The sequence below is a fragment of the Vulpes vulpes genome, chromosome 14, assembly GCF_048418805.1.
Source record: "Vulpes vulpes isolate BD-2025 chromosome 14, VulVul3, whole genome shotgun sequence".
In the NCBI taxonomy this organism is placed as follows: Eukaryota; Metazoa; Chordata; class Mammalia; order Carnivora; family Canidae; genus Vulpes; species Vulpes vulpes.
In genome coordinates, this window is record NC_132793.1 from 37,166,413 (window position 1) to 37,238,501 (window position 72,089).

The 72,089-nt window shown below is 40.9% G+C and overlaps 1 protein-coding gene across 7 annotated transcripts; it reads left to right on the forward strand.

Annotated features, from left to right (window-relative positions):
- Positions 1–1,166: 1,166 nt before the first annotated feature.
- BTBD3 (BTB domain containing 3) lies at positions 1,167–35,069 on the forward strand. 7 transcript variants are annotated; one of them, XM_072736397.1, is made up of 7 exons: positions 1,175–1,313; positions 2,110–2,290; positions 3,166–3,348; positions 26,097–26,367; positions 26,871–26,961; positions 27,540–27,658; positions 31,025–35,069. In XM_072736397.1, the coding sequence occupies exons 4-7, from the start codon at positions 26,225–26,227 to the stop codon at positions 32,055–32,057; spliced, it is 1,386 nt and encodes a 461-aa protein (XP_072592498.1). In that variant the 5' UTR covers positions 1,175–1,313; positions 2,110–2,290; positions 3,166–3,348; positions 26,097–26,224; the 3' UTR covers positions 32,058–35,069. The 7 variants fall into 7 exon arrangements, with proteins under 7 accessions (XP_072592501.1, XP_072592498.1, XP_072592497.1 ...); XM_072736399.1 differs by lacking the exon at positions 1,175–1,313 and adding an exon at positions 1,700–1,971 and having other exon boundaries at positions 3,188–3,348; XM_072736396.1 differs by lacking the exon at positions 3,166–3,348.
- Positions 35,070–72,089: the final 37,020 nt, after the last annotated feature.

The following is a 72,089-nucleotide window of genomic DNA, read 5'->3' on the forward strand; positions in this document are numbered from 1 at the left end:
ATAGACACACATATAATGTCTCAAATCTAAGTTTCTCAATTGAGTAGTCCCCCGTAGCTTTGTAGTTTAGAGGTCTAGTTTATCCACTAATAAATGCTTACCATAGATGATGATCTAATCCAATGGAGTTGGAATCTGTTACTATAAACAGCTCTGCACACTCAAAAACGCAGTGACAAAAGCTAAAGAATTCTCCTATCCTTCACAATCCTTGAAAACTTTTCCATGCTTTCCATTCCTGATGCCAACACTGGAGTTTAAGACTCTACCACTTGCTGCCAGAAAACAAATATTGTACGTCTCTAGTCTTTATATTTCTAAATTCTGCATTTAATCAGAGCCTACCAACACCGCCCAGCCCAACTCCCCCCCCCCTCGCCCCGTCTGCAACGCTTTTTAATTATGAACTGAAAAAAGGTAAAATTTTGGGGTTAAGCATTAAAAATAATTTCCAGATGAGCTTCAACTACCCTTCCAGCCATCGTTTTTGCCCTTCATTATGAACAATATACACTCAAGTTAAACTTGTCCCAGTAGAGTTCGTGTGTGCATACTTTTTGGTTTTTGCAGCTTATTCCTTCCTGTTGACCTTCCTCTCCAGGTGAACTTCTGACGCCAGGTCTTACTCTTCCAGGGCTCTCAATGAGGTTCTTGGCATCAACCCAACCCCGCAGCAACTCTCCTTCCCCAAACTGCTTAAGAGGGCAGGGCACTCCCCTTATCTGTTCAAGGAGAAGGATGCGATCAGTGCAGGAGAGGAATCTCAAGCCAATGGTTTCCCATTACTGGAGAACGCCCTGGATGCTGAACAAAGGCTCTGCTGAAGTAGGTGCTCAATAAATGCTGAACACAGTAATTGAAGGGACGAGAGGGAAAACCTGCAGTCTGTGGAACAAGGGTGAAGTTGCCTCTCAGGGACGGGAACCCGAGCGCCCTCTCCCACCTTGCTCGCGTTCCCGGGTCTAGGGTCAGGGAGCAGCCCGCAGCCGGACTCTAGGAAGGGACGGGCACTGCGCATGCCCGTATCCTAGGCGGCCTTCGGGCGCGCGGCCTGCTGGCCCCGCCCCCTCCGGCCCCCTCCGGCCCCGCGCGCGCGGCCTGCTGGCCCCGCCCCCTCCGGCCCCGGGCGCGCGGGCGCGGCCCCGCGGAGCGTGCCCTGCGTGCGGGTGCCCGCCGAGCCCGCCGGGCTGCATCCCCGAGTGCCCGGGCCGGGGCCTGCGGAGTGGGCGCCGGACCCGGGCGGCGGGCGGCGGGCGGCGGGCGGCGGGCGGCGCAGGCTGCGGCGACGCCGGAGGTGACGAAGAGCGCGGACGGTGAGTGCGGGCGCCGCGGGGGAGCTGGCGGGCGCCTCCGCGCGTGCGCAGCACCGGCCCGCCGGCCAGGGGCGCGCTCCGGACCGCGGGCCGAGGGCGCCGAGCGCGGCGGGGCCGGGCCGCGGCTGCGGGGCCGCCCGGATGCCCTGCCTGGGGCGGGCTTCCCGACGGGGTCCGGGCGCCGGGGCCGGAGGGCAGGGCGGCTGCGGCCGAGGGGCGCCGGGGCGGGGCGGGGCGAGTGCGGCCGCCGCCCGCCCAGAGGTCCGGGAGGGGGCGCGGCCGGGGCCGGGGCCTGGGGCCCGCAGGGGCGGGGGCCGCGCCCGGGCGCCGGGAAGGCGCGTGCAGACGGCAGCGAAGTTGCCGGAGTAACTTTCCTGGGGCGCTGCCAGCGGGCCCGGGTCGGGGGCTCCGGGGACCCGGTCAAGGAGGACGGGCTTGCCGGGGTCTTTCCTCTGCTCCTGGAGCTCGTGCTTCCTAGTTGAGAGCGCCTTTCCGGGGCCCTTCGCTCTTACCGTGGGTGTGTAAGTTTGGTGTCAGGGCGGGAAGGACCTGTGCCACCTCGGGGAGAAAAAGGTCTTGCAGCCTGGTCTTTTCATCTCAAAGAAAGTATTGTGACAACGCGCCGGGGATTCCTGTGTGTCGAGAGACCTATTGTCCTGTGCGTGCTTGCAGAGGGCCAGCTAATTCTATTATTAGCCTTAAAAAGACAAAGGAAGATAATTGTGCTTTATTTCCTTTCTCTTTTTTTCTTTTCTTTTCTTTTCTTTTCTTTTTTCTTTTTTCTTTTTTTTTTTAGAAAATACTCTAGCACCTCACCAAATCACGGACTACAGTAGTTCCCAAAACCGGCGGCCGAAGAGAGCCCAACCGGAGAGTCTTAACACTCTAAGCCTCAGTAGCACCCAGACCAGTTAAACACACCAAAGACCCCTGGGTGGTTCCAGTTTGCAGCAGAGTTTGGGGACCGGTGATTTAATGTAAGAAAGTCAAGATTTCAGTTTTACCAAGTAGCATTCGGTTTCTGATGGAGATAAAAGTCAAGCTTCATTTTCCATAGACGGGAACTGACAAAGGGTGGTCTGTTTCCCACCCGGGAAGGAGGGGAGCGGCCAAAGGTTCAAATTTAAACTTAACTATAATGTGACTCTAGCGTCTACGTTATTGTTCTCACTCATGTTTTTGGGCTTCCTTTGGGGTTAACTCAGCCCTCCCCTAACCCCTGTCCCCGCGGAGCAGTTTTCATGGTCTTTTAGCCTCTCACCCCCCCCCCTTTTCTTTTCCCTCTCCCCATCCCCTTCTTTTAACCCTCCCCCAACCTCTGGGAGGATTCCCCCTCCCCCAGACTGTCCTGGCTCTGGCTCGGAGGGGTTACTGCGGGTTCCCATGGCAACGATTACTCCAGGGGAAGTGGGCGGGTCCTCCTACCTTTGGGATTCGGAGTGGGACTCTTCTGAAGAATTTGAATCACCCTTTTCAGTTCTTGGCCTCAGCTCAGGTAAGGGTGATCTCATACTAGTTCCAGTTTTTCTTTCTAAGTAATTACAGAATTATTAATGCTGTTTGTTGTATGGGGTGATACTGCCAGCAGCTATGAGGACTGTTCATTCTTCCAGTCGTTGCACCGAGAACTTGTTTAACAAAGTTTCAAACTGTGGTGGAAACGATATTTTTTGAAACCGTTTTCCTTTGGGGGGCACACAAACTTAAGAATTGTATTCTTCAAAGTCCTAAGACCTCTTATATTTCAGAAGTTAGAATAGAATGCAATAATCTTGTGGCAGTTTGTGGGCACCCCCCGCCAAAGTCAATTATCAGTCTTTAAATTGTTTTTTTTTTTTTTTTTTTTTTTAAGATTTTATTTATTTATTTGATAGAGAGAGAGGCAGAGACACAGGCAGAGGGAGAAGCAGGCTCCATGCTTGAATCCCGACGTGGGACTCTATCCCGGGTCTCCAGGATCACACCCTGGGTCAAAGGCAGGCCCTGAACCGCTGCGCCACCCAGGGATCCCTTAAAATTGTTTTGTTCCTAGAAGGTGCTTTGCCTTGATTTGATTCTTTACAAAAAGTTAAACGCTTGTAGTGTTTTACTCTAAGGCATAGTTTGTCTACAGATTCACCCACTCTTTCCCTTTCCTGGCACACAAAGATAATTTTTTTAAATGTTCATTGTTATGCTCAGAACAGGAATTCTATAGCCATCTAAATCCAGTTTGCCTTGCAAGGAATTGTTAAAACAGTTCTGAACAAAGTACAGAAGTATATTGTTTCCATGTCTTAGGCTTTTTTTTTCCTTTTCGAAACTTTTCAAACTTTATTGTGTAAATAATAATCAGAATTCAGTCCATCAATTCCAAAATGTTTTTAGTAGACCAGGGATTCTAAGCATGCATTGGGAGTTGAAGAGGTTTTTCTCTTGCAGCTATCACCTATCTTGGGTGCTAATTAAGTACGCATTAGCTGGACTATCAAGCAAATTCTGAAAGGATTTTTTTCCATTTTACTCTGAGAAAATGATGGAAATCCCTCTCAGTTGATGGATGCTGTAGTTCAACAGCAGTGCTCTGCTGCTAAGATAGTAACCTCTCACCTCATCTTTTTTCCATCATGTTTCAAAACGAAGCCTTCAAACATATATTTGAAAGGATCTGTTGTTTCTATGGTTTCTAAACATTTTAAAATAAAATATCCTCCCTTGTTGTAGATATTTAGGGAATGATCAAAGAAATCACAATCACATCATCAGAAATAAACTATTCATGAGATGGTGTGCTTCCACTTGTCCCTTTTTATTTATATGAATATTTTTAAACAAAATTGGCAATTTTAGTTTCATTTGTAGTTTTAAATACTGTGCTTTCATTTAATATACCATAGACATTTTCTACACTTTTAAGTCTTTGTAAGATTTTTTTTTAATTTTTCTTTTTATTTTAAGGGGGAGGGGAGAGGCATAGAGGTTGCTAGAGAGGGAGAAGCTGACTGACTCCCTGCTGAGCAGAGAGCCTAATGTGGGTCTTGATCCCAGGACCCAGAGATCCTGACCTGAACTAAAGGCAGATGTTTAACCAGCTGAGCCACCCAGGCACCACTGAATGTAAGATTTTTTAATGATTGATATACCAAGGTTTAAGTAGTTTTCTGTTGTTTGATATATTTTCATTTTTAGTGGTTGAAAATTTGGCACTAAATGCTGGCTCCAAATTCTACTAGTTCTTTGATTGTGTTTGCTTTATCCGTGGAATCAGGGTAATGATAATAATAATGGTGTCTGCAACAATAGAGTTTTGGAAGGATGTAATGAACCGAATGAAGACAGCCTTCAACAGAGTCTGGCAAAGGAGGTAGGCTCAAGTAAGAGCAGACTCACAGGCAGTGCTGGAATAAATGCCCATGCCTGAAAGTCGAGGTGTCTTAGACTTGCTTAGGCTAGGTTTATAGCAGAATTCCTGGGGCAGAGGTGAACTCTTTTATGGTTCCTGAGGCACATTGCCAAACTGCTTATGCCAAGACACATTGATTCCCTTATGCACCTAATGATTTCCTCACTGTGTCAGCATTCCAGTGTTTAATCCTTCCTAATTTTCTATAAAAATGTGATCTTATTTTAACTTATAGTCTTTGGTAACTAGTGGAATTCGTGATTTGCTTCTTGTTTTAACTCCTGAAAGGAGTTTGTTTGGGTACTTTGCTCCCTTTATTCTTAATTGATGATTTTTTAAATGATTTTGAATAGTCCTATATAAAGAGTATTAATACCTTTATCATATTTGCAGTGTTCCCCCCCCCCCCCCCACACACACACACAGCTTGTTACTTTTACTTAATGGTGTTTTCCAAACAGCAAAATAGTTTTACTTTTATGTAGTCAAGCTCTATTTTTTCCTTTATGATTTTTCTTTGTAAACATTTTATGTTTAAAAGTTTTATGTTACATTTACCTCATTATGTTACATTTAACTTAATGTAAGAAATTTTGAAAACATATTAGATTTTTACAATTAAGTATGTACTAATGTTTGGATGTGAATTGTCTTAGACCATCTCTTCTTCACCAGCTAGTCAATTCTACCAACACCATTTGTTAAAGTGTCCATCTTTTCCTCATTGGTTTTGATCTTTTCTTTATTACATGTTAAGATCTTGACTAGTTTTGGGTTTGCTTCTGTTTTAGGTCTAATCTACGTGTTGATCTCTAAATTTAACGCCAGCTCTTTTAAATTGTAGATTTAGATTAGGTAGCAATATCTGGTAGAGCAAGTCACAATTTTCTTTGGAAAATCAGAATTACATTCATCTGTCCTTTCAGATAAACATGATCTTACTATCTTTTTTTAAATCTTGCTATCTTTAAACTAATACATGTACATACTTTTAGAGTACTAAAAGGCTTACTGTAAAATAAATGGCCCCTTGCCCCTTTCTCCCCTACCACCCCCAATCTCCTGAGTCTCCCTCTCCCCCAGCCTTTTTTCACTGTTTACTGTTTCTGCCCAGTCTTTCATTGGAGCCTTTTGTAGGGTCTTTCCTCTTGGGCTGGTCAGAGAGTATGGACTTCTGCATCCTGAGCTGTCGAAAGGATCTAGCTGCCAGGGTTCCCCGAGGCATCTGGCAGGAGTCTCAGCATCCTCTTTCTATAGAGCCACTTTGGGGGAGGTTCCAGTGCTCTCACAGCCTGAAGACTTAATTGTTTTATCTACTCTCTTATCAATTAGTCTCCAGTCTTGCTGAGCTCTGGGTCTGATGGCCAGTTGGAAGGGCATCCAGGGATAGGACTTCCTAAACAGCCTTTACTAACCTTATTTTAACCTGCCACCCTTTCACCTCTTCTTACTCCCTCAGTTTATGAGTAACCTGGAGCATTTCACTCTTTTAGGTGGGCTACATAGCTGCTTTCCACTTTCCTGCTTTTGTTACAGTTTTCCACTACAGTTATGTGCATTCTTGTTCTTTGGCAAGGACTGTCATTTACATGGAGTAAGTGTCTTTTAAGGGACAATACAGGTTATCCAGATTTCTAACTCTCCTGGAAGAGGTTTTGTTTGTTTTCCATTTTGTTTTTTGTTTAAGCCCTAATATTTCTTGTTAGGGTTCTTCTTTGGTATTTTGTTGTTGCTGTTGCTGTTGTGATGGGTTCTTCAAACTGGTTACTGCTAGTATAAGATAGTTGTTGATTTTTGTGTATTTATTTAATAGCTGGCTTTTACTCTAAGAGCTTTTACTCCAAGAGCAGTTTGTTCTCTTGGGTTTCCCGGTTATATTAAATCAGTTGCCAATAACACTTGTTTCTACTTTTTTCTAATATACCTTTTATTTTGGTTTAATGGCATGCTGCACTAATGTTAACGTTCTAGAACATTACAAAATCTTTCTAGAACGTTATCAAATAGTAATGGTCATAATGTGCAAACTTGTGTTCTTTATTCTGATAGGAAAAACAGTGGTGTGATATGGGTTTTTGGTTTATCATAATTCCTAATCAGGACAAAATCTATATTTTTAATTTCCAATTTACCTTGAGGCTGTTTTGTTAAGGGATGGGAATTAAATATTTAACAAATTACTGTTAGCATTTATAGTTTATCACTTTCTTAACTGTATTTCTTAACAGATCAGCTGATTCAAATCCCAAATGTTAAATTGGAATAAATACTTTCTTTTGGATAATTCTTTAGGAAAACATTCAGTTCACATGCACATTGAATACAACATCATATTCAATCCATAATTATCTTCTGGGGTGAGGTGGGATACAGTCTCTAGGTCTTTTTTTTAGAAAAAGAAGATACTCCAAGTTGCTAAATCTGCAGTCATCTTTACGTATTGGCAACATTGATATAATTGGTCGTCATTCCCTCTTTTTTGACATAAGTCACTTGGTTGTGAGAACACCATATGCTGCTTTTCCTCCTGTACTTCTGCATCACTGATTTCACTTTTTCAGTCATTTTTTAAAATTTTGCACTGTTTTTTCTCACCAACCTATTAATTTGGAATGCTTCAGGGCTCAGTTCCTGTAGGACTCTTGTCTTAAACAGTTAAAAGGCTTTAATAAAATACCATGTAGCTAGCTCTGTAAGACTCCCAGATGTATATTTCCAGCTGGAGTAGTGAGTGCCCTGAAACTTCTGAAGTACATATTAGCTACTTTTTTGACTTCTTAAAACTTGAATACGTAAAAGATAACTCAATTTTAACAAGATTAAAAGTGATTTATTTTTATATTTTTCTATAAACCTGCTCTTCCTGCATCCTGCCCCATTTTGGTGGGTGGAAGTTCCATTTCTCTCAGGGTATTCAAGCTAAAACCCTTGGAATTATTCCTTACTCTTTTCTCTCCACATCAAAGCTGTCAGCAAATCCTGTTCCTGTAGCTTCAAAATGTATCCAGAATCCTGTTGTCCATATAAATTCAGGAGCTTAACCCTTTCCCCACCTCTGTTACTACGCATATCCTGTCCCTAGTTTCCAGCACCTCTTGACTGCATTATTACAGTCACCCCTCCAGTCTCCTTCCCTAGCTTCCTTTTAATATATTGTCAGCATAACAACCAGATAGATCTTTTTAAAACAGAAGTCAGAAAAAAATAAATAAATAAATAATAAAATAAAATAAAACAAGTCAGGTTACATTAAAACCATCCTGTGGCTTTCTATCTTAGAAATAAAAGTCCAGTTCCTCATAATGATTCATGAAGCCCAATACAATCTGGCTACCACTAACTCTGCCCTGTTTCCCACTTCCATTCCTCTCCTGCTCTCCATTGCAGTCATCTTTACCTTCTTGTTGATCCTGAAATAAATTAGGCACATTCCCACTTTCAAGTCTTTGTGTTGGGTTTTCCCTCTGCCTGTAGAATCTTCTCCGCAGATGTAGTCATGGCCAATTTCCTCACCTCCTTCCAGTCTTCACTAAAATATCACTTGGTCAGTGAGGTCTGCCCTATTTTTAACTGCAAGGTATGTCTTGTATCCCTTTTGCAGTGCTCTGCATTTTCTTTTTATGTGACAGATATCTGTTATCTTCTAAAATGCTGACTGATTGATTGATGGTTACTTGTCTTTTTCCCCACCCCTGCTAGGCTGTAAGTTCTGTGTGGGCAAATATATTTTATGTCTCTTCATTAACGTGTCCCAGGTATATCTGTGCCTGGTATGTAGAAAGTGTCCAGTAAATATTTTTTGAATGAATGAATGCAGTCAGCCTTCTCTTTTTTTTTTTTTTCTTTTTCAATGAATTTCTTATAAAGTAGCATAGTCTTTGACATCAGTGGGTCCAACATTAATGATAGAGCATTCTACCACAAGGGAGAAGTTCCAGAACATGTATGATTTAGAGTGGATATAATAACTCATAGCCTGGTTATGAGGATTAAGGCGGAGGCTGTGAAGTGCTCAGTTGTGCCAATGTGTAGGGACAAGTCGCTTAACTGTCAGAAAAACCTAGCCAACTATCTTGATTCACATTTGAATGGTGTGAATTACATTCTAGACCTGCTTTTTGGATTTCGGCTTTAAACCAAGGGGGAATAGTAGCCTCACTTTGGTAACTTTTCAAAATACATGTCTGAGCTCCCTGGTAAATATCAGTGATACACTGTTACTATATTTGTTTTTTTTTAACCAGTCCCTTGAAATGGAAGGTAACCATTTGTTTTCTTCTTGTGCTTTCTTGCTTTTCAAGGCATCTCTCCATCTCTTATATCCCCTTTAAACTTTTTTCCTCTGAGGTTGAAATAATTCCTTTACAAAGTGATTTTGGAATCACTGAGAGCCACAGAGAAGCACATCGATTAAACATGGTACTAAATCCACAAAATCAAAGCATTCTCAGTCCTTTACCTTCAGCTTCCCAGACTGAGGTCAGTTGCAGTCACCCTTACAGTAATTCTTACAGCAGTCCTTAGAGCAGTCATTTTAGAGTTTTGCTTACGGTGTTTCTAGAGTCTCCTTTTATGTCATTAAAATTGGAGAGTATTTCAAAAGTATCAGACATCCTTCTCTTTTGATAGAGATCTGTATGGTTTGTCTCATTGTAGTTGCCATGCAAATAAGTGATTTCATGTGCAAGAAAAAAGATGATTTTTTAGAGATCATATAAGCAACTAAAGAATAGACAATAAACCAAAGTATTTCTAGAAATGCATAAATCCAATAGCTGTTACCTAAACACAAAATTTGTGAAACTTTTCTTCAGTTTGTTTTCTTTTCCTCTAGGCACATCTAGTTCCTTATTTTTTACCTACTGAATTTTTCTATAGTAGTATATGAACAAGAGCAATCCCTATATGCAGTTAGAGGATGTAAATGGTTTAGCCATGATTACCATAGACGTGAGAAATAAAATTTCTGAAGGACCACTGTTTTGAATGCACCTGCCTGATAAGTTTGCTCTGCCTTTGAAATTCAGATTAGCATTACATCTGGGTTTTGTTACTGTGAAGATTCATTCTTTTCAAATTTCATTGGTAATAATTTATTTTATTGAACCCCAAACAGTTTTATTGGCCAAGTCTGAATGGAAAGCCTTGACCTGACTTGCTGTTGCTGAATCACAAAGTAACCCTTAGTTTAAGCTATTAATTGATGGCCCACCTGGAAAATATACCTTATTTTTATGGTTCTACATTTGGTTTGGGACACACATAGTAATTGCTTTATTTGTAAATTTTTTTTTTTTTAATTCCCATCTTTTTATATCCATCCAGTTTTTTGGAAGTGGTGATATTGCCTACCCAGCACCAGCAAACATACCTACTCTGGTGAGGAACTAATTTTGGTCTTCAGTCATTATACTTTAGGTCTCTGGATAGACAAGGCATTACCAAGGCTCCTACCTATTTTCACATCTCTGTTCATGGAAAATGTAGTAAAAAGACTAGTTGTAATAATCAAACTACACTTAGATGTATTATTGGAGGGCTTTTGGGGAATGATCTACATTCCTAGAAAGTCTGGAAAATGGTATAATTTTTAATTAGCATTATAGCAGGCTTCTCTTCTCCAAATAATCTTATTGTCCTCATTAAAATGGTGAGAAGCTACCCAGAAGCACCTCCTGCTCAAGATGTAAGTTCAGGCTGTTAGCTGTTGCTTCCTCTTGTGTAGCCCTCCCCCCAACCCTCTGCCTCCCCTCCCCTCCACGTAGGACACCCTTTCTGGCAGGGATGCATCCCTGAGCACTCCCTCCTTTGCCATGGTTTCTTCTTTCTCCGTTTCTTGGGGCCTTAGGAGACAGGGTGGTTTAGTGCTGGAAGCTGGCACGCTTCTGTTGGAGAGACTGGGCAGTCACTGGTCCCTGCTCTCTGCCTGCTCTCCCCCCCCCCCCCCCACACCTCTCCCCTAGGGGGTCTCAGCATATCTGTCAAGAAATGTAGAATTTTGTTAAATTTGTTAAGTTGAATTAGTGGATTTTCTAGCTAACTTAATACTATTCAACAGTATTTTTGTGGGACCTATGGGATCAGCCCATGCTTACCTGCAATTCTGGGTTATTTTATCTACTTTCTCTTGTCAGTGCCATGAAAGACTCCTCAAAATGCACAATTTGATCCTGAATTCTTGTTAGCATAGAGCTGCTGGCAGGTACTCAGAATCATCACCAGGCAGTGATATACTCTATACGAGGTTGGGTGCCGGTTCTGGATGTCATTATATAATGGTGTCTGGCTTGAGTTATAGAAAACCAGATGCTCAAGTTTGTGACAACTTGTATTTTGATATTACTGTCTTTGTATAATAACATAATTATTGGGTATAAAGTAATTATGAGGATTACAATTCTACCAACATACACAACCTCTGAAATCCTTTTATGAGTGAAGCTTAGAAAGTGTTTGAACACCAAGTCTTTAGTAAAAGGTTTCTGGTTTTTTTTTTTATTTTTTTTTATTTTTTTTATTTTTAAGTAATCTCTACACCCAAAGTGAGGCTCAAACTCACAACCCTAACATCAAGTTCCATGTTCCACCAACTCAGCCAGCCAGACACACCAGTAAAGGCTATTTTTAAATGAAAAATTACTGCTCGTAGATGAAATATTTCCCTTGGACTTCAGCAAAGTCCTAACTTGAACTTTATTTCCAACAAAGTATCTTTTACTACTTAGTATGTTACTGAATCATATAAACATTGGCATTATATAAAACCAAACACTGTACTATATATAAATAATACAGAGGTAGATATTAAATTAGTGTGAGAGAAGCAAGCTTTAACCAGACACATTTAACCAGACAAATGTGTCTGTCTTTAAATGAAAGAAAATGAACAGCAAATTCTCTTTACATTTTCAGCAATGCTTACCTTGGGGGGACAGCAGAGGCTGCTACTTCTAATTCTCCTAAGGAAACCTGGAAAAGCATACCATCAGGAAGATGTCCTATCAATGTCTTTCTTACTGTTAAAACTTATGTGAAGTTTCTAAGGACATTTTTTTTTTTTTTACTAAAAATCCATTTAAACTTTTATTTTAAAGTCTTCCAAGAAGATATGAACTGATAAATCTTGCATCTCATGTCCTGTGAATTTTGTGAGGTTGGGGCAAAGATAAGGTGCCAAACAGGGTCATAGAACAAACAATATTAGTTTTTTGCTGTTAATTTTTGTGGCAGAAATTGTCATGTTTTTCTTGTATTCTCTATTTTGTCTACCTAATGTGCAAAAAAATTTTGGGGGGTGAATAGTTGAGAATTTTACTCTCAGAGTTGTTGATTTCTAGAAGAGTAAAACCAAAAGACTGATAGGTATAAACACCTTAAAAGAACTTTTATTAAAACACTCTTAAGGGCTGGCCACCAATCATGCTTACAGTAAAATCCAAATTCCTTATGCTAGTCGAGTGTCAGTGGTTCCCATAGTTTTTGTTCTCAGGATTCTATACTCTTATTTTGAGAAACCCTGAGAACTTTTGTTTATAGAGGTTATATCTATTGTCATTTATTAAGGAGTAGAAATGAAAGCAAAGAAAAACTTTATTTACATGTTTAAAAATAAATAAATGTTTTGGGTCCAATCATATGATGAAAATCTCTTCTCCCAGGTAGGTAGGAAGTATATTTTAATAGCCTTTTCAGATTATTGAGAATATTCTTTAATACCTTGTCAAACTTTGGTAGTTTTTTAAAGTTTAATTGCCATGTGAAACCATCAGTGAACTTGTACTCTTGTCATACTGAAATCCATTGGTCTGTCTTGCACTTAAAATGGACCATTTTTTTTCCTGTGCACGATTTTGTAATGTGAGTGCATTGTTATTAGAAAACATTGGTTCAGTGAGTTATGAAAATCTTTCAAATGTTATGTTTAATTATACAATATTAAAATATTACATTCATTTAATGTCACCAATCTCATCAAGAACAGTCTTTAAATGTTGGGAAGCTATCAAACTTAGTGATGTAATCAAAATTTCCAAAAGCATATTTGGCAAATTTTCTCAAGTACAGTTGATATTCCATGAAAAAAAAAAAAAAAAGGTTGTTCACCTCTAAAACAATTGCAGGAGTATTTTTTTCTCAAGGCAACCATTCTATCTGCATTTCACTAGAACTGCTTTGTGCATTTCATCACAAAAATATTAAGAGATGTGTGCTCAAGCATCAAGGTTTAATTAAATCAACAGTTTTTACTGCTGCATCTCCCAGAGATTCCCCCATGAAACAGTACCTTGATTATGGCCAAGGAAGGCACAGGAGCTAATTTGCATTTGTGGAAGCTGTTTTACCACAGTTCCTAAATTCTCCTATTCCCCAGGTGTGGGCTGGGAGGAATGGGGAAAGATAGGTGATTTGACGGGTCCTTCAGTGCTTGTTCCCTTTGGCTGTTCAGGAACCATGGGAGTGATCCTTACTTCAGGTGGCTTAGGAACCAGCAGCATCAATAGTGAAGAGTCACACAGCCAGGCAATGGTACCAGTTCTTTTGGAGCTTCCAAAGAAAACCTTCCCTTTTCAATTTGAGCAGATGGCTCCTCTCATGAGGGCTCTTGGTTATGCATCACCACTACCAGATGTTACTGAGAGGTTTCAGAGGGCTTCAGTCACTTCTGCCTACTTCAGATACTTTCTTAATCAGTGCATTTCAAAACTGCTTAAAATAATACCGTAAAATCATTCATTCTTTAAACAACAGGCACAAAATAATATATTTACCTTATCCCACCTGCTCAAAAAATACATTTTTGATAGCCATTTTAAATGTTTTGCCCACAATTCAAACCATTTTTTAAATGGTTTTAAACCTGCATTTTAACAGTTTGTTAATAAATCATCCCTACTAATGATTTTTAAAATCATTACTGGTGATAAAAATTTTCCTTTATTAACATGCAAGAGACTTGGCAGCTGTGGAGAAGATACTCAGCTATTTATTCCACTATTGATATTACTGTCTCCATTTATTCTTCCTTCAGTCTTATAAGAGAATATATTGATAGAAGTTGAGAATTCTTTATTTTTGGGAAAAAATCAAACACTTTTGTTTCTTAAATCATGACATGGAAATGCACATGTGTAAAAAGTGCACTTTTCTACTTGTGCTCGTTTTCTGCAGTAATTTTAATGGGACATTGCCCATCCCTGGCACTGTGGTTTGTTTGCCATGTAGGCGTGAGTTTCCAGACTATTCACATAGGAGCCCTGTACACACAAGCCTGTTTTATTACTTTGTTTGAGGATTGGGTGTGTCTAAATGTAGTGGAAATTTATCCATTCAGTGTTAAGTACAAATGAAACACATTTCAAAGTAAAAGTCTCTTTAATTATCTATTTTTTTAGATTATTCATATGACTGCTTTCTTCCTTTCATGTGAATTGCTGAGAATTTATTATCCTTTCCAGTTCATTAAATTATTAAAATTCTCTACTGGTGCTATAAATAAACATGCCAGTCCACGAATTGAGACTAGTTGATAAAGGCAGCTTTGTCCTAGTAACTGGGTCTTGCTTGTGGTTAACCCACACTTTAAATATGTGAATATCTGTACTACAGTGAGTTTTAGACTTCTGGTGAAGCAAAGCCTTGCTTTGAAACACATGTGGGGACTTGCTTTAAGTAGAGCTTTAGCATTGTCATTTGGCCTAGCTGCAAGATGAATGCAGTATTACTAAACTCCATTTGTGCTTGGACATGTTCAGGAGAGCCTCGGGACACAGATATCTAGATTCTTTACCACTGTACCTCACATAAACCTGCACTCAAAAGATAGCTAGAAACATCATAGACCTCAGTTTCGGACCATTTTAAACCCAGGAAGAGTTGCACTCTACAAATGTACTCTAGGGTTCTAAATGGGCTTGGACATGCTGGACTCAGTCCTTCCTGTTACACAATGATTGAAAGCCAGATGTGAGTGTGGTGCTTGTGGTGCTATTAACTCTTATTGGGACATGTAGCCCTCAGAGAATTCAGTCTAATCAGACTACATAAGGCAGGATGGAATGTGAGAAAAGGCTGCATGGAGAGCGAGAGCCTCTAAGCACCAGGAAATCTTCCTTACTGAGTTGTCTTTGGACTGCATTGTGAAGGATGGATAGTCATCTGGTAGGTAGATTTGTAGGGAAGAAAGAGCAGTGAAGATTGCAAGAGGCAACAGGCTCATTTGCAGTGTGGGAACAGTCTTGTTTGCTAGGTGAGCCCATGAAGAAGATAAGATAGAGCTTACAGCCATGTTGTGGTGATTCAGAATGTGTTGTAAAACATGTGACTTTCTCTCTCTGAAAAAGGCGAGACAGAGTTTCTTTTCTTCCTGTGTAGATGCTTGGTCTGCAGTCCTGATGTACTAGTGGAGCAGGGGAGACCCATTCTTGTTTCACATGGTACCTCTTCAGGAAGAACAGCACAGAATAGTTGGTTAAAATTTGGCTATACACCACCTAATAAATACTCCTTTTTGTTTCCTTTTTGATGCTATATTTTAAATTTTATGAGAGCGTATTACCTTAAATACTGACATCAACTAAGTCTCCTATACTGAACTCTTACTGGGTCAGGGCATCCCTATATAGCTGGCTAGTAAAATGCTTATGGAGAGATCTAACACCTACTAATTTTGATCACCATTTTCAGAGACTGTCTGCTTTTCTTTTGTCTAGTTCCAGTCATGATCATTACCGAAGATCTTGTTTGGGTCCACATTAGCTCTGAACTGTGGTGACATGGTTGTTGTGTTAAAAAAACAAAGTAACAGTTGAATTGCCACTTGTTGAGGATATATTTGGATTTGAATGTTCATTAATCTTCAGTCTGCTCATTATAGTTAAGGTACACATGTAAATACTGTCTGCCTGTTGTTTTGTGATGTAGAAATTAGGAAACCCGAATTTAAAAACATTTTTTATGAATACTTTTGACTCTAAATGAAACTCACTTGAGTGTTATTTTATGAGCAATTAAATTATTTTATTCTATACCTCTGGGCAGTTCAAGTACTGACCTACTTATATGGTAGCTCTTAATTAAAAAAAGAAATGCTTGCTGAATATATATTAGAATTGAATTTTCGTTTAAAATATCTTATTTTCTTAGTTCTGGCACATGCAGTGAAACTAAGTACAGAGCCTTCTCAACTTTTATTCCGATTACAACAGCATGAGGGATGGAAACAACAAGGGAGTACTTTATCAGTGCCAAATAATTATTTTCTGCAGCAAATGGAAGCAGTCTCTGAATGTTACTTGGTGTTGATATAGTTAAGATTTTGCCAACCTTAATAGGACAATGTTGCCTTTATATTGTGTCCTTCACAGCAGTCATGGGGAATTGTATACTTTAAAGCTAATTAAAAGTAGCATAGAACCCATTTCTTAAATTTGCTTTTAGAACAGATTTTACTTTGAGTTTTTGCCAGAAGTTGCTTTCTATAATAATCCTCTGTTACAGGCTTCTAATTCTACTTGAATTTCTTGTTAGAAAACATTTTTGTGACTTAGTTTAGAAGTTAGGTGCCTTTTTCATTTTCGTTTGGTGGTCTCTACCCCAGAAGAGATAGGTTGGAAATTGGGTGTGAAGATGCCTTGTATAACTTCACATGTATTTGTATTTTCCCAAAGCACAGTTTTTCTCAGTGGAGATTTCTTACTTTTAGATCTTGCACTATTTGCTTAAAATAACTATCTTTTATTGTAGTCACATACATAGTAAAAGTGAAGGAAGGCATTTCTTTTTTTTTTTTTAATAATTTTTTATTTATTTATGATAGTCACACACACACACACACACACACAGAGAGAGAGAGAGAGAGAGAGAGAGAGAGAGGCAGAGACACAGGCAGAGGGAGAAGCAGGCTCCATGCACCGGGAGCCCGACGTGGGATTCGATCCCAGGTCTCCAGGATCGCGCCCTGGGCCAAAGGCAGGCGCTAAACCGCTGTGCCACCCAGGGATCCCAAGGAAGGCATTTCATTAGTGGAGACCCTTGTGGATTATGACAATCAATTCCTAAAATCGGTAACTGATTTTTTTCTATGTGATTTTGTTAAAATAAATAAAAACTTCCTCTTACCTTCCCCCAGCCTTGCCTTTACAGAACCTTATCTTGTTCACTTTACAGTGATAGAAATGTTAATCCTGTGGATATTTTTTACTAAGAGTTGTGGATGTTGGGGAAATTGGTCTGTGACATTTACCCCACTAATAACCAGTATCAATACACAATATCTGGTGGTTTGAGCATTGTCCCATTCCATGTGCTTCTTGGAAAAGAGTGGCTTTCCCAAATAGAGGAAAGCATTCTTTAGTTAACTCTTAATGAAGAACGGCTTTGGCTTTTATTTTAATCTGATTGTGGAAATGTTTTTTGTTATTCCTAATATCAGGGGGAAAAATAGCACCTGCCTAAAGTTAAAAAAAAAAAAATCTATGATAAAATGTTTTTCTTTGATTAGCACACAGTTTTCTTCCTGTCAACTGAAGCCAACAGCCAACCTAAAGAAGGCTACAGCAAAGTTGTTCCATTCTAGCATTTCCAGTAGGATTAATGTCCCCTGTTGGATCAGTACAGTCTCCCTTCTGGCCTTCTCAGAAGAGACTTCCTGAAGCCTGATTTTACTTCTGTTTGGATAAATTGTTTTTAAGTACCCAGATCAAAATCATAGATGTTAATGGGATCATTGTATTACAATACTAATGTTTCTTTCTGGATGCAGGGCTCCATCATCCATCCCAGGACTCTGGGATTATGACCTGAGCCAAAGGTAGCCACTTAACCGACTGAGCCACCCAGGTGCCCTGAAAATAATAACTCCTAAGCAGTCATTTAGCTCTAGGTTTAATCTATATATAGTGTTGTTGTAAGTTAATCTTTGATTGATAAAGTATCTTCAGCAGATATTACCCAGAGAATTAATAGGCTTCTGTTAATCAAGTTTATAGAAATGTATAGTTGTACACCATGAGAAAATGTTAGAAATGCATTGTATTAATGCTGGAACTCTTACTAATAGAAGTTCTCATTTTGGAATTTCCATGTAGACTTTCTACCATATCATTGGTTATCATAGTAGCGGTCTCAATTGAGAATTATGATTATATACTATTTCAAAAATGACTATTTGATGAAAGTTTAATTATTCTAATGTAGTTGAGCCAGAATTCTGAGCTGCCATCTTGCCCGGTGAGGAGAATAATTAACCAACCTAAAGAAGAGCACCTTTTCATTCTTTTGAATTATTTACCTTATTCACCGACTACAAATTGCCATTAGTTGTAAGATATGCTATTATTCTATATACCAAGAAGAAAGGGAAGAAAAAGGCCTAGTAGGTGTACTTATGAGATTCCCATCAATTATAAGATAAACCCAATTTCAGAAATATTAAATATTAGCTGAGTTGATTACTCAAGTAATGTTGAGTAATGATAATATTAAAATGTAAAGGAGATTATATTAAATAAATCAGTAATTCTGCCAAACATAAAATTTCTTTAATCCTAGAAATCTAGAATTGTAAAAAATTAAAATAAGATTATGTAGTCAGCACTTTATACATGAGGAAATTTACTAGGAGAACTAGAGTATATAAAAATTAGCAATTGATTATCATTTACCAAAGTATATTAAACTCTATAAAAGAATTCATAGTAGTAATCCTTTTAAATAGCTATCTTTAAAGTATCTCATGGTAAATTTTATATACTGTTCCTTCTCAAGATCCTTCATTTAAATATGATAGACAGGGCAACCCTGGTGGCCCAATGGTTTAGCGCTGCCTCCAGCCCAGGGTGTGATCCTGGAGACCCAGGATCGAGTCCTATGTCAGGTTCCCTGCATGGAGCCTGTTTCTCCCTCTGCCTGTGTCTCTACCTCTTTCTCTCTCTCTCTCTCTCTCTCTCTCTCTCATGAATAAATAAATAAAATCTTTATGAATTAAATAAATAAGAAAGAAAAGGAAGGAAGGAAGAAAATAACTTGAGATTTAGACGAAGTTGTTTGGTATCCCAGGTGTGCATATAGACACAGTTATAAGCATGAAATATCATATTAAATACCAAATGGAATTTTTAAAAGAATTATTGTTCCTGCCTTCAACGAATAGACACATTCTACCTTTCTGCATATTTTCCAAGTTGGTGTAATTTAAGATTAACAGGAGCTTTGTGGTGAAAAGGAAATGACTTAGTGAATCTGTCCATGAGCTTCATTCTTCCAGCCAGCACTGGGGTATGCCATCAGTCTTGTTATCACCCTTAGTACTACAGTTAAAACTAGTTCATTGTTGAGAGGGGCCAAGTTGAGTTGCTAGTGTAGACATTATTATGTGTTCCATAGATGGACTACTTGTAGTTTTGGGCTCTTTCATAAGGTGGGTACAGCAGAGACCTGCCAACAGGTGGTCTCACAGGTTTGAAGTCCAGTGGACAACTAGCCTAGAGTATGGGTTCCAGGTGCAGTAGATTTGTGCATCGGGTGGGGACTTGATCACAGTGTACAACACAGATGTTAATAGTTGAACCTCACCAAAATCCCAGTAAGATCCTCAGCAATTTAGGACCTTCTTGGCCGGAGAGCAAGGCTTGAGCAAGATTGCAGATGGGATGAAATGTCAGTAGTTGTGAAGCCTGGAAGATTATAAAGGCAGGGAACCAGATTAATCTTTGGGTTTTGGTTGTCCCAGAAGATTGTATCACAAATGTTTCCTGCTTTGGGCACAATTGTTACTAATAATGAAAGCTTGCCTTTTGCAAAATGTTTTCAACACTTATCAAAATGCTTTCACAAACAGGTAATCTTGCCTTCACAGGAAACCTGAGGGTTGAATGGGTATTTGGCAGATGAAAAAAAAACGAGTCTAATGGATACTAAATAACCTTAAGGTTACTTCTTGTTGGCTCTTGCTTTTTTCACTATATCATGCTGCCAATGCTTGATTCCATATTTATTTTTATATTTAGAAAGCATATAGTCCGTTTTCCAGCAGCTGTTGCTATCTTTAGGGACTGCCAACATTTTGTTGCCTTTTTTTTTTTTTTTTTAACCTCCTAAATTGCAAGCATAACTTTAGCTCAGTATTGAAAAGTAAGCAAAAACAAAACACTATTCCATCACGGCTTATCAGGTTAAGTTAAAATTACTCTCCTCTGTGATGGTCTGTCAGTAATTTTTGGAAGTGATACTGATTTCCACAGTCTTCCCTACCTTGTTTAAACCCCAGTTACCCTCACTCTGTAGCTGTTTAGATATTTTGTGGTAAACCAAATACAAGTCCAGACAAGGAGTTCAGAGTTAGAGCAGTTAAACAAGAGTTGCCCCCGTTATTAGTTGTCGACATAGGATTTGTTGGTGTAAACCATAAGTGCCTGGTTTTTCCAACTTTCATTTTACCGGAGAGCCTCTTATGTTTTTGAGCAGATTACTCATGGCTCTTAGGCATTTTTTATGTTCCTTCCTGTTATAGTTCCTTTCCATTTCTTCCCAGAAAGTATCCTAGAACTCTTCCTACAGGGTGCAGAATATATATGTTCATGTTTTTCATATCTGTAAATTTTGCATATTTTAATTTTAAGTAGATGAGAAATATGAAGGTAAAAATGAGGGGTAATTAACTGTGGATGGAAATTAGAATGAGTGGAACAGACAAAATTAGGCGACCAGTCTGGAAATCTGCATTCTAGTCCAGACATTGCGCCATTGCTTAACAATTCACAAATCCCTTCTGGATACCTAGTCATCTTACCTATGGAGAGAGTTACATTAAATGATTTCTAGAGCCCCTTTCAAGTTCCAAACCTCATTCACGTCCCCAAACTGAATATATAAGATTCTACCAAATAAAGAGGGATGTCAAGCAGACCTTCCAGTGGTGAAGAAGATGATCTAAGTGAGCCTAAATTCTGTTGATAATCTTATTATTGGGAATTGAATGAAAGGAAATAAAGATGATTGAACTTTCTGACAATTGTAAAAATCATCCAAAACCCACAATGACTGGCTAATCTCTTAAAGTTGGTTCCTAATCTTGCTCGCTATCATATGCCAGCCACCTAACACAGTGCATGATCAGCATGTTGTATTTTAAGTACAGGTTTTGCCTCTATCCGAAAGTACAGCATACCTGTGAAACCCTTTGTAAGCCAAAAAGGCATAAAGAAGCAAGTACCATTAATTCGTTTGGAAAAAGTTTTGAGTGTCCCCAGAACCAAAAAAATGACTTCTCTCTGGCTTTTCTGATAGAGTAGAACACATCTTGCTAATAGATGCACAGCATAAATCAAGATAAAGCACAGATGTTCACAGAGTTCAAAGCTCTGATGGCTTGATGCTGAGTGTAGTTCCCAGGGAAGAATTTTGGTGGGGCCACTTTTCTCAGGATGTGTGCTGCCTCTGTAATGGCTCACTGCAAAACATGCTGAATGCTATTTTTGCTTTTTACCTTTTTTCATAAAAGCAAAAATTCTTTGGATTTCCTTTAGCTAGTCAAAATAGATATTAATGTAGGTCTTCCGTAAAAGCAAAGTACAAAATGTGGACTTTCAAAAAGTGAGAGATACATGTATATACTTTCATAAAAGATTGATGGGCTTCTTGACCAATTTACTTCATTAGGACAGATTAACCATGTCTTATAACAGCTTTAAAATTCAGGAGGCAAAAAAAAAAAAAATTCAGGAGGCGTAAGAATAAATGATACTGGGACACCTGGGTGGCTCAGCGGTTGAGCATCTGCCTTTGACTCAGGGTGTGGTCCTGGAGTCCCAGGATGGAGTCCCACATAGGGCTCCCCTCGTAGAGCCTGCTTCTCCCTCTGCCTCTGTCTCTCTGTCTCTCTCATGAATAAATAAATAAAATCTTAAAGAATAAATGATACAATGCTAGTTGAAATTTTGGAGGCAAGATATGAAAGTACATTTGGAGCTGGTATCCTTTATTTATCCACCCTTCAGCTTAATGGGTGATGTTTTTGGGTTGCAGATTCAATAGATTGGAGTTTTAACTCCAAATTTAATTTCTCAGGGGGAAAAGAAGCCATAATTTGTGTTTAAAGAAGTGGACTATAGATATGAAAGCAGAGAGGAAAGTAACATATAAATATTTTGTATAATCAAATCAATTAAAAATTTTTATAGCATTTTATTGTGTTCGGTCTGGGTCATGGATTGCTCTGAATGATGGATGATAACTATGGCTCCTTTTTCCAGGAAAATAAATGCACACTCCCAGTTGTTCATTCCATTTGTTGATGCAGCTATTGCTTTCTTCCCCTTAGTCCAAATTCTTGATAGAAGAGAGCCCTGGAATATTAAATTCTGAAAGCTATTAGAAATCATCTAGACCAGTATCACTTAAACTGTGGTTATGAAAGCAATAAAATGAATTAAGACCAAAATAAAAGAGAAAAATAAAAGAGAAAAATCAGATCGAAAATATCTATACTATCCTAATAAGCTAAGTGTTTTTGTTCTGTGAACTCTCTTTCCATTTGTGCGTGAATATGTGCTAATACTGAGTCCAAATATATAATGCATTTCTGACTGAGGATTGAAGGTAAAGATTGAGAAACAATCATCTAGAGAACCTCTTCATATTATTGCTGAGAACTTGAGGCCCTTAAAAGCTAAATGATTTATCAGACTCCCCTCCCCTCTAACACACACACACACACACACACACACACACACACACGCGCGCGCGCGCGCTTCAGTTTTTTGTGGCCGAATGGGTACTGAACCTCATTATGTGATTGCTAGTTTTGCTGTACCAGAATATATATTTTTTTAAAGAAAATTGAGAAGTAGATTATTTGAAAATATTAAATGGTTAATTTATTTCAACTTGGCATTCCTTAATCCTTTATTTTTTCCCACAAACGTGATCTCTGTTGTCTTATAAAATAATCTGAGCATGAGCTTCTTTTCCAGAGTCGAAAAATATTTTGAGGCCTCTTAGTTGGCTGTCCACACACGTGAATCCTAGAATTTTGACATTTAGGGCCTAATCAGAAGGCCCTAATTTTATAATAAGATATGAAGATTAAGTTTTATGATCAAACCAAGTTAAATCATTTTAAATTTTTTCAACATTCACTTGATAATTGAATGTGAAACATGGCTCCAGATGTTGATACTGGATTATTGGGAGACCCCGTAATCTTCCTTATTTTAATCTCATATGAGGTTTTCTCAAACTTGAATGCCCTACAGATTACCTAGAGGGTCCTGTTAAAATGCATTTCTGATCCAGAATCTGGATGAGATTCTGGATTTCCGACAGGCTCCCAGGAGGTTCTGCTGCTGCTGTTGAGGCTGCTCCATGGACCACACTTTGATGAGCAAGGACTTTTTAAACTGTGGTAGGAAAACGAAGCTCTTAAGAAGCTTTCTATGTCATGATTTTACTAACATTTTCATGCTTTTCAATTTGATTATAAAAGTTAAAATACCATTTAATTTTTGTATTTAAGAACATTTTTTTGGGGATCCCTGGGTGGCGCAGCGGTTTGGCGCCTGCCTTTGGCCCAGGGCGCGATCCTGGAGACCCGGGATCGAATCCCACGTCGGGCTCCCGGTGTATGGAGCCTGCTTCTCCCTCTGCCTATGTCTCTGCCTCTCTCTCTCTCTCTCTGTATGACTATCATAAATAAATAATAATAAAAAAAATTAAAAAAAAAAAAAAAAAGAACATTTTTTTGTATTAACATTTCTTTAAAACAGCCATACTCCTCAGTCCCACATTTCTTGAGTGGCAATGACCCTCTTTGCAGTATTATTCTAGGGGATTCAGATTGAGCAGTGCTTCAGGTAAGTAGTATATTCAAGCTTTTCCACAAAACTTAATTTTCCAAATACCTAAAACCTTTAATATCAGAAAGAACATTTTCTAAAATATTATAAAATTTTCTTAAGCTATTGCGCACACTTTTTATTTTAGTGGTGTAAGAGCAGTGTTCAAGCCTTTCTTGGTAAAAGGTGTTGAACTGCATATGAAATGAATAAAAACCACAAAGCCTTCTAAGGAGCTTATATCTACTTTTATCTTCTATCTGCTTTTTATGCTTGTTCTATTTTGTCTGTCCAGTTGACAATTATTAGTATGTCTGTCTCAAAGCAGCTTATTCTTTCCATTCTAATTGGCCACTATCTTCACCTGAAAGCCAGGTCTAATCCTGGTTAGAAGGACCTCCCTATTGTGGGGGCTTTCCAAGGAGTTGGTGTCAGGAAGCTCAGTAGCAGTTAAACAAAAGAAAAATCTTTTGGTTTTAACCATATCCTGGGTAGTTAGGTCAAATGGGAACAGATTTGTTTTTTCATACCTTTCACCACATGCTTTTAAAAACTAGTCTCTAGATCTCTCTCTGTGATGTGTGACTTGAAAGGGTGTGTGTGTGTAGGGGGGTGGGTAGCCCTGTGATTGGGAACACAGTAATTATAATAAGAGCACTCAGGGTCCATCTAAAATGGGGATGAATAGCCTTGTGGTTCTCTTCTATACACAGTCTATCTTGTACTGGCTTTGCAGATTTAAGAGTAATAATGATGACAATAAAGAGGATATTCCTTGGTTCAGTCTCATGATTTAGGGCCTCGGGGATCAAAAGTTTGGTTTCGGTTTGTTCTCTTGAGTAGATTATTAGTTACAATGACCATCATAGTGCATTCGTTCAGCCCTTAACTCTGTCAGGGACTCATTATTCAGATGAATGCTGTGCAACAAGCAGGGCCGTGGCCGAGAAGATTGAGCCAGGAGTGGGGGGTTAGCAAATGGCTGCTGCACCTGGAACAGATGAGAGTAATCCAGATAGATGGGGTGGGATTAAATTTCCTCATTAGTCCCTCTTTAGAAATAAATATATGTGGAACCTGTAGCAGGGTTTGTTTTTTCTTGCTCAGCAAAGCCAGAGATTGTTGTGGGATTCACATCCATGAAAACCACATACGTAGTAGTTTATATTCTTCTGATTCAAAGCAGAGAGAACCTGTTTGCATTTTAATTAGGCAGCATCAGAACATTTATCATTTTGAATAGCCTTTTTACTAGGTTTGTGTTAGAAGTTGTGGATTATATTCTTTAAAATTATTACAAGTTAAATAAAGCCATAACATTGAGGCTGGATTTTGAGATCCTGCGCAGGGCCCATCTGATGTATTTTTAGTGAATTATAACCTTTAAATACTGATTAAAGGTTACAGATTTGTTTCATTTGAATCTTATTTTCATATCTAAAATTTGTCTGTTTCAGTGCAGCTAAACCTAGTGGTATAATCTTAGTCAAATTTAAAAGTATTTTCTGTTCTGGGACTCCTGTCAAAGACCAACATAGGAACTAGAAAATGTTAGGAGGTAAAACGAACACATGACCTCATCTCTCTTATTTTACACTAGACTATAACTTGCATTCAAAGAGACTGGAAAAAGAAAAACAACATTCCTTTCCATTAAGCTGTCATAAATGTGTTGTTGAGTATGGTTTTGCTATTAATAATCCCTTTTAGCTGGAAGAATGGAGGATTTTGTTTGAAGTATCTGAAACTAAATGCTGCTGGGATAAAGATTTTACTAGAAACACAGAGTAGTTAACCAGTCCCTACCCTTTGTTAATTGATCCTGCCTGTTTAACTGGGGAAATAAAAATGTACATCTACTGCAGAGAAATCTGTGGGCACAAACTATTCCTTTCCTGTTTGCAGATGTATTTCATAGGTTGTTTTTCTTACCTAAATGTACAATAATACAGGAGACAACAGAATGCAACTACTGTTCCTTTAATATCAGAGCTATGCACGTTACAATAGGTGTCACTGTTTTGCTTGGTCCAATCATGATTGGTGACTTCAGCTATTGGCTCCCAGCACTGGCTGTCTGACTCCATCTGCAGGGCTGTAATACCTACTCTCCTCCGATCCATTCACCATACAACTTCAGCCGGCTGAACAGACTCGCACGGCTCCAGCACATCTTGCTAACCTAATTCAGAAAACAAGTGCTACGTCTCTCTCTGCCTGTCATCTGTGCTCAGCGTAGCAATTTCAGGTGATCTAGGAAACTGGGTTATTTTTATGAGCACATAAGAGCAATAGGAATCATGATGGAGATGTATTTAGCAGACCCAGTACTGGATAAAACTTAAAGCCAGTTTCTATTGAACATAGTGAAAAGGTCACCTTGTCCGGCTGAGAGAAGAAGCAAAATAGCAGCTTGTTGGTTTCTGTTAACATCTTGGCTCATGCTAGCCTCTTTTCTTTGATGTTTGCACCAATTTGGGATATCTAGCTATAAAGAAAGACATACTGTACTCATGGTAGATGACAAGGAAAAGAACATGAAATGTCTCACCTTCTTCTTGATGCTTCCAGAGACGGTAAAGAATAGGTCCAAGAAAAGCTCGAAGACAAATACCAGCAGCAGCAACAGCGGCAGCAGCAGCAAGTTGCCCCCAGTTTGTTATGAAATAATTACCTTGAAGACTAAAAAGAAGAAGAAGATGGCTGCTGATATATTCCCTCGTAAAAAACCAGCCAACTCCAGCAGCACCACTGTCCAGCAGTACCACCAGCAGAATCTCAGTAATAACAACCTTATTCCGGCCCCAAACTGGCAGGGTCTTTATCCTACCATTCGAGAAAGGTAAGTGCCAGACCAACATATTTACTTTAAAAGTTTTCCTGTGTTGAAGTTTCTGCTTTTGCACAACCTGTAATGTATTTTAACATAAATCTGTGTTTCCTCTTTTCCCAGAAGCTTTATTGGTAATGGAAAACTGCCTTGTATCTTTTCCAAAACAGTACAGCTGTTTTCCTCTTAGATAAAAATGTTTCTGCAAGCTGTAACATTTAAGTGACAGGCTTGTGTCTACGGACCATGGAAGGTTTGAAGATAGAAACCTATTATTTGTCCTTAGTCTTATGAAAAGTTTGGATAACTTTTTGCTTTTTTTTTTTTTTTAACTTTAGTTACTTCCCATGTGTTTGCAATGATCACAAACAGTTGTTTAGTGGAATCTATATTTGTAGTTCTGCCCTGAAGTTACTAAACTTTGCTAAGCTTGTGAGTCTTGTGGGATTTGCATGTTGGGAGGGGGTATTAAAAATGCTGGCTGCTGTGAATTAATAAATTGCCTCTGTTTATAGAAATGCAGTGATGTTCAATAATGATTTGATGGCAGATGTACATTTTGTGGTTGGGCCACCAGGTGGGACTCAGCGGTTGCCAGGACACAAAGTAAGCAACAGCTGCATTACCGGTTTAGTCCTGAGATTTACAAAGAGGGACCCTCTCCTCTCCATAAGCCTGAAACTTGGTTGGGGTGGGCAGCTTGCCGATGGCAGGCAGTGCGTGTTTCGCCCATCACAGAGAAGGCATAGCCTCTCCAAAGGGTCTTAGCCACGCTTAATTTTTTTTCTTTGTTTCTTTCTACCCTGCTTTACATCCCACACAAAAATACGCCGTCTTAACTCTCCAGTCATGGGAAGTTGTTGTGACAGGTTAGGAAAGTCATGTTTACTCTTCCCCTAGAAATTTGGTTAGATAAGCTTTTATTTTATTTATTTTGTAATGAGGGAACTTACACATTAATCCCTTAAAGCTTTGAGATAATTAGCAGCATAAAGACTGGCTTGCATGAACATCTATCTTCTGCTTTCACAGCAGGATACACATTAGACCTTGGCTTTGAAGAAAGAGCAGGTGTAGTTGCTTCATGTCCACTAAACCTGATTGCTTGGAGTTGTTTTTCTGGACTGATTTACTGAAAATGCTTTCGGTTTAGTGCATGAAATAAGATTTCCCTTTCTCCACAGTATGTTTTAGCTGTTGGGAGCTCTGTGTTCCATGCAATGTTTTACGGAGAACTTGCTGAGGACAAAGATGAAATCCGTATACCAGATGTCGAACCTGCTGCTTTTCTCGCTATGCTGAAGTAAGCATCGTTCATTTGCTTAGAAAGAGTTTGTTTATGCTGTGTTTGTACTCTGCTGGCTTCACAGTTAAATATAAGTTCTGTGTAACTGAAAGGGAGACTGATGAAGAAAGAGGGTGCTGCTTACCTTGTAAATGTTTTTGGAGAAAACTACTGTGCATCTTTTGGGACAAAAGCATGTGGAATGGTGCAGGCATTTGCAATGACACCTTGGCATGGGATTTGAGAGCAAGTGGCACAGATAGTGATTTGATTTTTAACGACTTAAAATTAAAAATCACTTTGTCATGGAGGATTGTCTATTACAGTGTGTTCTCTCTGACAGCATTGTGTATGAAGAAGTCTTTAAAGATATAAATTATATTTTGTTTCACAATTCCAGAAATTCTATACTCCATTTAAGTACCATTAGTTAAGAGATTCCTGAATTTTCTAGGAATTATTGTTTCTTGTCAGCAGATATAAAACTTACCGTGTTAGGGATGCCTGGGCGGCTCAGAGGTTGAGTGTCTGCCTTTGGCCCAGGGCATGATCCTGGAGTCCTAGGATCGAGTCCCACATTGGGTTCCCTGCATGGAGCCTGCTTCTCCCTCTGCCTCTCTCTCTCTCTCTCTGTCTCTCATGAATAGATAAATAAAAAAATCTTAAAAAAAAAAAATTATTCAAAGCTTACTGTGTTAAAATATCTGATCTTTGTATGTACATACATACCATACATACAGGTACTCTTACATAAAACCAGATACCATTTCTCAAAGATAAAGAAGTATTTGATAGTAGAAGAAACATTTTTGAGAGATATGAATAGTTTTCTATAATTTTATATGTATTTTTACAAGAAAATTTTAATTGGTAATATAAAAATATAAACGTAAGATATATACTTAAAAAATATAATCAGCTTCTTTGATGTGCACTGGTGTTAGACAGTGTGATAAGTAAGGTTTTATGATTTTTGTTAAATCCTTATTCTAGCACACCAAGTATATCAAGAGTTCAAGGTTATCTGCTGCTGTGGGCATTTTGGTTCCCTGGAATAAATGTGTTTGTTAAATTTTTCTGTGTCACCAAGTTGGATGATAATCCCACAAATGGTTAAAATGTTGCAAGATATTTATTGTCTACTTCTACTGAGAAATAAGTACTATAGTCAATTGTAGAACTTAAAAGTATTCAATTCTTTATGTTGTAGTTTTGAAATCAGATTGCTTCTGACTGAAACTTCACAATGGGAAATAGGGAAATGAAAGATAAGTGAGCATGTGAAGTACCAAAAGGTAAACTAATCCACCACTTTTAAACAACCAACACTTAGTGACCTTTATAATCTTCTAGAGGTACATGTACAGAAATCAGTTTTACCTGAGGGTTTTGGTTTTTTTCCAGTCAAGTCAGCTTTGTATATTTGACATTGTCTCTTGCTGAGGAGAACGCTAACACTAGTTCAGCATTTTGACTGCACTGCAGTCCAGTAGAGTGTCCTGTTGTTTCAGCCAGAATAGATACATAATTAAGAAACACAAGTAAGAATTATAAAGTTACATTTCACTCAAGTCATTCTGTAGGCATTTTTTCTTACAAATACATTACCTAGAATATATCTCAATACAGCTTTTTAAAATGATACATACAGTGGTAAAAATCAGAAATGAAGTAAGGTGCCGTTTGCTGTTGGGCCATGGTTAGTACTGCACTGTTGCCATGGACAGTGGGGACCAGGTTTTCCAGACCATGCATTGTATGGCTGAGTAGCCAGTATTCCTAGAAAGGGAGTTGTCAAGAAAAGGGGGAAGACTGCTCACTTGACAGTCCGGGGTAAGAGGCACAATGTGCTGACCTTGTTTAGATTCTTCCCCAACATCCTGGTTCTCAGGTCAGAACATCACTGAGCTGCCGGTATGTTGTGAGTTAGTCTTGCCAGGTATATTATGGCTTAGCATATCAGAAGAGAAGAGCTTCTAGGGAGCAAAAATGGAAGTTTCATTTGTGATTGTGGATGTTTTTCTTATTGTCATCACTGTAGGATTTTTTACTTGTGCAGAAGCCATTGCTAATCTTTTGTCATATATGTTTTACTGATTTAAAATGTAGAGATTAAAGGAAAACTTCACAGCAAGTAGCTAAACATCTTAGCATTAGCTAGAAAAATATAAAAATTAAGTATTAACAGGATGTATTTTTCACCCGTATGTAGTTATCACTGACTCTCGTACTCAACCATACCAGTCTAAAAGAAGCAGATGATTTTTGTCTTTACATACCATTTTGGGAGGCTGCCACCATTCCCCCAAATCACAAGAAATGTTCTCTCATCCTGACATAGGGATACCTTACAGAATCATAAAAATAAGTGCATATTTGGGCTTTCTTGCTTTTTTGTCTTTTAATTAAATATATCCAGAAATAATAGTCTTTAATTCTGAAGATAGAAGAAATGTGTGGAGAAGAAAGAGTTTAGAGTTTGAAGGAAAAAAAAAAAGCCAGATACAAAGCCTATGTCGGATTGTTGAAATTCATATTTGGTAATCTGTTGAACTTTAAAACTACTTGAAAAATATCTTGCTTAATTTCAGGTTTTATTTTGTGTTAAGGAAAAATTCAAGTCCTGCCTAGTTAAAAGAATTAAGATGTAATCATTGCCAACATTATAGTATTAAAGGCATTTGTTTCTTTCTGAATGTACAGAAAATTTAAAAATAAAACTATGTATGTCTGTGTATATATATATCGGGAGAGAGAGAGCGCACTATTCTAAAACATAAGATTATTCTTTTAAAAAAAAGATTTTATGTATTCGTTTGAAAGAGAGAGAGAGCATGAGGAAGGAGAGGGGTGGCAGTGGGAAGAAGCAGACTCTCCATAGAGCAGGGAGCCCAACAGGACATAGGCTCCAGGACACAGGGCTCAATCCCAGGGAGGACCTCTGAATCATGACCTAAGCCGAAGGCAGACACTTAACCAACTGAGCCACCAAGTGCTCTGGAGATTATTTTTTGATTAAATATAAGATAGTGTATTTAACAGAAATTTTGCTATTTTTTGCTAATACTAACTTTGGTATATAGTTTTTTTTTTCAAACAGCTCTAGTATCTTTTTTTTTTTTTTGAGAAGACATTGAATGCAGGTTATAAAATAGAGGCTAGAATGGTAACAGAAAGTTAATGTTTTTAGTTGTACAAATTTACTGCTGAGTTGAAATATTAATAATTAATGAACATATTTCAGATGTTCCCTTAATCCCAATCATTTTTATAATAACTGTCACATAAGATGATTTTCTTGGAACTAACTTGAAAGTAGTTGCATCTTGCTGGACACATTCATTTTGTGAAAATTCCATTTACATGCTGTGTGCTCTCTTTCAGATATATCTATTGTGATGAAATTGACTTGGCTGCTGACACAGTGCTGGCCACTCTTTATGCTGCCAAAAAGTACATTGTCCCTCACCTCGCCCGAGCCTGCGTTAATTTCCTGGAGACCAGCCTGAGCGCCAAGAACGCCTGTGTACTCCTCTCCCAGAGCTGCTTGTTTGAGGAGCCAGACCTGACCCAGCGTTGCTGGGAGGTGATCGATGCCCAGGCTGAGTTAGCTCTCAAGTCTGAGGGATTCTGCGATATCGACTTCCAGACTCTAGAAAGTATCCTCCGCAGGGAAACTCTGAATGCCAAAGAAATTGTGGTTTTTGAGGCAGCTCTCAACTGGGCTGAAGTGGAATGCCAGCGACAAGATCTAGCTTTGAGCATTGAAAATAAACGCAAGGTCCTTGGAAAGGCACTTTACTTAATCCGCATACCCACAATGGCCCTGGATGATTTTGCAAATGGTGCTGCCCAGTCAGGAGTTTTAACTCTCAATGAGACCAATGACATTTTCCTCTGGTACACTGCAGCCAAAAAGCCCGAGTTGCAGTTTGTAAGTAAAGCCCGCAAGGGCCTCGTCCCCCAGCGCTGTCACCGTTTCCAATCATGTGCCTATCGTAGCAACCAGTGGCGTTACCGGGGCCGCTGTGACAGCATCCAGTTCGCAGTTGATAAGAGAGTGTTCATTGCTGGTTTTGGGCTGTATGGCTCCAGCTGTGGTTCTGCAGAGTATAGCGCCAAGATTGAACTCAAGCGGCAGGGCGTTGTTCTGGGGCAGAACTTGAGCAAGTACTTCTCAGATGGCTCCAGCAATACTTTCCCCGTGTGGTTTGAGTACCCAGTGCAGATTGAACCAGACACCTTCTACACAGCCAGCGTGATACTGGATGGAAATGAACTCAGCTACTTTGGACAAGAAGGCATGACGGAAGTTCAGTGTGGCAAGGTGACTGTCCAGTTTCAGTGCTCCTCAGATAGTACCAATGGCACTGGGGTGCAAGGAGGGCAGATCCCTGAACTCATATTCTATGCTTGAAAACACCTCCCAAAGCAGTGTGAGCTCTGAGGTGCGCATCTGGTTCCTACTTGCTTATACTTAGCTCATCTGCAGATCAGCGCAGGTAATTCGTAATGAATGAAGCTGTAGGCAGTTTCTTAATTTCTTTCAAACTTTTAATTATGTATAGGCAAAAATGCAGCATTCAGCTTTTAACTATATGCTTAAAAGAGCCAAGTTCTTATTAAGGCATTGTGGTTTTTAGAATTGCATCTATACACCCGAGGAGAATTTGTGCTCTTTTCCAACTGCTCCATTGACCTCCCAGTTTTGTCTCTCTCAGAATTTCTGGGTCACCTTGAATTTCCTTTAGGGCTTTATTTTGACAATAGAAATAAATATTCTAAAATAATAATGAGTTATTTTTAAAGAGAACTTCCCCCCTCTCCCCAAATTACATGTAAACCTCAGTGTACAATTTTGAAAGAAGCTTTGCTTCATAATAAATAATAATTTAGAAAGTAGGTGATAGTTTTCTTTAGCTCTTGTTTCATTTTAAGTATTTTACTCTGGGCATTATTTTTTCTTAAATCCAAAATTCATAAGATAGTTAAATGTTAAACACTGCAAAATATCAATGTAAAATAGGAAAATAGGGAATTGGATGTTTGCTTAGGCCAGGACTTCTACTACAAGCAGGTTTTTATCCTTTTAGTTTAGAAGACAAACTATTGCAGTACAGACACTTCTTTTGGAACTAAATTACACATTTTTATTGTCATTGGGGAAAATCACAAGCTTATTAATTTAAACTAAAACAGCTTAGAAAGGAAACCTAAAGAAGTCCCATTCTACAAATAGTCTATTTGATGGCATGATAGAACACACCATTTGAAAAAGCCAATCTTCTCCCCACTTTGCTTCTGATCCCCACTATTTGCTTGTTTTTATAAGTCATACTGTATAGAATTCTTAAGCCCTTTTTCCCATGAAAAGAGGACCAAACAATTCTTCAGATGTGTGGAGTAACAATTAGTTTTGTAGCACTACATGTTAATGTAATAAGATACTTTTATTCTTTGATTTTTCTTTTTTCTTTTTAATCCAAAATACACTTCACCTGATCTACTTTGACCACATACTACTTCTTAGTTATAATTATGTCCTGTTCCTAGACTGCTAGAATTTGGTTTTTGGCTATCTTAAAGTGCCAATATATGCCTGCAGGGTTTTTTAAAAAAAGTCTGGAGCGATACATTTGATTGTACCTGATACTCACTGCATCAGCATCACATCCGGCCCTCTTATTTTTACATGGCTAATGTAAACAAAGGAGGGAAAAGCTCATCCAAAAATTCTCCTTCAGTGATGGCTTGTGATGGTTTAGTGCCTGTGACCCTGGTAGTGTCCAATGTGTTCACTGCCAGTTGAAGTATCCATGTCTTACTGGGCAGCTTTTCTGCTCAGTGTGATCCTGAGATGGCTTCCCCCACCACCCAGAGTGTGGTCCCTGGCCGCCTCCTTCTCCTGCTCTGCGAGTCCCAAGCTGGCTTGTCTGGAGCCAGGGGTTAGTCCTGGGGTGGGTGGGTGGGTGTGTGCACGTTGTGGGCGTCCATGCACGTCCATGTGCATGCAAGTGTGTTTGCCGACTCAGGCATTGTCTCCTCCCTGCCTGGCCAGTAAGAGGTCAGACAGAAATGGTCCCCATGCTGGCCCTAGCAAGGCCCCAGTAAGTGACTACCCTTATCTTATTCACTGTGCTTCTGGGCCACTTCCCCCTCCCCCACCCCCACCCCCAGTCGTGGGCTTGTTGCTTTTGGCCAGCTTCCCTGGTGGAGGAGAACACTGGATTATGGGAAATGTTTTAATCATGTTTGCCATTACCTATGCCTGTTAGCATAGGTGATCAAAAGCTGTTACTGGTGATTTTAGATGAGTACTCCCAGGACAACTTTCCAAAATTATCTAACAACTATTTCTTATTAGGAAGATGACAGATAGTAGTTTTGGCAAAGTATTTATGAAATAAAGGTGTGTTTTCAATTTAAAGATAGTTCTGTAAAGAATTTTGCTTTTAAATTATGATTAAACATTTCAGTAACTCATAGCTACCATGCAAATTGGTAGACTATATACCTGATTAGAAGGCACTCATTTTTAAGCCAGAGAAGAAGAAACCTGATTTAACACTAATGTCATCAGATCAGATTGTTGAGGTGGGTGTGATAACCTTAGATTAAAGATTGTTCATTTAATAACGTTCACTGTCAGCACTCCTGTTAGCAAGATGCCCTCCATGTGGCTAGGGAACTGCTAGGGGAAAGCCGAGGGAGATCTTGTACACTGGGGGTATAAGAGCTTGATTTTATGTTAATTATTATTACCTAAAAAACAAAAGACAGATTCATCACCTAATTGGCTGGTGTTGAGAGCCAGGAGTTAAATTTGAAAATTGTATTTAGAATAAGAAATTTTGTATTTTGAATCCTATTCTCCCTGTTGCATTTTCAACAACATGGAATGAAAGCTAATGTGCTTGCTTCATTTTCTTTGGTAATCTCGAATTTTGTAGCTTTTAAAACTAGAAAACCATTGTTCTGACAAGACAGGCAACTCTAGTGTAAAAACACATCTTTATTAAACAGAATACTCTGTAGATGCTTTTCCCAATGTATCTGGCAGTCTTTGTCGTTGTTCATACTGGGGATAAAGGGGAACTAGGCTAGCAGTTCTAATGTAACATTCTTTAAGCATATCTTAATATAGTATTTAAGTAAATGGTCTAATTTCTACATAATTATTGCACTGAACTGTCTTTTTTGTTTTTAAGGTGTTTAAATAAGCTCGGCTAATTCAAGACACTAGCCATTTGTGCAGAGTGCTTGAATTTAGTAGCTTACAGCATTATTTATGAAGGAAAAATATATAAATATGAAGTACCTCATGTTGAATGTTATTGTACTGTATTTTTAATGTAACAGTGCAGATCTTGTTAGACACATGAATGTGTATAATCATGTTAAATGCAAATAAAAATAAAATTGGTTCATAGATTTGTTTTCCTTAGCATTTTTGTAGGTCCCTTGAAACAGTAAAAAATCCATTCTGGCACTTTTGGTGCCACTACGTTTTGCAGAGATGGTTTTGCAGGAACATTTGTTTGCTAAGTATTCAGATATCTTTGATCCCTAAAGATGTAAAAATTTGAGGTAAAAGCATAAGAGAACAATGAATATGTTAATCAATCGCATTGTTCAAAGCCTGACTGTGAAGTTAATGAGAGGAAGTGAATGGATGCATTTATATTCCCTATATGAAACTCAGTGCTTTGCTGGCAGTCTGATGCTATAGTTGCTCACATGTCTGTGGATCTGACTGTATAAAGGGGTGTGGATACTGAATCACATCTAGCTTTAGATGTAACCAGTGCTGCTTGTTCCTGCTGTGTTATAATAGCTGGAGTGTCTGAATGAAAAAAATAAATGTCATATGAGAATTTTGAATATAATTTTTATGTGCTCAACTAGTTTTCCATTTTATTTGCCCATATAAGTAATATATATACACACATGTACACATTCATACATAATTATATAATACACATACATATATTTTTTCTCTGCAGCTTTCTGTTGCTTTTATACTAGAGTTTATCATGAAACCCTATATATTTGTTTAATCCTTCATCTACTCAGGGTTCAGCTTCTACAGCAGCATACCTGCTCAAAGGACTTTTGGAATTATTCCAGAGAAGAAAGAAAACTGAAAATATTCATTCTACTCAGCTTAATTACAGATACAACCTGAATTGCAAAGATCTTTAATCCAGGAAGGTCAGCCGTTTTCTCTGTTGCTGTTTAAACTTAATCCACATATGGTTGTTTTCAGTATCCCAAAACAATTGGAAATGATCCTCCCCCTTTGTTGGCATCCAGGAGCAACATGTCACTGAAATTATACTTTCTTCCTTGTGGACTCTGTGGCTTGTCTACAAAAGCAATGAACTTAAACTTGGCAAAAAATTGAAAGGAGGAAAGTATTCCTGAGGAACTAAGTCATAAAACGTAGAGGCCAAAAGAAGTAAGTGGCCCTGAAAAATCTGTGGTTCCCCTAAGTGTTCGTTAGAGTCGGACTCTGGGTGCCTTTGAGATGTGTCAGTGGAAGTTGAATACACTTTTGATTTCTAATTAATACATTTCAACATCTTTTTTATTTTTTTTATTATTTTTTTAATAAATAAATTTTTATTGGTGTTCAATTTACCAACATCTTTTTTAATGAGCTTTTTATGTTTAGTGACCAACTGCTCCCTTTGCTCAACTCGTTAACTCATGTTATTCTCCACTTCTTAAAATATATCGTCTAACAAAACTAAAACGGGAAATTTTTCAAAAATAGAATTTCCTCACTTGTTTCTATAACCACTGTAAGTGCTGGTGAAAAGAGCTTCTCAGTTAAGATACTGTCCTGTTGGCAGGATGGAAGTATTTGTGAGGAAGAGTTGGAGGTGGTGGTTGACCCTGTCACTCACCAAGCATAAGACACTAGCAGCATAGATGAGTCGCTGAAGAACCTTTGGGTACATTTCTAGCTTGGGCATCTCCCCTCTGCTGCCTCTTTTAAGCCTTTTTTGAAAAAGAGTGGCAGGGGAGTTGACTGTGCCAACCCTTATGACCCTTGTTTTCTGTTTGCCTGTTCACTTAAATGTCCATTGGAGAGCAGTTTTACTAGCAGATGCTATTTTGTACTCTACCATCTCTATCAAGTCCTTAACCTCAAGATAAAGAGTTAAAACACCTGCTCTTTACTTTGTCAAATCTGTACTTTAAACAGTTCTGTGTACTGGATGTGATTAAAGTTAACTATTCAGCTACCAGCACTTAATACAAGTTTACCACAACTGATTTCTCTTTAAGCTGGTTTTGGTAGTAACCAATCTAACTGCTATGAAAGCTGTGTGTTTGACCTCAAGAATGGTGTCCTTTTTCCCTTCATGGAATAACAGTACAGAAAATTATTTAAAAATTAAGGCACACACAAAAAAATTAAGGCACATTTTTGTTTATGGCGTTGGTGAGCAGTTTGTATTTAACAGACTATGTCTTACATCGGTTTGTTTTAGAGGAGTGGAATTATACCTGAAAAAAAGTCAAAAAAGTCCTACTAGTAGCCTTCTTAATTTTAGCATGAAGTGCTGCAAGAAAGCTTTACAAGCAGCAGATAGCACAGAGACTGTTGTGAGAAACCAAAGAAGCCATGAGATATTTTGATATGTAGCAGTCTTTACCATAGCTGTACGATTTGCATTTTCCTTCCTAAACTACTATATTCAAAAAATAGTCAAAAGAAAGAAGACAATTTAAGGAAAGCTGCAAATAGTCTTTCAGGGCTTGAAGCAGAGGGTAGCACCTTCTGCTGTACAGTAGAAGCATAAAAATGTACTTTTGAGGGATACTCGATTTCTGTGCTTAATCAGCTCTAAACTTGAAATTATTTCAGTGCCCCTTATGATAGTGCCAGAACAAACAGTACACCTGAGCCTTAACCAATTCAAAATTAAAGACGTATTCCAATTCTAAGAATATTTGGAGGCATTGATGGACTACTCCCTGTTTCCTAGATAAAAAAGATTTAATGGAGCAGCCCAGGTGGCTCAGCAGTTTAGCGCCGCCTACAGCCCGGGGCGTGATCCTGGAGACCCGGGATCGAGTCCCATGTGGGGCTCCCTGCATGGAGCCTGCTTCTCCCTCTGCCTGTGTCTCTGTGTCTCTGCCTCTCTCTGTGTATTCTCATGAATAAATAAATAAAATCTTAAAAAAAAAAGGTTTAATGAATTCAAGGATTAACCCAGTGTTCACTCACTGATCATTCATTGATCCTTTGCTTTATCCCAGTCAGTATGAGAAACCGTGGGAAGTCAGGGATCCAATAAGACATGGTATGTGCTCTCAAGATGTCCAGGCCAGCGCTGCTCTGCCCTCAGCATGCAGAAGAATAATGAATTGCCAGGGTCCATGCCCAGAAATTCTGATTTAGTAGGTCTTAAGTGGGGCAGGAGAAACTGCACATCCCACGGGCTTCTATATGCTGCTGCTGCTGTCTACAGTTCACATTTTCAGGGGCCTGTACAGAATAGGAGAGAAATGTGTGGCTACTCCAGGAGCACTGCAAAGGGCAACCAGATCAGTGGAAGAAGTGATGATTGAGCTGGGTTTTGAAGGATGCATTAGAATTATCTAGTGAAGGTTGGAGGGAGCAGGGAAGAGTGAAGGGAATTCTAGATGAGAAACAGCAGACAGGCAAACAGCTGAACGTGGCTCAAGCAATGGGACATGGGGAGGAATGAGGCCACCTACTGTGTGCCAAGTATGGAGCCAGCTAATGAACTGGACCTGAACATGAAGCACATCCATCATCTGCTAGGCTAAATTATCTGGCTTTTATCACAGAACAAAGCAGTGACGTTAAAGAGATTTGAAATAGACCAGAAAACTGTTTTGTATTTTAGAAACATCTTTCTTGAGCTCTGAGAAGTTATAAACTGGGTCAGACAGAAAACAGAAGTACTTAGGGCGGGGCTGTGAGTAATGCAAATGAAGACCAAAGGGGGGCTATGGAAGGGAAAGAAAGATGAAGATTCTAGAAACATGGAAGGGTGATTCCCCAGCATGCAGTGGTTGTAACATCCAGTTAAAAGAGGACTTGGTGGAGAAGGAATGAATGCCTTGCTTTATTACATTTATCCTAAAGGTAAGAAAAATTTGCTCTGTTTTGTTTTTTTTTTTCACTCTACCATCCTCTGTAGATAATTGGTTTATAGATACCCATCCTTGATTCTAGAATTCTTTTGGGAAGAAGGGAATAAACAGTCAACATGGTACTGGTTAATAACAGGGCTCTAGCCACATGTGACTCCAGGTAAGTCACTTAACCTCTCTGAACCTCAGTTTGCTCAAGAAAGATGGCAATAATAACTGTCTTTCTCAGAGGGTTATGATGATGATGAAAGAACTGAAGATTTCTAAAATACAACAGTACCTGGCAAACGGGAAATGCCGTGTAAGTAAGACAACATGGAAAAGGCCACAAATTAGACATACACGTTTTCCTCCTCTATGCCCTTATGAGAACGAGCTTGCTTATAGTTTACACATGCTTAACCAGTTGTCCATGCAGACAATTAAAAAACATCGTTTTGTGGCTGTTCTCAGTCACTGGTCAATAGTTAAGGAGTTTATAGAGCCATGAAGAGCTGTATTGAGGACTTCTATTTTAACCAATTTTTCTTAGAAGTATTTCAATTTTGTCATGTGAGAGACAAATGATGTGGATGGATTCTAGCCACCTCTGGTAGATTCCTCATTAAACTACTCTGTAAGCAACAAACGTGTGAGACCCTTTGAAGACACTTTCCAAGAGGAGTCTTTTTGCAGGTTCTTCTAGAGTCAAAAATAAACTCTTTATTCTTGGCTTAGAATCTTAGACAATTTTGGATATCACCCCTTCTCCAGATTTGGGGGGGATTAAAATCAGTTTTGGCATTGAAATTATCTGTTGTATGTCCAAAGCAGGTTTGACCTTTATTATGAGCATCTTTATTATGTGAACATCACAGGGGGGCAATCGAATGGCTAATTGTCTTTATTCAAGTAACACAGGTGTGCCAGAAGTACTGACAACTATGAGTTTGTGAGCTCTGCTCTTAGCTGGCATTTTATCTCCCTTCCATTGCCTTCCTTGCAGATGTCCTCCCATCCGCAGACTCACCTCCTGAGCCAGTGCTAGGGCCTCATTTGACCAGGGCCCTGGCCTCAGCTAATTCCCCGATCCCTTGCTTAGGGCTGGATGCTCTGTTTTGCAAAATAAGCCTTTAGGAGCCTCACTATCCACAGAGTTTCTTATTCAGAGGCCAGTCACTTTTGTCTGAAGCTCAGGACAGGAGTGTGGGGACCCTGATGCACATGAAAGGTGGGGAATTCCTGGTATAGACAAGCCTCCTGGAACCTTTCCACACACCCACATGGACATCTTGTTTCAGCACCTTGCTCATTGCCAGGGTTCCTGGAATCTAAACTCTCAAAAATCAGCCTTGTGCTTATGCCCTGAACCCATGAAGCTTGGAATGGCCCCAAGCAAAACCACAGGTCATTAGTGGATGAAATAAACCAGGGGAATCGGAAGGCATACCTTCTGACTCCCTAATTTCTTGACCTTGACCTCTACTTGTTATCCTTGCTCTGGTCAGTCTTTCTATACCCCCAAACCCTCCATCTGTACCTCAAGAGCCCAGAGATTCAGTTTTTTCAGCAGTGTCCTGGCCTCAACTCTAATCCAGTTGACCATGTCACCTGCCAAAGTTCTGAACATCATTATTAACTGATCTTGGTGCCTGCCCATGTTTGGGATCCAAGTTCTGAGCCCCATCTCTGTAACCATTCCACCTCCAGATATGTGCTGGCCTGTGCATTCAGCCAGCAGGGTCTCCTCTCCCAGGCTAATACTCTTGGCCACTGGTCCTGACTGAGCCCCCTGCCCAGCCTCTTCTATAGCCCCCACTCTCTGTTCTGTTGTTCTTACCTTTGACCCAACCCCCACAACGGCATACTTAACATACATTTGTGGCAGCTTTCCATTGCTCAAGTAATCCATAACAAACACAAAACCTCAGGAACACACAGCAATACATTTATACTCCGGTGCCTAAGAACAGCTGTGGGTTGTCTTGGCAGCTCTGCATACTTGATTGGGTTCTCTCACATATGGGTGTTGGCTGCCTTTGACTTTACTCTGATTGTCTCTCATCCACCAGCATGCTAGGCTGGCCATAATTTCATGGCAGTGGCCAAGCACAAGAAAATCACTGCAACAGGAAGAACCATGCCTGGTCTCTTGAGGCTTGGGCTCAGTATTTCTGCACCATCACTTCTGTATTCTATTGGCCAGAAGCAGTCCTAAGGCCACCCAGAAGCAAGGGGTGGTGAATTAGATTCAACATCTTTACTGAGAAGAGCTGTAAAGTCACATAGCAAAGGCTATGGATAAAAAGAAGAGTATCGTATTAGCCCATTTATGCCATCAGTGTAGGAAGTGCCTACATGTAGACCTTGTGCCCCTTTCTAACCTGGACCCAGAGTCAATGCCACCTGAAGTTACCCACAATGAATCTATAAGCCTCAAAAGCATTAGTGTACATGAAGGTTTCATAGGGGAGACGAAGAGGACACTTTCTCATACTCCTAGCATAAACTTCCCAAATATCCACTTGGCAAATGTCCTCACCATGTCGTAGTTGGTTGGTTCTGCTAACCAGTTGCTTCTTGGCCCCAGTCCTCCAAACACAACTACATCTCATCAGATCATATCTACCCCCTAAGTTTAACTCCTCAAATTGGAGCCTTCATTTGGAGTAGTAAACACTTCATTCGTTGTAATACTGTCACTTAAATCACTTGTATTTTCATATACTTACCCACTAGCGTTGCTATACAGTTTGACTCAGAAAGCCAGGCCCTAGCAAAGCAAGAAAAGATGGTGGAGGTGGATAGGAAGGAGTATTTCCCTTGTGTGTTTCTTCATTATCATTAACAGCAACAGGAAATTTTAGATGGTCCATGGGCTTCTTAGGAAAATGAGGTGAGTCTGTGTTAGCCCTCAGAGGGTCAGAAAGGAAAGAAGAAGTTGTAGGTTGATATAACATCTCAGCCATCCCATGTGGCCAGGAGAGACTGGAGAGAGATGTTTGGCTAGAGCAGGGTGAAGGATGAGGTCTCAGGTAAGCAGGAAGACTCAAACAGCTTTTCTACCTGGAGCATCTATCCCATTTCTCTTCTCTTTGAGAATTCCTGACCTGAGACTTACCCACAGTGTTTGATCTGTGGAAGTTCAGCAAGTAGCACAGTTTAGGGCAAGTCCACCAGCTGGACGGTTGGGCATATCACTTAGGTACTAAGGTCTGTTTACCGAGGGCTTGCTTAATTTGTTCTGCACATTGTGACCATATCATCAATGGAACAGGTGGTTCATATGACCTTTCCAACAATGCTTTGTCACCTCACACGCACATTTGTAAGTCAGCTGTTTACTGTTACTGATCTTTGGGGTAATATGACCAATGCCCCTGAACCTGCTTCCATTCCTTTCTTCTCTAAAGTACGGTTCCCTCACTAGTGCTCCTGAAGGAAAGCCTTGGCCACTTTTGTCTATTTTTGTTTCATAGTACAGAAAACTTTAATGATTGGAGTGTCCCAGATCCCGCATTCCATACTGAGACAACATACTTGCTTACCACTAGTAACCAGTCAGAATCTTGATTGCTGAAAGATTTACTAAATTGGTCCATTCCTTCCCCAAATTTCAGATTTACTTGCCAAATAGGTTTATCAGAAAGCAAGAGAGAAGCAGCTCATGCTATTCCATTTGTTTAGACTCCCAGTATTTTTACCTTAAATGAAGAATTGCCAAAATAGAACAACTGTAATAGACTTTAAATATTTTCATATTCACCCATTAAGAGTGTTGTTACCCCCTATAAAAATTCCGTGCCTATAGGCATAAATGGGGCTATAGGCAACATTCAGTGAGAATGGGAGTCATGTCACCTGGTGCCTTCCCAGAGATTGACTCTGTCATCCACCCCAGTCACAGAACTGTGGCTGAATTTGAACACCTCTTGGGACAAACCCCTTCATGTAAAGTCTTCTCATCTACCTTTCCTCCCTCCTCGACTGCATTTAGGGCAAGTATACCTCCCAAGAGAGTACAATCAAGCAGAGTGAACTACATCTATTTGTTTCTTTGTTTTTTAAGATTTTATTTATTTATGAGAGACACAAAGAGAGAGAGGCAGAGACACAGGCAGAGGGAGAAGCAGGCTCCATGCAGGGAGCCCGATGCGGGACTCGATCCTGGGTCTCCAGGATCACACCCTGGGCTGAAGGCGGTGCTAAACCGCTGAGCCACCAGGGCTGCCCACTAAATCCATTTCTAGTGAGATTCCAGTGCACAGACTGACTTGATGTATAAGAACACTCTGTTTGGGGGTGTTTTGTGGATGTTAACCATGGATATTATTGCAATTATTTCATGTTTTGTTTATTCAGAGTTCAGAAGGCAAGTGGGCAATGAATTAAGCTCTTCCTTGTTAACTGCAAAGAAATACTTACCTACCTTTTTAGGTGAACAGTTATTGGATTGATTACACCAGATCCTCCATATATGCAAGTCATCTTGGCCTCCAAGAAAGCTTCAGAAATGAGCATAAATTTGACTAGAAACAGGATAGTGCAGGACCCAGAGTGCGGGGTGAAGGTATGAGAAGGTACAACTGGTGCCTCCCCATTTCCTCTGAGATGCAAAGTCTTTGGATGAAGAGTGAAAGGAGTCCTTTGGGTGGAGTGAGGGAGTGATGTCCAGGAGTGACTGGTGGCCAGAGGAAGGGGATGTGCCTCTGTTAGATCTCCCTAGTTTGCCAACCACAGTCTGTAAGAGGCCTTTGTAGGTTTGCCAAGGCTTCTGTGAGAACCCCATGAATGACTTTCTTAGAGGCTTCTCAGCTTCTGGACCTCCAGATAGAGCCCAGAGTGCAGGCCACACCCACCAGCCATTCAGAGTTGAGGAGACCAGAAACCAGGCCATACCTGACTCCTTTCCATCAAATATTGCCCTTGGGCCTTGCCACAGATGAAAAGATACACAAGCTCTGTCCTTAACCAGGAAGAACCAAGTCTAAGTCTGGCTCATGGCAGCTTCAGACATATCTGGAGTCCAGAGGATGGTGTTGAAGTTTCCTTACTGCTCTTCTATGCCCAGTTCTCAGGCTGGGTGAAGTATGTCCTACACAGGGAGGCAGAGGTCCTCTTGGCCTGCATGCATTCCTCCTTCCTTTCCAACCTTTCTCGCCTCAATGGTCTCATTCCTCTGCTGCTCACTGACTCTAGCTATAGCTTTGAAATTTGAACAATCCATCCCATTTCCTGCCCACCATCCCTATATTCATCAGTGAAGATTTTAAGAGACAAGGGAGCTTTTCTTTCCCAGAACTACATTCACCTCTCACAGCTAAAGGACCACTTCTTAAGATGTGGGAGAATAGGTAGGGACAAAGCAGGTGGAAGAGCCCAGAGGTGCCATGTTGTCACGGTAATGAAGATGGGTGGGAACAAAGAGGTGAATGTCACCAGACACCTGATCCCCGACCCGTGGACAAGAAAAGACAAGTGGCTTCTCACAGTCTAAATAAATAAAATATGCCAGTGGTCGGGCTTTGCCATGTGACTGCCATTTACACAAGGGCTGTGTGGTCTTCCCAAACTCCCACTAAGATGTCCTGGTTAGAAAAACAAATTACAGCATGCATCCAGAATGCAGTCTTTCATAGGTCATTATCAGAGCGGGTCTCTTGTCAATACCATGCCTGATTGGGAGCAGCTCTCAGAATCATTTTGTTTCTCTTGTCAGGGGAGGCTTTTTAACTGCTTCCTGCTGTCCTGTCATTTTGTGCTAACCCCAAAAGGCAGTGTTAAATTGATGTCATCTTTCCAATTTCTTCTCAGATCCATTTTCCTTTCTGGTTAACAATGGAAACATTTGTGCAATAATCAAGGGAGAAAAGTGGCCAAACATGTATGCCGTGAAAACCCCTAAATGGGATGAATGCATTTATTTATCTGCGCATCCCATCGTTCTGGATGACACAAAGAAGGATGAATCTCATGCAGGTAGTAAGATAAGTAAAGAAAAATAAAGAAGTAAAATAAAAACGAGTCCAAACCAATAAGAAACGCATTGCCTTCAGTCAAGAAAAGGATCCGATTTGAAGCTCTTGTAGATTACCACCAAACAAAAAATTGAAGAGAATGTTGATAATCATTGAACTGGGTGAGGAATACATGGCTTTTGTTGCACAGTCTATGTTTGTGTATGTTTGAAAAGTCCCACAATCCAGAATTATTTTAATTTTGGTAGGAATTGAATTAATGAGCTCATACATGTCAGGCAGGTCCTAGGCAAAAGCTTTTCCCCCTATATTTAAATTTGCAATTCTAGTGGGACCCATTCCAATAACTTAGAGCTGAAAGCCTGCTTGAAAGTAAACTGTGTTTTAGACATACATGTGGACAAAGGGTTCTCTGTGATTGACCCACCTCTAGATGCGTATAAACATAGACTTAGGTTTTCACAAATGCTGGACGTCTGAATTTTAGAACTTAAATTATGCATCTTTTTAAATGCAGGGACTGACAGTTATGCTTAGTTGCTTAAATGAAGACTCCTACTTCATAAGATTCCTAATTAAATGGGAAAGGCATTCTAAATTCTTGATCTTTGTTAATCATATCTGGGAGAAGCCTGGAAGTTTAGATCATGATTTAATTAGGGCATTCTTACAGTTCCCCTGGTGGCAACATAATCTAATTTTAGTAAATTTTAATTGCAATTGCAGAAAGGGTTTATGTGGATAGGAGTTGAGTCTGAGATACTCTAGCTTCTGGAAGTAGCAGTACCATCCCCTACACCTTAGACCTTCCATTTAGACATGCCTGACCCTAACAGTTATAGGGCCCAGGGCAAAGGTACAAATGGTGAACTATATATTTATATGTCTAAATATTAAAAGTTATGTATCAAGCTAACAAACACTAAATGTGTTCTAGCTCTTTCTTTCTGTCTTTCTTTCTTTCTTTCTTTCTTTCTTTCTTTCTTTCTTCTTTTTCTTTCTTTTTTTTTTCCTTTTTTATTTTTTGAGAGAGAGAGAGAAAGTAGAGGGAAGGGACAGAGGGAGAAAGAGAAAGAGAATCTTAAGCAGGTTCAATGCCCAGTGCGGAGCCTGCCATGGGACTCAATCTTACAATCCTGAGATCATGATCTGAACCAAAATCAAGAGTTGGACACTTAAACAACTGAGCCACCCAGGTGCCCATTTAGCATTCTATCTTGACAGATATGACTCTATAGGAATCTGGAAGGCCAGGTTCAGATTTCAGACTCTCGGCTCCTCAGAGTTCTATACTGGGGAATGTTGATGATTGAGAGGACTCTAGCTTGTGGGTCCCTATACACCCTATACACCCTTTCCTTGGCTTTATGTGTCCTCAGTCCATACACTCAACTTTGTTCATCCTAATCCAACAACAAAGAGCTACCCCTTGGCCACATGGGGCCTGTGAGTACACATTGGGTGGTGTGTCTGTCCTCATGAAGAAAGTGGCCTTGAGGCCATGATAACAGAATTCCAGGGTCCCAGATACTGCCTGATGCAGATTGAGTCATGGGTTCTAGCTCAGCATGTCCCTTGACTGATTTGCAAGGAGTTAATGAAATTCATGGGAGAGTACTTTGCCTTTTCCTCCATCAGGCCCCCTAAATGTTGGCTTGGCAATCTTTCCTCTCACAGCCAGGGCTCAGTAATCTTTCCTCTCATACTTTCTTCCTGAGTGATTTCATCTGGTTTCATGCCTTTATATCCCTCAATTATCCAATAAATTCTCATATTTCTAGGTATGAGGGATAAAGTAGTATACAAAAACAGAAGACAAAAATCTGTGTCACAGAGCCTACTTTCTAATCAGTGATGATAAGTGATATCACTGAAGATAAGGATGATCATGATCCTAAATTCTTTGATGCTCCATCTAATGCAAGGTAGAGTCAAAGTCTACTCTCTTGAACTTGGGTAGTCCATAGAGACTAGTGAAAGTGTTGCTGTGTGACTTTCAAGGCCATGACCTCATTCACTTGAAATGCTCACTCCTAGAACTCTGCATGGTTACAGAAGGAATAGACCACCACCATGCTAGAGAGGTCACATGTTAGTATTCTGGTCGACATTCCCAGTTGAGTTAGTCCTTGAGACCAGGCATTAGATAAGAATGAGAAGCTACCTTGGAAGTGGATCTTCCAGGCCCAGCTGTTCCAGTCTTAGCCATTTACATCACTCCCAACTAAGGCCCCAGACATTAGAGAACAGGAAGTTCTGTCCTCACTGTTCATTTTCCAATATGGAGCCACAATATCTATGGACAGAATAAAGTGGTTATTGTTCACTCCACTAAGATGTGGGTCAAGATTTACAGTGACTTCTAAATGTATGCCTGCAGCCCAGACATGACTTCCAGGTTTGTATGTTCAGCTGCCATCTCACAACTCCACTGGATTTCTAAGTGGACATCTGAAAACGTCCATTTCCAAAATGAAAGTCTTGATTATAGCCACTGCCTCCCAACAACACACAAATAAAAACAACTTGTTCATCTTCCCAATCTTAGTAAAGTTATGACCCCCGATCTAAATGCTTAAGATATGGTCATCCTGCATTCTTTCTCCATCATTTCCCACATCTAATCTGTTAGCAAATACTGCTGCTTTGACATTGAAAAGAGATCTCTTGGGGTACCTGGGTGGCTCAGTCTATTAAGTGTCTGCTTTCAGCTCAGATCATGATCCTGGATTCCCCAGATCAAGCCCTGAGTGGAGAGTCTGATTCCCCCTCTCCCCCTGCTCCTCCTCCCACTCTGTCTCTCTTGTTTGCTTACTCTCTCAAATAAATAAATAAAATCTTTTTTTAAAAGAGGAAAATATATCCCTCATCTATTTCTCCTCAACTTCATTGCCTTCTGCTAGCCCTAATCACCAGCCCTCTCACCTGAAACAGCCTCCTACCATATTCATGGCATCCAAACCTAGCTACTCTAGTCTGTTTTCCAAACAGCAGCCAGGGAGATCTGTCAAAAACATAAATCATGATATCCAGGCCAAGATGGTACACTGAGTGAAGACTTCAGTGCTTCCTCACCACTGCCTCTTACCCCCCACCACCCAATTCTCTAAACAAATAACATTGAGAATATTATATATTACAACAGAAAAACTGAAGTAACAAAACTGAGGTTGAATACAGAATAAAGTCCAGGAAAAGGAAACAGAATGACACACACACTCACACACATGCTTACTTATAGTGAATGGGACTACAGGCCTAGGCTTGCAGTCCTCAGATCTGAAAGCAGGCAGTGGGTCCTGGAAAGGCAAGGTGCTCCAAGAGATATTTCTTCTGAGGAGACCCCTGCATGAAGCATAGGCTGGGAGTGGCCTTCCAAAGTCATAAAATGAGGTGGAAAAGGGCCTCCTCACTACTGCCTCTGACCATAGCTCCTGGCAAGTAAAGGCATAGGGAAGTGGATGAAACAGAAACATCCTTGAGATCAAGCCGCCACTGGCTCTGCACTACCATCTGAGATCTAGTTCTGACTTGTGGGAGTGGAGGTTCAAGTGGAGGCAACTGTAATAGCACTAGACAGTGAGAGATATACCCAAAAGGATAGAATAAAGTGTATTTTGGGGGAGGATCTTCCATTTGAAATAAGCCTGTAAACTAAAAGTCCCATACACACGAAATAATCCAATGCTAAGAAGGACAATAAAGTAAGACATTGGAATATAAATTCATTCTTAGAAGGTTTGCGTGTCAGTTTAGTTATTTTTATGTAAAAAAATCACCCCAATATTCAGTTACTTTAAACAATTTTATAAAATATTCCAACAAAAACTTTCAGTATTAAGTTCTATCTATTAAGCAAATAGATCTGCTTGCACTAGAGAGAGAATAAGAATTTTTGAACCAAGGTACACCTGGGTGGCTCAGTAGTTGAGAGTCTGTCTTCGCTCAGGTCATGATCCCAGGGTTCTAGGATTGAGTCCTGCATCAGGTTCCCTCTCCCTCTGCCTATGTCTCTGCCTCTCTCTATGTGTCTCTCATGAATAAATAAATAAAATCTTTAAAAAAAAGAATTTATGAACCACAATCAAGTTTCAAACATATAGACCTAAAGGGTGGGACACTTGAAGTCAGATTGCAGGAGTGGCATTGGGGTCAAAAGGGAAAACAAAATCACCATGAATAAGGAAGGGTACTGTTTGTTCTCAGTAATGGCAGTGGGCTGGGAGAGGGGAACAGAAGTGTTAGGTTAGTATGAAAGCTCCAACTGATGAGGACTCCTCTGTACCATGGTAAGGAGGGAGATGTAGCCTACAATGGGGAAAGACATTTGACTAAGGGACTGTGCATCTTCTTCCACATGCAAGCATGGACACATGCCATGCATTCATGTGAAGAGAAGGAGAGTTCCCTCTAACCAGCTGGAGAGGTGAACACCCAAGTTCATGGAGTGGCTGGTACCCTGAGACGATGACCCACCGGGAGACTCCTCAACACCACGGCATCTGCAAGCATGTGGGGGTGGAGTTTCAGGTGCAGTGAGAGCAACAGCAGTAGCATCAGAGCGAAAAGGTGCCCAGGAGAGGCCCCTGAAGAAACAGCTGCATGAACTAGTGAAGTAGGAGAGGCAACTGTAGGTAACAGAAGTAGAGGTTACAACAAATTAAATATGAGACAAATAAAGCCATCCTCTTCCAACTCTGATGACTGCTAGAGAAATACAGGGAAAAGAGTCAGCTGAGATTCTGCCATTTAGCGGTGGTAGCCAATGAAGCTGTGGACATTAGGAGAAACCATTGAAGTAGCATTCCCTGGGAGCAGCGAGCTGGGGACAAGAGGAAATTCAGGTAATGTAGGAGATTGATCTGTAAAATATATATACAGTTCTTGGAGCACTGACTTGTAGATCTAAGTCTGCAAAACTATTTGTGGCAGTCAGCTTCCAAGATGGCCTCCACTGATCCCGATGTCCTGGTATTCACACCACTGTGGGGGGTCCACGCACATTGAATAGGCTGCCCTGTAAAACCAATAGGCTGTCACAAAGATAATGGTGTGTGATCTTAGCTGCTAGGTCATAAAATACAACATAGCTTCTGAGCTACCTTTTTGGATCATTGTCGCTATGCGCAGCCAGTGGTCGTGTGGTAAGGGTGCTCAAGCCATTCTATGAAGAGTTCCAAGTAGTATGGAATTGAAGTATCTTGACAATAGCCTTGTGAGTATGCCATCTTGGAAGCAGATCCTCCAGCCTAAGTCAAGCTTTTAGCTGATATCGGTCTCAGTCCACATCTTCACTTTAACTTCTTTAGAGACCCCAAACCAGAACTACCCTGTTTAGCTGCACTGAGATTTCTGACCCACGAAAACTGCACAGGATAGTAGAGGCTTATTTTTTCAAGCCTTTACATTTTAGGGTAATTTGTTTTGCCCCCAAAGATAGCTAATACAGATTTAGCACCAGAAATGAGTCAGACGACAGATACTTTAAAGATTTTTAAGAATGTGTCTTCTCATAGATTCTATGGATATAGTATTCTCATGGGTGCAAACCCCTCTAGACTGCATTGACTCAGCCAGTTTCATGTGGCTGCGACAGGCTGGCCTGGGCTTGTAAATATAAGGGGGACAGGAATCCAAGACAGAAAGAGAAAACACACAAGCATTTTTCAAGCCTGGACTTGAGTCAAATTTGCTACTGTTCCGTTGGCCAAAGAGAATCACGTGTCTAAGCATAGAGGGCATGGATGAGGCAGTTGTGATAAACTGGGGCTATTAATACAGTTAATGTACCACAACAATCTGCTAAGATTGCTTTAAATATGTCAAGTTATAGGAATGTTTTGAAGATTACAACCCCCTTATTCACATGTCCCTGTTTTCCACAGCTCTTTAATCAAACTCAATTTTCCTTAAATTTTAATAAATGGTTTCTTAAGTGTACATTAAAGTTTTAATGTTAAACCCTCTCCAATATATTTGTTCAGTTTTCACACCAAAATTTCTTGGAGTTACCTTCTTTCATTGGTTGCCAGAGGCCTTCCCTAAGCTTTGATGTGCTATCTAGGAATAAAAACCACACTGCTTACAAATACTATTTGTTAAAAAAAAAAAAAAAAGATTATTTATTTGTTTGAAAGAGAGAGAGAAAGAATAGAAGCGGGGGGACAGGTGGGAGAGGGAAAAGCAGGCTCTCTGCTGAGCAGGGAGCCTGACATGGGGCTCTATCCCAGGACCTTGGAATTATGACCTGAGCTGAAGACAGACACTTAACCAACTGAATCCACCCAGATGCCCCACATATACTATTTTTAAAATGTCATTAAAAAAAATCTTTTTTAAAGAACTATAGATCACTTCTCTTAGCACATACATTCCTTGGCTCTTTTCTTACAAAAGCAGAAGGGAGGTTCAAAAATGAAAATGCAGAGCATGGAGGACACCTGGGTGGCTCAGTCAGTTAAGCATCTGCCTTCAGCTCAGGTCAAGGTCTCAGGCTCCTAGGGTAGAGCCAGGAGTCTCGCTCTCTGCTCAGCGGGGAGCCTGCTTCTCCCTCTCCCTCTGCTCTTCTTCACCCCCCTGTGTTTTCACTCCTCTCAAATAAATAAATAAAATCTAAAAGAAAAAGAGAAAGAAAGAAAATGCAGAGCATGAGTTGTGTGTTAGCAGAAACCCATGATTATCTTTACCCCTGATTGAAAGGAAACACTATTCCCTTTCCCTTAATAGTAGCTCTTTGCTCTTTGAAGTCCCACTGCCATTACTAACTTTATATTTGATGGTTCTTTTGCAACATTTCTACCTGTTGGTTAGTACACTTCTATTGCATATGGTTTTTCTTTTTCATTTTTTTTTATTTTACAATGATTTTCATCCCTTTCCAGTTCCATTTCAAAAAAGACTTTAGAACATAAAATTTTAAAATCATGTTTAAGCAAAACTTGATGTACTAACTTACCTACAAATAGAGTTACAAAATGGTTCCATTACACTGTATGTGTTGCAGGAGGAATCCTTTGCTGCAGAAAGCACCTGGAGAAAGAGATGTATGAGTTTTGGGCCTACAGTAGATGCTCCTGGGAAAATGTGCCCTACTTAGTGCTGTCAGCTCTCTTCTTTGAAGGCTAAAAGCATGGGATTTGATCTATTAATATACTTTATATAGAGTGTGAGAGACCATTAGTACTTAAAACACTGACTTGGTGGATTTGACATTGTGATTTTAAGAATTTTTCAAGACATTTCAGGGAAGTTAGTAATTTGCAATTTTGCTGAGGCAGGACATTTAATCTGAATGTGCTGTGGCGGTAAGAGGCTCAACCCAGAGGCCATCACATCATCCTCATTTCATTCCATCATCACCTACCTGAGAATTCTTTTGCAGAGATGGTAGCAGATATTTTGTTGGCTCGTAATGCATTCATCCCCACCTTTCTTCTCTCCACTTCCTAATAATTCGTATATCTTTTAGGTCCCCACTTCTGTTTCCCCATTACAGCTCAGTGTGGGCCTTGATTGAATTAGATCCAAGCATTGTCATTGGAGTGACTATGTAGCTTAAAACAATGTAATCAATGCAACTTTAGAAAATCTGGGTACCATTTAGCTATTGCTATGTAACAACCACCCTCCTGCCTCCAAAACTCAGAGTTGCTTTAAACAATAAGCATTTGTCATAGCTCTACAAGCCAGCTGTGTGTTTTTTCTGATCTCAGCTGGGCTTACCTATGTGTCTGTAGTCACCTTCAGGTCAGCACATGGCTCTGGTGATCCAGGTTGGGCTCTCTCATGTGTATGGAGTTAGGCTGGCTGGAGATTAGTCTAGGATGGGCTCAACTGAGATAGCTTGTTTCTGCTCCATGTGGTTTTTCATTGTCCATCGGGGTAGCCAAGTTTTGTTCTTATAATGGAGGCAGGATTCCAAATGAGAGTGAAAATGTGTTATTCTTTCCAGGCCCAGGCTCAGAACTGGCACCTTGTCTACCTTATTCTATTGGCAAAAGAGCCATGAGGCCAGCCCACATTCAGGGAGTGGAAAAACAGACTCCACTTCATGATGAGAGGAACTACAATTTCACATTGCCAAAGGCATGGTTTCTGGGAGTCTGAGGTGGAGAATTGGGGCCCTTTTTACAACCAATCTACAGGGTCAGAGTGAAATGTCAAGATCAAGACTCTCTTTGTCTTTCTTCTGGATATGAACAAGGAAGTGGATGGAAGCCCCCAGAGCTGCATGCAGCCTTCTTGCAATCACAAGGGAAGCCAGCATGAGGACAAGGACAGCATACATGGGAAGACAGAACCAAAAGAATTGCAGAAGAAATGTGCCACAGCCCTCAAGATCCTGTGTACATCTGGATCAAGCCACAATCCCCTGTACTTTAGAGATGCATAAGCCAGTAAATTCTGATGTCATCCCAGCCTGTGTGATTGGAATTTTCTCTTTGGAGAAATTCAATTGCAATTCAACAGAACAATACTTTGCTTCTCCTTTAAAATTGTACCTCCTCCCAAAAATTCAGCTGCTAGCGCTTCTATGAAAAGAATGCATAGATATGTAGGAGGTAGTTCTTAGAAAGTTAAAGTTTCCTATAAATTAAAGAGTGAGATATCTTACTCAACAGAAGTTCACATCTGTAACTTCAATCCTATATTTATGGAATATTAAGGAGTCTGAATGGGTCACTTAAAATTTTCAGTTATAATTTACTGTCTCTTATGGAAAAAAATTACATGTTTTAGTAGACAGTTACTCAGGCTGTTTTTATTTTAAATTATGTCTTTTGAAATGCTCAGTTTATTTTCTATTTCTGCCACAGTTTTATTGACTTTTGCATTCTATGGCTTATGTTAAAAATACTATTGGTATGTTGAATATGCTTTTCTTAAACTAAATATAATCCTTCATGATTCCAACAAAAATTTTTAGGGGGCATTGAACTCACATCCTCCTTAGCCACTTTGAGAATTGTAGCTTTAATAGTATTTCTGATTTATATATTCATGACAGGCCTTGGGACATAATCCTCCCCAAGTATTGAACGTCTACTCTATTTACCATTCATTTAACCAGTAAGTGGATTTATAAAGCTTAGTGTAGTCACCATTGGCTAGATGATGTATTAATTTTAAATTCTTCTAGCCTCAGTTGTGCTCCTGAATGGCTATGAAGCTTTAGGCAAGTCACTTAAGGACTTCGTAGCACAGATCCCTTGTTGATTAAATCAGAAGCACTCTTCACCTTCATATACAGACTTCAGCAAGTTCAAGTGAAGAATAAGAAGGGGCATATTTGATTGACTTTAACTCAAGATGCAAGAAGCTTAGAATATGGCATTAATATCAACAAAAGCAGTCAAATCATGTGATCCAAGTCGGAAGGTGCAGGGTCTCATTTTCAATCCACTGTGATAGGAAATCAAACAGGGATGGAAATACTCTCAAAGAGCATGGGAAATCATACAAAATCTCAGATTGGCCCCAATATTCAGGAAGAAAAATTAGTTTGATAGAAAAACTATCGCAAATGTTGCATCAAGTTTGTGTTAAGCCTAGTTAAGAGAAAGTTGCCAATGTTTCAAAGATAAAGGCCTAAGAACAAAGGATATCTGATAATTTCCACATTAGCTTAATAATTTACAAGTTTCCACCTAAGCAGGGTCACCATATACAGCTGTGTAGCTTGTACACTACACAACATCAAAGATCACTGTTCACATAGTCTGTGGTATGAATGGCTCCCTCTATCCTTATGCAGGCACAATATACATCTTTATATGTGGCATCCCTGCATTCAAATCCCTGTGCCACTTGTTTATTGGGCTGATACAAGTCCTATCCAATTTCAGAAGCTGTGTATCTACTTTCTCAGGCTGTTTAGTCTTCCATTGTAAGTTTTTCCCTATTAGGGAAAAAGTGGTCCTGGAATATCATTACCCTTTAGTTGCCTTAAGCCTAAGGACCCAATCTCTGAGGTCTTTTTCCATTAAGCCTCTCCTGGAGGCATAAAAAAAGGGGGGGGGGCAGCATATGTCTCAGATCAACCAGTCAGCTTTTCCTTCCATAGGCTGTCATCAACCAAATGCATGTGATTCTTCTCCTTCCTCAAAGTGTCTCTTCATCCCAATAAAGACTCTTGGCTTAAGTAGTCATCAAGTCCTTCCTACTATCAATGATTCAGCTCCATTAATACCTGTCATTGCTAATGAGGTCTCCTCACCCCATTCTTTTACTCCATCCACTTTTTTCTTAAATATTTTATTTATTTATTTGACAGAGACAGCGAGAGCACAAGCAGGCAGAGCGGCAGGCAGAGGGAGAGGGAAGAGCAGAGAAGCAGACTCCCCATTGAGCAGGGAGCCTGATGTGGGGCTCAGTCCCAGGATCCTGGGATCATGACTGGAGCTCAAGGCAGATATTTAACTGATTGAGCCACCCAGATGCCCCTCATTCCATCTACTCTTAAGGAATGCTTGTGTTGCCTTTTCAGATAATAATAATAAGGGGTAACATAATCATGTACTGACTACCTGCCATTGTGCTTTTGTTCCCTTCTTAAATATGAGGGACTTGAACTTGAAAGACACTAAGTAGGTCAGGTCAGAGCTGGCGATTGGCAGCCAAGGGCTGCCTCCCAACTCAACAAAATGAAAGCACTGTGGTTAGAAAGTCCTACTGCCTTGGAGGGCAGGTCAGTGGCAGGAGTATCTTGATTACATGGCTTTGCACTCACCCATGTGCTCTGCTTTGGCCAAGGGGATAGGAGCAAATGGGACACAAGCTGGAACTTGAAAAGCATGTGTATATTTCTACTTTTGTCCTTAATTCCTGCTACTGCTGAGACAAGTCCAGACTAATCTGCTGGAGGCATCTGAGAAACAAGTGGAACAGAGGCAAGTCATTCCAGTTGAAGCCATCCTAGAGCAGTCAGCCACCAGCTGACAAGTTGGTAGACGGTGGACACATGCATAAGCCATTCTGCGATAAGCTCTACTGAGCCCAGATCAGCAGATCCACTCATAAACTTGCGAAAAATAATAAACAGCAGGGCGTCTGGGTGGCTCTGTCCATTAAGTATCTGCCTTCAATCTCAGGTCATGATCCCAGGGTCCTGGGACTGAGTCCCTGCCTGGGGCTCTCTGCTTAATGGGGAGTCTGCTTCTCTGCTCCTCCTTCTCCCTCTGCCTGTGGCTCCCCCTGCTTGTGTTCTCTCTCTCTGTCAAATAATTTTTTAAAAAAGATTTTATCTAAAAAAAATAATAATAAATAAATAAACAAACAAATAAATAAATAAATAATATTTCATTTATTTATTCATGAGAGACACAGGGAGAGAGAGAGGCAGACACATAGGCAGAGGGAGAAGCAGGCTCCATGTGGGAAGCCCGATGTAGCACTCAATCCTGGGACCCCAGGATCATACCCTGAGCCAAAGGCAGATGCTCAACCCCTGAGCCACCCAGGCATCGCTTAAAAAAAAAAAAATCTTTAAAAAATAAGTAAATAGCTATTTTAATGCATACGTTTTCATATTGGCTAGGTAGCAACAGATAACTGATACAGTGACTGGATTGCTACTGGACCATGGACATCAAAGTATCTTCCCCAAGGGGGCCCTTAAATGTTCTTCTGGAACAAGGTATGTATAACTTTCAGTATTCACCTAAGGCCACCCATGCAGCCCTACCTTTGTTGAGGCTTTTCCTTGCTCAGTCCATGTTAGTATTTACTTTTTAGGCCTCTGCCAGTTGACTGGTCCTTGCTGTGCACACTTGGCATATGATTAAGGTTGTGTCTTGGAGCAAAGGACCACATCCTTGGTGAGGCACTCACGTTTGCTCACTGCCTTGCCTCCAAGAATACATCTTTCACCTACGGACACAGCATCTTCTAGGGCGAAGTCTTGGGAGGCTGGCACTTTCAGCTTAAAGCCACCTGCCTGGATCATAGCACTTAAGGCCCAATCACAGAAGAGTAAAACTAAGCCCCAGGAACAACATAAGCATCTGTAGTCTGCTGTGTTCACAATCCCATGCCTGCGTTGAAGACACATCCTAAGTGTCTCCATTTGTTACTGTGACCCACCAATTACACTCTCGACATGCTTCCAGGTTGCTGTACCAATTCTCCAGTTGCTGCAGTTTTGTTTTGTGTGTGTGTGTGTGGGGGGGGGGGAGTGGTGGGGGAGGGCAATAAAGAGAAACTCCCCTTTCCACCTACTTCTGAACCAACTGAGAAGTAAGAGTTAATAAATGGCAGATGGAGGTAGATGTTCTAAAATAAATTTGGTGATAGAGACTGTGGTTTCTAGCTGTGGGAAAGTGAGTTTATGAACACCAAGCCTCAAATTTAAGCAGAGTTGGTGCCCCTGATGTAGTAAAGTGCACTGGGTGGGCTCCCTTCTCAGTGAGGTGGACAAAACACTTGTGTTTCCTCTACTGGTGTGTCTGGAAGGCATTTCCCCATACTGTCTGTCCTCTGAATGGCTTTTTGGCCATTTATATCTTAGGCCTAAAACTGGCCTTCTCTGACTCCTTGGTCACTTTCTATCATGTGTGGCAATTTTATGACATATCTATAAATTCTTTGACATTCCTCTCATCTCAGATGGGGCTTAAGTCCCCCCTGCTGCTACCACTGCCTTGAATCTGGGCCAACCTTCAAGGAGAACAGAAGATAGCAGAAATAACACTGCATAATTCACATCACTTCTGGGGTCAAGTTATTAAAGGCGATAGAATTTTCGGCATGTCTCCTGGAACACTTGCTTTTGGAGCTCTGAGCCAGCAGGAATGAAGGCCAGGTACCCTGAGGCTTCCATACTGGGAGGAAGCCCACATCACACAGAAAGGCCATGGGCCAGTGCTCTAGCTGGCACTCATAGCCCATGTCCTAGGTGAAAACCAGCATCAGCCACCAGACATTCACATGAGATGCTTTCAGAGGATTTTAGCCTGCAGCAGCCAAGCACCCCAGTCTTAGAAACTTCTCAGATGAGGTCCTAGATATGAGGTCCTAGATATTGTGACAGAAACAATCTGTCTGTACTGTGTCCTGTTAAATTCCTGAACTACCGAATCCATGAGCATAATCAACTGGCTCGTCTATTGCCATTTGCTTTTGGGGTGGTTTGTTATGATGCGGTGTTAATTGGAACACCCTGTTTAATACCTTTTTCATAGCAGTACTTACCATGGTCAGAAATCACATTGTTTATTTATTGATTTATTTACTGATAGCCTATCATTCCTACGGAGATGTGGGTTAGCTCTGCTAGTGCAGGGGCTTGTCTATCTTAGGCCTAGAACAGTGTTGGCCCATAGCAGGCAGTCAACAAATATTTGTTAGATGAATGAATGAATGAATAAATATCTTTCCCCTTATAGAATAGAAATAAGAGTTTCTGGGAGACTATTTCAATCCTTTTATTCTTCATCTCCAGGCCCTAGGCAACGAAACCAAGGCAGTTTGTGTAAAATACAAAGTAGACTGTTCTTTTTTATAATACCCAGGAAAACGGTCCTGTTAAACATTCAATTATGCATTCAATGCCACAAGCTGAGCACCTGCCCTCACCCAACAAGCCAGCCACTATAATTCTCACTAGGGACAGTGAGGTAGATAAAACCTGGTCAGTCTTCAAGGAGTCATTGCCTAGGAGGGTCATGGACAAATTAAAAGCTGGAGAAGTATCCTTACAGAACAGAGTCTCGGTGGCAAGCTTCTTAAAAGTCGGGGGCAGTGACTGCCATTTACACACCACCGTGTCCCCAGAGCCCCACTCAGAGCCTGGCACAAAACACGTGCTCAGAAATATTTGTTGACTGTTCAATGGAGGAAACAGAGTTTGTTTGGAGCCAGGCCAAAAGTACAGGCATGCATCAGAAGGGAAGGATAAGTCACTGAGAAAAGGAACTCTCGCTAAATGTCGAAGGAACATTTGGTTTTCGACTGACATACTCTACCGTCATAAAGTGTCATTACAGAAGCCAATTTAAAATACCAAGGACCCTGGCACAAACATGCCAATGTTTTCTTAAAGCAAGTCTATTAAGATGACATGAAGAAATAATGGCATCTGCCTCGAGTTTCAGCTTGGAGATGGTTTTATGCAGTTTCAGCATTGTATCCTGAGCAGTTCCCCTGAGAAGATGCACTGGGGAAGCAATTTGTATCTCTTTTAACTAAGACAGGAAGCATTGAAGTCTGTGGGTTGTCCACTTCTGTAAGACTCCAATCCAATCGTAGGGAAAGGTGTCAGATCTGAAGATCTTGTGTGCTGTTAACTGCATGTGATTCTTTTCCCCCTGGTATTTACATCTAAGGCAATGCAAAGCCTTCGATTTTACAGCCAAGTTAGGATGCTGAGAACATTCCTGAGTAGAATGTGCCTGAAATTAATTAAGATATGCAGAAAATTTGGGCACATCACCAGGTGCAGAGAATATATTGAATTATTATTTGTTGAATGAATGAATGAGGATAACTCATAAGATTGCTTTATGTTACCTATGGTTTTACACACATGAAATGCAGTGTCATCTGGCCAAGCTTTCCTAGGGCAATTTCATAGAGGAATAAAGGGAGTTTTAAAAAAACAACAGCAAGAGCAGTCACTCAGGATTGTTGTTGTTTTCTGCCACATTGCACTTCGGTGGCTACATGGACCATACTTGACCTCTGTCCCCCTAAGTATTACCATCAGAGAAGTCAAGGATGGGACCCAGCCACAATGCAGACAGGAGTAGATGAATCAGTGCGCAGTCTCACCAGGAGAAAGTGTGTATATCAAAATAATTAATGATCACTGAATATGGTCAGCATTTCAGCATTGCTCTCTTGTGCCATTTAATCCTCAAACACTTGCCTAAAAGTTTTTGTGTGCACACCTTATGTCCCTTTTTGGAAGTACTATAATGTCTTGGGAAAAAACACAGGTGTTGAAGTCAGAAAGTTCTATGTTCCTAGACTTTGTAAGCCTTAGGTAACTCATTTATAAGTCAGGGAATATCACACCCATATTGTAGTTAAGTGTGAAAATCACATGTTAGAATGTCTGTAATGTAACTTATACATGGTCTACCACACAGTAAGGCAAACAAACGTCAGTAGCCTGTCCTTATTTTTAAGCTAGCATATAAAATCCTTGAAGGCAGAAAGCTGGCAAAGTGCCTTGCATATGAGAAGATTTTATGAATATTTATTGAATGACTGAATGCATGAATAACCATGGGATGAAATAGTGTATTAATCAGGATAACTCTAAGAGCAGAAATAAATATATTTCAGTGGCTTATCAGAATAGAATATTATTGCTTACCCACCTAAGACTCCAATTTGAGTGTTCCAATCAGCAAATGGCTTTCTACCATATGTTGATTCATGGACCAGGCTCTGTCCAACTGACATGCCTTGGGCCTTACAGTTTTTGTAGATCAGCTCTAACTGCTTCTTAACCCAGGTCTGGAAGGGAAGGGACACTCAACTACTTCTATTCACATTCAACTGGACAGATCTGGTCATATGGCCACACTTGAACCCAAAAGAGGTCAGGAAGTAGATCCTTCATTAGGCATGGTGTGCCTTTCAATTACATATTGCATGAGGGGGCTAGTTGTTACTGTCAAAATAGTAAAAAAGAAGAAGAAGAAGAAGAAGAAGAAGAAGAAGAAGAAGAAGAAGAAGAAGAAGGAGGAGGAGAAGGAGGAGAAGGAGGAGAAGGAGGAGAAGGAGGAGAAGAAGGAGAAGAAGGAGAAGAAGGAGAAGAAGGAGAAGAAGTAGAAGAAGAAGAAGAAGAAGAAGAAGAAGAAGAAGAAGAAGAAGAAGCCAGAAACTTAGAGATGACTGGACACATAATAATAATTTGATTAAAACATATCCCTATAACATGCTTTATAAGAGATAATAATTTAATAATTATTAAGTAATATTAATCATAATTGGCCACATTGGCAGGCACCTATAGGAAACAGGTGACTAATAGTCAAGTGTAGGACAAAGGATGAAGAGGGAAATGTGGCTAATAGGGGGAGTACGTAACTTTTTGAGGCTTCTAAAGCAGGGAGTTAAATTCATTGCCTCCTGATGTTCATGTCATAGGCCTTGACTTAACAATAGCCCTATTTTACCTTATTTCACTTTCTTTTGACTTCTTTTAAAAAAGATACTATTTACTTATTTAAGAGAGAGATTGAGAACCTGAGCAGGGTAAGGGCAGAGGGAAAGTGTGAGGATCTGAAGCAGACTCTGCACTAAGTGTAGAGCCCAATTCTAGGCTCAATCTCACACCCTGAGATCATGACCTGAGCTGAAACCAAGACTTGGACACTTAACCAACTGAGCCACCCAAGTGTCCCTTTATTTTGACTTTTAATTAAAGTATAACATTATCTACAGAAAAAACTAATATCTAAGTGTACAGCTTGATACGTTCTTATAAACTAAACATCCGTGGTGCAACCAGCACCCAGATCAAGAAATGGAACGTTCTCAGCATTTCAGAAGGCCTCCTCATGCTCCCTTCCAGTCTGCTCTTCTAATATTTCAAAATAAGTCAGCAGTCTGAAATTTAAAGTGAAACTTCTTCTGATTTTTTAATGTATTGTGTGATGGCCACGTGAAGGATACTTGCAGACTGGACCTGGTTGAAAGTAACCAGGCCACCAAGCACCCTCTCTTCCTTTCAGGCTGGGTGTCTATGATCCACTGAGTCTGACAAGCCACCTCAAAATGTACTGCCTTAACACAACAGACATTTACTATTTCTCAAAAGTCTGGCTGGGCTCCCACAAGCATTTGCAGACATCTGGAATGTCATCTGGAGGCTAACTGGTCCTGGATGACGTCGGATGGGATAGCTCATCTCTACTCCATATGTTCCATCTTCCAGCAGGCTAGCCCAGGATTGTTCACATGGTGGCTGGCCAGAGTTTGAAGAAGAAAAAGTGAGGCAGGAGGAGGCAGCAGGGTCGGACTCAGAGAAGATGGGATGATAGACACAGAGGTTGGATTGATATGGCCACGAACCAAGGAATAAGGGCAGCTTGTAGAATCAGAAAAAGGCAAGGAGTGGATTCTCCCCCTAGAACCTCTGGAAAGGACACAGCCTTTGACTTCAGCCCTATAAGACCCATTTCAGACTTGGAACCTCTAGAACTGTAATATAAATTTGTGTTGTATTCAGCTGCTAAGTTTGTGGTAATTTGTTACAGCAGCAATAGCAAATTGATATGCCAAGCTTTTGCCATCCTGTAGACTCTGCCTTTTGCGTAAGTCCCTGGATGACTAAGGATGTTCTTTCACGGCCAAGAACATTATCACTCAAGAGCCAGAGAGCCAGGCCCTACTTTGTTCCCTGCACTTCGGAGACAGCCCCTCTCTGGCCCCCCTCCATCTGTGCCCATCCCCATGGAACCAGGCATCTTGTAGGCCCATGCTAGCTTCTCCAGTTGGGTCTGCAAAACAGCAGTGGCAGCCTCACCTAGGCATTTGATAGGTGTGCCAATTCATGAGTCTCACCCCAGACCTACTGGATCAGAACCCCTGGGAGTGAGGTCCAGCAATTTGTGTTTTAACAAGCCCTCCAGGGATTCTGAAGTAGGTTTAAGATTAAGAGCCATTGCTACCCAGGATGTGGGGCGGAGGGGCGGGGTGCGGGGTGTCATTTCCCAGGGTCTGTCCTTCTCAGAGTGGACCATACTAAAATGTATGCATCCTGGTAATGTAGTTTTGGAATGTAGGTGAAGTTTAGTGGGGTGAGGTCCAGAGCTGAGAGGCAGGAAAGAATTCGTGAGATGTTTTTTGGTACAAAAAGGTGGTTTTATTAAAGCATGGGGACAGGACCCGTGGGCAGAAAGAGCTGCACTGGGATGGTGAGGGGTGACTGGTTATATACTTGGGAGCTGGGGGAGGTAAGGACAAAAGGAGGTGTGCAAAAGGATACCAGAGGCCTTGTTATTGTCAAGCTAAAGTTGTTTTTCCCTCTAGCAAAACATTAACATGATGATAGTTGGGAGTTTCTTGGAGGAATGTTGTGCTCTGCCTGCCTGAAGTATTTGTCAATGGGCTACAGGTTATAAGGAAATTGTATTTTATTTACATTCCCTTCTACCTTTGTTTCCCACATTACTATGGAGGGGACGGTGATATTAGGGCTCCAAGAAACTGAGTTAGGGGTCTCTGAAAGTTAGGCTATTGATAAGAATGTTTTTCTTGGTAAATCACGAAGACATTGGTGAGCTGATGGAGACTGTCTTGCAGGTTAACCATTTGCTTTTCCCTTCCCTTAGTTTTAGGGCAGCCAGGAGTTCCTGAGGAATGTCACACATATCTCAGGGCAGGGGTGGGGGGTGGTGGGAGCGTGTCAGCTTGTGCTTTCTCCTCAGCTTGCTTTCTGCTCCCTCAGCAAAGAAGAAGAAGAAGAATAGTTACTATATTAGGTCTGATTCTCTAGAAGCAGAGCCTGAAAGGATTTCTGTGTGAGTGATTTACTGGGGAAGTGCTCTCAGGAGGAACCTAGGAGTAGGGAAAGCCAGAGAGAAAAGCGGAAGAAGCCAAGCAAGGCAAAGCCCCAGGCTCAACCTGATCCTGAGGGCGGCTCTGGAGTGTGAGTTATGACTCATCATCTGTCTGCCTGAAGGTGAGGGAAAGGGCTCTCTCACTGTGGCTCCCTTGTACCTGTGGCTCCCGTGTACCTGTCTTCTTGGGATAACACCTGGCAGGTGGCTCCAGTAGCCCAGGGGCAGGCCTCTGAAGAAGGTCTCAGGTGCAAGCTGTCCTGGCAAAGCAAACAGGAGCTAGCGGGTGGACCCTCACCAGCAGCCTGGGTCTCTGAGAACCTGGACAGGACACTGGCATGTCAACTTTGGTTACTCTGAGCTCTTGCTCCGTGCCAGGCACTGTTCTCAGGGCCTCTCTTGTACTCAGTCATCAAACCCTTCCCAGGTAATCACAGTTGCCATCCTCATTTTACGACCCTGTAACCTGAGGCTCAGGAAGATTAAGTAATTAGACCAAGGATCCACTAGAGGTAGGAGGTGGCTGAACTGGGATTCCAACCCAGGCAGCCCAGTCCCCAAACATCTCTACTAATGGCCCCCTCTTGCCTCTGCTGTCTCACGGGTCCCACCTGCCTGCCCTGCCTCTGGCTTCTTATAGGGACAGTACTTCATTGAAGGGCAGCAGGAGGGTGGTTTTCCAGGAAATCAGAATGAGGCTGGCGAAGAAAAGGGAATTTTTTATCAACCACGAGAGAAAATCTTAATCTATATGCTTAATTAGGTCAGATACCCATTTTCCTCTGAGTCTTTTCTAGTTCTTTGAAGTCAGAGGAAGCCCTGGGCATTGGAGAGGGAAAAAAGTAGAAAGAGAATTGGGAGGAAACCTCCCACATACACACAGAGGGGAAAAAAAAAAATCAATCGTCAATCTTCTTTAAGGATTGAATGCAGATAAAGTCAGCTATCAACCCTATCAACATGGAAAAAAATGCTTAAAATAAAAACTAGGGCAATCCCCTGAAGGAGGAAAAGCTTGGCATCTGTCTAAAGACTTTTCTACCTTGTTAAGAGCCCCACTCCCCTTCTCTTACTACAATACTGGAATTGCTTGCAGTCAATCCAAGGACTTCTTCTTCTTCTTCTTTCTTTTTTTTTTTTTTAAGATTTTATTTATTTATTCATGAGAGACACAGAGAGGCAGAGACACAGGAAGAGGGAGAAGGAGGCTCCCTGCAAGGAGCCCAGTGTGGGACTCGAACCCAGGACTCCAGAATCATGCCCTGGGCCAAAGGCGGACGCCAACCACTGAGGTTTAGATATTTGAGGTAAAACAGAAGACTCAAAACATAGATCTGAAATTTTCAGAGGGTGTGTGAAGGGTATTTGTTGTGGAGCAGCAAGTGTTGGGGGAGTGAGTATAGATTCGGTGGGTCAGAAGGATCTGTCTTTCCTTGTATGTTCAGCTCTGACACTTGCTACCATGGAGGCTCCAGGATGGCACCATTTTTTACATTCTTCTGTGATTAGGGCAATGTTCTGTACCTATGCTGTCCTGCACAGTGGCCACTACTCACACGTGACTGTCAAGCATTTGAAATGTGGCTAGTGCAACTAAAGAACTGACTTTTTACTTTTATTTCATTTCAACTAATTGTTTAAGTTTAAATAGCCACATGTGGCTAGTGGCCACCCTAATGGACAGCTTAGCTCTAGGCCTCAACCTTTTACACGTTTGGTATTTCAAAAAGCACCTAAAAAAAGAGATCTTTATGTTCTAACTTTTTTGTGCATTTGTGCAGATGAAGAAACCGAGTATGTCAGTTAATTTCTGCTGCATAAAATAACAATCGTTTATTTATTTCATGATAAATAAATGATTGGTCACAAATTTGAGATGGCCATAGCTGGACAGTTTTTATTGTCTCCCAGAGCTAGATTTGTGGAGTTGTGGACAGCTCCGGCGCAGCCGAGAACTGGCTGGTGTAGGCTGGCCTCAGCTCCATGGGGGTCTCTGATCCCCTCAAAGGCTAGCCCGGGATTTTGCACATGCTGGTGGGGCAGGCTTCCAAGAAAGGGAGCCATAGTGTGCAAGACCCCTGAGGCTTAGTCTCAGAACTTCTGCTCCCTTCTGTTGGCCAAAGCCAATCACATGGCCAGCCCAGGGTAAGGGGCCAGGGAACAGACTCCTCCTCTTGCTGGGAGATACGGGGGAGTCACACGCAAAGAGTGTGGATATGAGGAAGCAGGAATAGTTGTGGCCATTTAAAAAAGTCAGCCACACTGAGGCCTCAAGGGCACAGCGGCTGGCCTGAGGTCAAAAGGAAACGTTTAGTGGGGCTCGGACCCAGGCCCCGGATCTTGACTCGCAGACCAGGGCCAGCCCTAGTTTGGTTCTTGGAACCTCTGTGCAGCCCTCACCTTTACGGGCTCCAGCTTCCGTGTCTACACAGAGATGGAGAGACCAGTGATTTCTCTGACTTCCCCTAGCTGTCTCGGTTCCTGTGCTGGGCTTGGTGGTTGCCCGAGGTGGGGGGCCAGGCAGAGGCCCGGGTGTGGGCAGATCTGGGGGGCCGTGGGGAAGTCCCGAAGGCTGCCTCTTTTGCAAAAGGAGCCAGACACTGTCACACATGACAAACGTAAGGTACTTACCAATGGGCTCAGCCTTTTGGAAAGAAGTTGGTGAAAGACTGACTTTGGAAAGGGGAGCGTTTTTTTTCTTCCAGGTTTTTCTCATTTCTAATCCACCCACTTCCTTTTCCTTTCATAAATATGATGTACGTGAGCGGAGTGATCTAAATATCTTCCTAGCTCCAGAAGCTTGACAATATTTTCACATCGATGTCGCATTCCATAAATCACGCCCTGCGGCATCGGGAGGGGCCCTGACACCCCCCCCCCCCCCTTCCCGCAGTGCTGCCAGTGCAGGCTCCTGGGCTGGGCCCGCTCACCTGGCTCACAAGTCCTCACTTGTGAAATCAGAAATCAGTAGAAGGGAAGTTCTTCAGAGAGAAAGGGATCGTGGAGAAGCTAGCGGTACTTGCGGTGAGCTGGAGAGAGAGGGAGAGAAGGGGGAGGCAGAGGAGGAGGGGGGAGGCAGGGCAGGGGGGAGAGGAAGAAGGTGGGGGGAAGGGTGGGGGGGAAGAGGAAGGGGAGAAGGCAGGTAAAGAGAAAGAAAAAAGGCGGAGGAGGCAGAGGAAGCCGGGATGCAGCTTGGGGGAGGCAGAGATGGAGGGGAGGAGGCAGAGATGGAAGGGAGGAGGTATGGGAGAGAGGATCACAAGGCCACGGTCAGTTCTGAAGCCCCGGTTTCCCAGGATGCAGACCCCATGGCTCTTTCCTTCCTTCTTTCTCTCTCTCTCTTTTTAGTTTTAAAAATCTAATGGCTTTACTAAAGGATTGCTGAACCAGGCAGCACCCCATCTCCGTAGGCCCCCCCCCATCCCTCTGCACAGTTATCTTCCCTCTCAGTGACCTGCCTCTTGGGGGAATTCAGTCCCCAGTTTAGTGACACAAGTGAATGTGACTCAGGTCCAAGGACCCCTGAATTTGTTCTGTCCTCCCAGACTGTGTGCCTTCACTTCTTTGTATGTTTGTCTCTTCACTGACATAAAATGCTGGGCTGTTTGAGGTGGTTTTTATTTTAAACTCTCTTTGGCTAGGAAACTCTGTCTTCAGGTAGATGTTCCTGAAGAAACCACATACAAATCCCGCAGACCAGCAGGACCTCTCTGCTCAAAGACAGTTGGATTAGACCAGATTTCTTAGGTTGGGATCTCTGGAAACAGACCCTGAGACAAGCCAATGTTCTCCTAAGAAAGTGCTCCCAGGAGAGGGTTGAGGGTCAAGACGGGTAGGGAAGAGGGTGAGCAAACATGCATTCAAGCAAATTCCCTGCCTCTGCCTGATCCTGTGGGGGTGTTCTAGAACAGCAGTTAGGCCTCAGAGTTTATCTCCACTGAGTAAAGGAGCTGGGTTTTCATCCTGGGCTGGAGGCCATCAGGAGGATATAACTCTCAGCAACTCCCAGCTGTCTGTGCTGGTGAGGAAGCTGCAGTTACCCAAGAACACCCTCTGAGAGGGGTCATAGGGGCCACTCCTTAGCAGCAAAGCACCGCCCAGTCGGGAACAGGCACAAGGAATCAGCAGAAGGGATCCTAGGGAGTTTGGGCAGGGCACCAACAGTGTCTATCATGCCATCTTTATGAGTTTCCTCAAAAGCTAGCAGTCCACAGAAACTGAGGCTGTCTTAGACCACTAAGCCCTTGAAACCGTCCAGCTGACCACTTGATGAAGTCACATGGTGGTTCCCAGCCAAATCAACAGAACTGCGGGGTGGGCCCACAGAATTCTCAGCTAAATAAGTGATTGTTGTTTTAAGCCATTAAGTATTGGCATGCCTTGTATGCACCAATAACTATCTGATACAGGGGGAAGGAAATGATCTGAACCCAGAGTCTAATTTCTATCCCCAAAAACATCTGTCAATATTGGAGTCAGAATTGGCCTGTATCCAGTTTTTTATTTTACTTCCCTTTACTTTTATTTTACTTCCCCATTGAACTTCAGAGACATCAGATAGTTCTGCCTGGAAGGAGGCAATAAGAATAATGTCTCTCCAGTTATTACTGAATTAATACTAGACAATTGACCCTTTCTTTCAAATCATCCCCAGCATTTCAAGCTACTACTGGGTTTTAATCTACGTCTTATCGTCCTTGAGGTCACTGCTACAATGGAATTTGTTCTTGAAAGATAAGTCAGCTTCTTTAAAAAGAAGGCAGAAAATAATACAAAGAAGGAAAGAATAAAATAAGATTACATGGCTAAGCAAAAAAAAAAATTAAGGAGAATAAAAGAAGGAAGGAGAAATTAATTGAACTGTGCGTTGAATGATTGGCTTGGTGGCCAGCTTCTTAAACAGTTAAGATTACAGTAGGGAAGTTAGGTAACTATATATTTTTTCAGACATTTCCCATGACTTTAATTGAAGTTATTTTTGAGCATCAGAAGAGCCCAAATACATAAGTTTGGTTCAACATGACCTTTCTGGAGATTTTGCTTATTGCACCTTAAGGATATATTTTATTCTGGCTCCAGTGAGGTACCTATCATTCTGCTCAACATCATTCCTCCCTAAAATCACTGCATTTGCATAAAAAATTAATATGAGAAGTGTGGTGAGCCACTAGGCAGATGGAAGCCTTTGACTAATTAGTTGAGAATGGTGACAACTTTAGAGACATGCTTCAGAACAGATTTAGCACTGACACTGCTCTGCAGATATGGGAACACAGTGTCACTTTTCCGGGAGTTGAGAGAGGAGGAGGTACCAGCCTCAGAGAGCCTGATATCCTGGCTTTGGAGGAGGAGCAACCAAGAGTCTCTCCATAGGTGACAGTCATGTTTGCAGAGCTCCCAGAATGCCTTCTCTGGTCTTGTCACACCTTTCCCTTTCCTTTTCCTCTTCCTGACCCAGAGGGCCAGATACGCCTCCATCAGCCTCAGACCCCGTCCTTGACTCCTTGCACATACTTGCACATCTAGTACTTCTGCTTCTGGACCATTCATACCCTGATTTAGAAAAGAATCACCTGAAAGGCTCATTAAACCCAAATACCTGGGTCATACTCCCAGAGATTTCATTTAGGTATCTGGGATGAGGCCAGAGAGCTTGCATTTTCAACCAGTTCCCAGGTGATGTTGATGTCGCTGGTGCAGGGACAACATTTGGAATAGTTCTTCCTTAAAGAAATGATATATTGGTCTAAGCACAGTGTCCCAAACTAGCCTCCTGCAGACCTATATCAGCCCATGAATCAGTTTTCCCTGATGATAGTTTAAAGGGAAATTACCTCAAAATATCTAGATGTTTTGTCTTTTTTTTTTTTTTTGTGAACTAAAAATATCTGTCATTGTCAATGGCAAAAATTGCCTTGATGTTAGTACCAGTGTCTCCATTTAGAGGGTACATCGACTCCTCGATTTGATACAGTCCTCACCATCCCCGTTTACATGACACCAGGCTGGTCCCATCATTTCCTTCATGTGGCTGGTCTCTATTGGTCCCTATATTTGTCCTTAACTTAAATTTGCACAATGCAAATTAATTCGTATTAACCTTTACAGGTAATATATCTGCATTTTTGCAAGGCCTTTCTGGCAATGGTGCCTTAATTCAGAGGTGTGATGCTGATAGTGGAAAACTCAGGCTGCAGGGGTGGTGAACTGCACCACCCTTCGCCCTTATGGTGAACTGGGGGGCTTCTCCAAGGGCCTGTGAGAACAGTCCCCTTGCAGGCCTCCAGGAAAAGATGAACCTGATTTCCCAAAAGTTGCTGTGTAATAATTTGGCAATAGATGTGAAAAGACCACGCATGCTCGCTTAGAAAGAATAGCATTTATAAAACGGGATTTTTACTATAATGAAGCTGAGGTAATACAGGTTTAACTTCAGAGATACAAAACCTTTACTAGTGTTCTGCTTCTGAGAAACACCATCCTCTCCTTCCAATTCTCCTTAGTCAGTTCCTTGAAAGGTGCCAAGTATAGTTGACCACAGTTTCTGGAGCATCGCCTGGATTTAAATTCTGGCCTGGCCATTTACTTTCTGTATTATCTTGGTTAAATTAGTGAGTGCTGGAGTGCCTTGGCTTCCCCACACATAAATCACACCAGCTTTGCAAAGCTATACGTGATGTCTAAATGGGATAAGGCACGTAAAGGTTTTAAGACAGCTGATGCCCAGTGAAATGGTTGATAAATGTGATTAACACCTGCTTTCTGTTGTAGAAATTGTCTAGGCAGAAGAATCAGTCCAATCCACTCTCAAATTCCTCTCCCACTAGGTATTGGTCATGTGACCTTGAGAAATGTTGCCTTCTCGTTTATTCATTCTTCTGACAAATCTCTCTCTATGTCCTCATTGGTAAAATGGAGATAGTAGTATCTACTTCATGGAATTGTAGAGATTAAACAAGATAATTCATATAAAATGTGCTTGATATTGAGAAGCACATAATAATATTAGGTTGGCTCACATGATTATTGCCATTTTTGTAAGTTAAAAATGGTTGAATTCTAACAATTTTCTGTAGTTCAAACTATACAAGTAGTACTATTCTTGCTTTTAATATGATGGTTGTTGCAGTTTTATTCCTACCAACTCTATAGTGGGTATATGAATTAGCTCTTGGTGTGGAAAAAAAACAGCTCAAAGCCCAGAGGGATGAAACAGGAAACCCTATTTCTCATGAGTCTCAGGAGCTCCTGGATCAGCTGGGTGGTTCTGCTGCTCTGGACCAGACCTGACTGATCTGGACTGAGCTTGCTCATGAGTCTGTAATCACTCAATAGTAGGGATGTGGCTGGCTGGTCTTGGGTGGCCTCACTCACTTGTCTGGGACAATGAGGATGACTGGACCATGTGTCTCATTCTCCAGCAGGCTAGCCTGGGCTTATTCATGATGTGATGGCAAAGTTCTAATAAGAGTGCTGAGCCTCTTGGGCCCAGGTCTGGTACTCATATAGCATCCCTTCTGCTGCATCCTTATGGCCAAAACAAGTCCTATGGCCAAGCCCAGAGTCAAGAATTGAGGAAACAGACTCCACCTTTTGGTGGGAAGGACTGAAAAGTCATATTGCCAAGGGCAAGCATTCAAGGAAGGGAGGGGAATTCAGGATATATATATTTTTTTAATCAATCAGTCTAGGACATGAGGCATAAATAATACCCATGTTCCTTTGCCTCATCATTTGTATTATTTCTTTAACTTATAGAATGATTTTTTCCAAGCACTAAAAAATCCCCCTGTCTTTGATGATTAAATATTTCTATCTATCTTCCCATCCTTTGGCTTTCCTTGATGTCTGGAAGGCTCTGGCTGGGACGTGCATGGGTGGTCCTCTTTAACACCATGAAGACTCCATTTTTCTACCTTAAAATGCAAGAAGCAGAATCACTTCTGCAAAAAACGGAGTAACTACATAGCAACTTGATTGGTTTAACTCAGGTTTCTTGTTGATGAAATGCACAGCTGCCCTTGATATTCTTTTTATCCAGAACCTCTAATCAGCAGCGAAGACCTCAAAGACACTGCTAAATGTACTGTAGTCATATCATGAAGAGGGGAAAAAAAGAAAAACAAACATCTGACCTCTCCAATTTTTAAGACCTCAGTCACAAAGGACTTTATGAAGACTTTACAAAGTCTTTATGGATTGAAATAATAAAGGCTAAAATTGCCGTGTCACTCTGTACATTCATTAAACTGTTTTCTTCACTCACTATTCTGATGAAGGTAATAATAGTATTCCATGTTATAGATTTAAGAAAATGACAGCACAGATCCATTAGAACCTTGACCAGAGCCACCCGGATAAGGAGTAAGACAGTTAGGATTTGAACATAGAAACCCTTTGTTAGGACCTACACACTTAATTATGATTAAGTGAGCACTAAAGGTAATGATTGTCCTTTCTATACCCAAATAATATGAAGAATAAATCCTTTTCAATTCTACTGAAGACCCAGAAACCATGACTAGGACCAGTGAATCGACAGAGGCAGGCTGTAGCTCAGTGTGAAAACGAAAAGATAGTGTAACTTTTAAGAGCTGCCCATCAATGAAGTGCAGTGTAAGGTAGAGGTTGGCAGATACAACTGAATGTCACTAACACAAGAACTTAGGAACTGGCCTCAAATTCCGGATCTTCGATTTTTTTTCTGTGAAAGTGCCTAAGGCATTTTAGCCTTAGCTTCATCATCTTAAAAAACAAATGAAACAAAACAAAACCGTAAGTACCTCCATAAGTTATTGTGAGGATAAAGTAATATATTTAAAGCTCATGATTTATTACTGATCA

What these genes read in the sequence shown, in the direction of transcription:
- BTBD3 (XM_072736394.1), top strand. Translation starts at nt 2,697, where the DNA reads ATGGCAACGATTACTCCAGGGGAAGTGGGCGGGTCCTCCTACCTTTGG. An exon ending in TATCCTACCATTCGAGAAAG is followed by an intron (nt 26,368 to 26,870) that starts GTAAGTGCCAGA and finishes CTCTGTTTATAG; the next exon opens with AAATGCAGTGATGTTCAATA. An exon ending in GCTTTTCTCGCTATGCTGAA is followed by an intron (nt 27,659 to 31,024) that starts GTAAGCATCGTT and finishes GCTCTCTTTCAG; the next exon opens with ATATATCTATTGTGATGAAA.